This window comes from Temnothorax nylanderi, unplaced genomic scaffold (genome assembly GCF_030848795.1).
Source record: "Temnothorax nylanderi isolate EJ_2023f unplaced genomic scaffold, tnyl_v1.0 TNYL_tig0030_pilon, whole genome shotgun sequence".
Taxonomy (NCBI): Eukaryota; Metazoa; Arthropoda; class Insecta; order Hymenoptera; family Formicidae; genus Temnothorax; species Temnothorax nylanderi.
In genome coordinates, this window is record NW_027249092.1 from 1,422,699 (window position 1) to 1,494,787 (window position 72,089).

A 72,089-nucleotide genomic window follows, 5' to 3' on the forward strand; every position below is an offset into this window, starting at 1 on the left:
TAGAGGCAAGTTTCCTTTCCAACTCTTCCACAGGTCAGTCGGGATCCGGCGCGTTCCGATGCGCTGTACCACGTTCTGTTCCGTTAGAAAGAGAGAGTGTGAGAAAGGACGCCGGGGGCTGTGCCATGGAAAGCATTATACCACCCCGGCGTGGTATCGTTTTCTTCGATTTTGCTTCCGGACGCACACCGCTCCATACGTAATAAGAGATGCCACGGGGTAATGGGCGAAAAGATGACAGAGGAACACCCCGCGCGAACTATTAACCCTTTCACAAATTGCTACGAAAAAGATGTCCAAATATCTTACGAGATTACGTATAGATAGTAAATATAATAATCGTAATAATCATTGATTAATCATTGATTAGTCAAGAGACTCTCAAGAAGAAAATTTCTAATGCCCTCCCACGAACATTATTACGATCATCGACATCGACGTTTCATTAAAATTTCTAATGCTTAAAAATTGGATTTGCACAGCATATACATAATTTTTAGAATAAACACGCTGTTCAAATGATATAATGTGTATATGCAGGTAATGTTATTTGTTAACACCTATATATTACTAAATTCGTGATCAATAGCCATTAAAGATATCAAATTATGCGAATACACGCATGAATACATTACGCATGATAACAAAATAATATGCTGTGTCAGTAATAGAGACAATTTAACCCGCGCATTCGTCCGACTGCTGCCAAGTCATTCAGCGAGAAAGAGATTCAGTTCTCTTAGCATAATTATGGCCGCATGACAGCCAGAAAGGCTTAAGTCACGAAAGTCATCGGCACCGTCGCGTTTCGTCGCCGGGAATCATCGTTCCGGACCGGCTTTTCGGGAGCCACGAGAAGCGAGACGTGACACACGAATGTGAATGACACACGGGCGGTCGTTCCATTTCACTTCGATTCCATTTAGTCATTCAAGCGAGGCTTCTCGAGCCCGAGATGAGGATCCGGGGAGATGTCGTGTCGAGTGAAGGACGAGAAGAGAAAAAAAAAGTGAAACGGGAGAACTCGTGCCCGCTCGCGTCTCACGGATTCGCCACATTCGAGTGTCGTGGGTGGTCGTAGTGCCCGGCCGAATAGCGTCCCGGGAAACGCGTTTTGGATGTTGCGTTCTTTTCAGGGAAGAATTCACGTGCGACCGCAGAAGATGAGGGGTGAGATACCGCTCGGGATGAAATCAACGATCGCGCGCCAATCGCTCTCGGCGAACCCGCCCAGCAGTCGTCCTGGCTGCCATTAAGACGTCTACGATCTCACGTTGATGCGCTTACTTGCATCGTCACGACGAATTCAAGTATATAATAATTTTTTCGCGATAATAATTTCCAACGTATTTAATTAATCGACAGATAAAAAAGTCAACAATTCAAAAATATATATGTGATATATATAATAGTAAAAGTAATATATACGCCTATATATCTATACATTTAAATGCATAATTAGTTTTATCATCTAGTTTTGTTTCTAGCTGAATTTCTATATATAAAACATCGGCATGGACAGAGTTATTATCTTGACTCGACTCTCTCTTCAGACTGTCTCTATCTATCTTGTCTACAACGTGACACATGAGATACGCGGGGTGTTAACGAGAAACAGGTTCGACTATTTGAAAATATATGAGAGCTCCTTTATATGATAAATAAGTAAACGACAGAGAGTCCGCTCCTCCTGAGCGTCCGGACCGATGTCTTTCGCGCAGGATCATCGATTATTTCCCCAAAATACGATCAGCCGCTGCGCGCTCTCCACGAATCTCACTTTTGTTTCGACGATAAGCAGGAAAGAGTTGTGAAAGATTCAAGATTTCAATCTCGGCGTCGCAGTGAGTTTACAGCTTCCAGGAGATCGCAACGGGAGATCTCTGGCCACCACTGAGAACAAGAAAATCAATCTTGTAATCCTTCGTTCGGTGTCATAACTGATCTGTGGAAAAATCTGCTCGCGACGAAGAAGGTATGATATCTTAGGTCATCTCGACTCTTAGCGCTCTCGGCTCTCTTGGTTCTCCCTTTTATGACTTTTAAAACGTAGTAGAAGGAATAATGCATCTTCCTGGCGTGCATGCATATACTCATATACTATCCGCCTGTTTCACATTTGTATTATTAATCCGATTCGCATTTACATGATTTCACTGCACGCATTGTAACAATGAATAAGTATCGATGTTTATGCAAGAGTATTGGTTCGTTACATGGTTGAAAAAAATGCCAGATAGGTAAACCGTGCTTGTCGAATATAAATCAATCACAAATTAATTTTGTACATTCCTCTTATCGATTAAAGATACGCGATATGCGCAAATTCTAACAACTGTATAATGATATATATGCAGATGCTTTGCTCCAAAATGAAGAAATATATTTCTTTGCAAATGATGCTAATTGCAAATTAAATCTAATCTTTTATTTCAGATTTGAGAAGAAAGATACGATTGCAAGGGCAAAGTGCTTCTAGAAATAAAAGATTTCCGTATATCTCTTTATTTTCCACGATTACTATAACTTTATCGCTAATCTTATATATTTCTTATATATCTTAATTTAAAAAACGCATCTTAAAATTCCTCAAAGATTGCAACTTAATCCGTTTTCTGTATAAATCCCTCGCAATAGATTGATCAGTTCCTAAGAACGTGACGAAAATCACTGTCAAAGCATTTCTTTCTGAACTTCAGCTCCGCGCGGTGAACGAACTGAGGTCGGGGCGAAACTGCAGCATGAATCGGCCAGGCGACTTTGTGAACGACGAGCCTCGAAGAACTTCACGCGGTACCTTCATCGACATCGGCAGAAAACTACCAGGACGGCCACAATATTACGGCATAACTCCTCGACGCGGTGTAAACTCCAGCGGAGCCATTGTCTGTCGCCCGAGGCGTCCGTTCAACCAAGAGCCAGCTTCATTGTCACGATCCCGTAACCCATGAATGGCCGGCTATCTCGTTTAACTTCAATTACCGTGCCTTCCCTTTCATTTCGCTGGTGGTAGTACCGGGAGAGACGGCCACGCATGAATGTCCTCCCTCCCCCCTTTTCCCTTTTCCCTTTTTCTTCTCGCGCCGTCACTGTGTAACCTACGCCTTTGTCGCGGAAAAACCATATCCCGGCCTCGTTAGCCTGTACATTAACCGAGGAGAACATAATGCTATGTGTGCTTAGCCAAGTAAATCCATCCGTCTGCGATTCTCACAGACGATTGCATGCGACAGTCTCGAGACACTCTGGGATTTGTTTGAAGGAAAACAGAGATACAGTGTTACAGTGTTGTGTCCTCGGTCACAAGATCGTTGCACGGGACCGCCTGTGGTTTTGCAACCGGTATGCAAACCGATTTGGTTTTTCTCAAAATATTTATCTTGCCTGAAATTGTCCGAAACGAGAATGAGAGTGAGATATGGCGATTTCATTGTTATTTTGGCTGTCAGCAGATAAGATTCGCGACTCAATCGCTCTAGAAAGAAGAAGAACAAGTCTCGTGAGCAAAGAAATCTCAGGATAAAAGTAATTTTATAACCGGAGCAACATTGTGCATATCGTCATAGCAAATGAATTTCTTATAGTAACGCAAGATAGTTAATGGCAACGCTTAGCAACGTGAGAAAGTGCTCAATGGAAAACAATAGGTCCCTACTCCGAGGCATTGAACATCCGGTACGAGATGAGTAGGAACCGCAGGGGTTCGATCTAAGGATTGGCAATTATCGGGGCGCTAATTACTTTCTAATCGCTCATCGATGCAACAACGAAAACGACGGATGGGCACGATGTGACTTTGCCAAAAAACGATTGTTTACGCTTTGTATCCTGCCCGCCTTATCATCCCTTATTGATCAGTGCTCTTCGATATGAAGCAAACGCATCATCGAGAGCAGCCGCAAGAAGTCCTGCATCTTCGGACCACCTGGTGAACTTCAGAGGAAAAAAAAATAAAAAAGTCAGATAAATCTCTAACAAAGAAATGTAAATGTCCCCTTCTAATTTTAATGAACTTTGGATACGTAATAAAAGTTAAAAATGCACGATATATATTTCTTTAAGTATTTAGTATTTAAGTATTTAGTCGCACGTTTAGGAATAGAAACAATTCTTTAAAGTGTAAAGTCTATTATTGACTAAAGTTAACTTTTAATTGAAAGAAAGAGTTAGTTAAGGTATAATTAAAGATTAGAAAATGTTAACTAAAAAAATTTTCTTGTCCTTTCCTCTCTCTTCTTTCCGATAATTTTTATTAGATTTGTTATATTTGCTAAAGAAACCAATCTCTTCTAGAATAGAATTCAACTAGTCTCTGTGAGAGAGCTCCAGAACCGGAAGTGACAAATATTTGCCGAACTAACTTTCGTTCACGACTGTATCTCGATTCCGACTGGAGGCCGATTGTGTTCGAATGACGTAACATGCTGGCGCTAGTATAAACTTCAGGACAAGGCTGCATTCAGTCACATTAAACTTCGCACTATTAATTTAATCATGACAACGTGGTCGTTTCAAAGTGATCGCAAAAAATTCACAATCAAAAAAAAACTATCGTCGTTATGTATTTTAATCATCTACATGCTCATCGCGACGGCCAAAGATCCATCGTGGTCATCATTGCCAATCACGGCTGCGAATTAGTCGCGATGCGATATCGTAGAATTAGGAACCCCTCGCCGCACCCAAGGGAAGGCAGCGGTAGGCAAAAAGGAGGCAAACATAGGGGAGGCGTTGCAGTTGTTGGTCGCATTATGGGAGGCAATATGCCGAAGAAGAGTTAATAAGCAGCCGCCTAGGAGCCGGGACGGACTAATGCTAGCCTAAATATACACGTTGCGAGCGACGTTGGTAGGCACCACCGGGTGCAGGGACCCCGCAAAAAGTCCACGTGGATTAAAAAAGCACGGAAGCCGGCTCCTCATGCGAATTAAGAAGATCTTTATATCCCGGCAACAACACGCGGCGATTCGCGACGAGCTCCTCTTTCTTTCTCCCTCTCTCTCTTTCTCTCTCTTCTCTCATTTTCTATCTATCTTTCTCCCTCCCCTTTGCCAGACTAGCGCGATCATCCTTCGTTTATCGCGCACGGACACGTGTCGAAACCACGAACGGATCATCCTGCATGTCGGCATCTTGCGGAAAGCGTAACGACTTGATTAAAGGATTCGGCGATGCTGCGGGCGCGCCGCTGACTATTTTCGTTAGTATACTAAAATTATTCATTAGCCGAACGTGCGAGATGCTCTCATTTGCCGATCGGTGCGTGTTACCTGATCAACCGACGCGGTTGCCACACGTTTACCACTCATTATTGCTTATCCTTTTATAGGTCTTATCTTCCGAGGTCGTCTTATACGCCTCTGGTATATGTTAATTAGCATACAATTAGCATGAATTATATATATTCTGTGGATATATATAGCGAAATCAACAAAACAAAATGGAGGACTTGCAACTGGATTCTTTGTATGACTTGTCTCTGTACGAATTTACGGATCAATGGATCGGAAATTGAAATTGCCACGAAGATATCGGTTCATTAACAAAACAAGCGTTCCTATCGCTCGTGAAGCGGTATAAGGAAACTGTAATGGTGTCTCAAAAAAGGAAAACTCAACGCGGCACGCAGTTGAATGAGAAGACAAACAGACAAGCTCGAGGACGTATCCGTTCTCGAATCGGATCCTTTCACGGTTACAATTCGTGCCTCGGTAATCCGACCGCGAGAGAAGAACGGTGGCCGGGGAAGATGAGATCGAAGGATGGATCGCCCCGGTGGCTGCAAACGCGAGTATCGAGTTTTTCTAGGATCCTAGAAAAATATTATCGCAGTACCCCGAGCCGCGATTTTTCTGAGCCGCTAGAAGGGGCGTTTTTATGACGAGAAATCCTCGTCGATCTTCGCCGCCGCGCCGCGCGCCGCACCGTTTCCATATCACCGTCGTCGGTGCAACCGCAGTAGGGTCGACTAACTTCGCCTCGTTTGGCCACCATTCTTCCCCATTCAGTATTCGCGTTTTCTTCCGAGGACAATCCATGGTGTCCCGGGGTCTCACGCCTCGACATTGACCGTCGCCATACAGTCTGCCATTCTCTTTCTTCGACAGCGACTCTTTGTCACCCCCCTGCGAGAGAGACGTGGGCATAGAGAGGAAGGGAGCTAGTGGCTCGCCGGAGAAATTGTAATGCGGAACGGGCGCGAAGAGGCGAGATGAGAGATGACCCGACCCGCGGAATTACCGACCGCTTGTGGTCCGGATTCAATAGAATGCGAGATCGGTATGCTATTTTTCTGGCCACTTTGCCGAAATCACGCCCTCGGCTCGACTGGCATAATGTCACCTATGATTTTGCCGAGAGGCCTTGAATCGTTCTCGAACAAACGGGGGACTCCCGTAAGAAATTATTGGAGAATTGGAGATGAACGTTGGAGACTGAGGACAACGTCCGCACGCGCCCGTATCGATATATATACCTACTGAATCAGAAGGGACAAAACGATATAAAAATCTGGGGACAGGTTTTGGAATTTCGATTAACTAAACCTTAAATATAGTAGATGAAGACAGTTTCTCTATATTTTATAACTTCGTGCAAATGTTATCGACAAATTTATAGATGCAAATCTAAATAGAGATCATCTTTAGTAAAGTATATAATTTTATATATACCAAAAAAAATTACTGATATATCTAAGTAACTAAAAATTACAATCTGAATAAAAAATGAGAATATGAATTAAAATGTGATTGTTAGAATAACATAAAACCAATATGAAAACCTGGTATAAGTTTTTCTAAAGTGACACAAATAAGAGCAGGTAATTTCACGGAAAGAGTTTTACGTGCAATATCAATGATTTTTCGAACATCCTGACACACGGTGGTCGGATTTACGCAATGTAATTCAAAATTATGTGTCTCGACTGGACAGTCATGTACGGTCCTCGTAGAAAGCACGTGCTCGATTTTCGGCGGTCAAGCCGAATAAGCTGAACCAATTTCGAGTGAATTTCGGCGGTGAAACCGGCGCGGAGTGTTGCGGTCGATCTGTGTGGTATCGGAGCTCTCCAGCAACAGCGGACCCACGACGAGCCAAACGGAGCGGATCTAACGAGGACCCGAAAGAGAGGCTCCGACAATTACCAGTACCTCAGACGAGCGGCAACGAGCAGGTCCGCGTGCTACTCCTCCCTTTGCACTCCGGCCGAGTATAAACCGGACAGGTTTCGACGGTGCAATTATTAATGTGAGAAAGAGAAAGCTGAAGAAAGAAGATAGAACAAGATAAAGAGGGAGCAAAAGAGAATGAGAGAAAAAACGACGAAAAGTGAGAAAAGAGAGAAAAAAAGTAAAATAGAAATAGGAAAATGAAGAGAGAGAGAAAGAAAGAAAGAGAGAGAGAGAGAGAGAGAGAGAGAGAGAGAGAGAGAGAGAGAGAGAGAGAGAGCGTACGTGCGTGCGTGCGTGCGTGTGTGTGGAACAAAAGGAAAAAAATAGTAGTTATAATAAATAAATTGATGTTATAATATCCTAAGTATGAAAATATTTTTGGTAAAACTTTCTTTTTTATTTGTGTATATATATTCGTGTTTTTTTCTCATTTTGAAAAATTTTATTGAAAAAACGAAATAAGAATATTCATTCAATATGAGTATAGGAATTATACGACGATAGAAAAAGGAGTTACTTATTGAAAGCTGACATTATTCTTATGCTTCATCTCCGTCCAATGACCCCGGTACGCAATTTGGATCAACGCGAATTAAAACCGAAGCGCGGCTCGTGCTCGCGGACCCAGTCGGACGCACACACGTGCTCACGGCCTCTCGACGCACGGGAGCCTACTGGCCCCGTGGCATACGAACCTACAAACCGAGCCGAGTGCTCCCAATCATTTCGGGGCCCGAGCGGAACAAACGCCGCGGTCCGATGCCTTTTTTCGTCCTTCGAACTTATACGTTCGCGCGCGGCGAGTGCGTGCGCGGCGCGCGTGTGCATGGATAAACAACGGCGATCCCGGCGAGTTAGGTCCCAGTAACGAGACCTCGGCGAACATTCGGCGCACCTTAGGCTGCAACGGGCATTAAAAATCGAAATTACACCCGGGAGCACCGAGTTGACCTTGGAAATAAGCACGACGAGCGCTCCCGAAGGGATTTAAAACGCTATTACGATCTCGCGAAAAAGCGTCTGCCGTATATACACGGCGTATATATTATTTTCATGGAGATACTTAAGATCCACGGGTCGATTCTTGTGAGTGCGATAATGAAGATGTCGCCGGTAATTACGACTCGTCAAATCGCCTCGTATTCCGAGTAACAAAAAAGTCGGATCGTTATCTCCCGCCTGCGTCTGTCTTTTTCATCGCTTGATACATCACTACAAAAATTGGTAATATTCTCGTTAGACTCGCTTTGCTGCCATCGCGCGTAAATTGTATTGGTATCGCGAGCAGGAAGTAATCTCCCAAGCAAAGTTTACGGATTCTATGGCATCTCTTTAAAAGCACGCCGCCTAGGTATTGCGAACCGGACGACTTTGGTGATTAATTTTTATACGAGTTTAACGTTGTCCTCAATCTTTACGAGTACATGGTAACTTTGCAAAGAGGAGATGTCGAACGGGAAGAAAAACGCCCACGACCTAGAAGCCGAAGGAGCCACGCATTCCTTCTCGACGATGCAAAAAAAAAAGAGGGGTCGCCAATATATTTTATACCGTCGTATACTTGAATCAAATATCAAAACAAGTATTTTATAATGATATCAAGAGCATTATTTCTGCTCCGGCTATGATTAAACGAGAGGTAGTGAAATTAAAGAAGAGATTGGTGCACGATAAAAGCAAGATAAAAGCTCCCTTATTTAAATCTAATTTAGATGAGAAATAAATGTCGCTAAAGAAAAACCGTCCCATAATTTTTGTTCACAAAATTTATAGATGAAAGCGCTGGAATCCCCTGGTGATTATATATGCCACATATTTTTAGGACACTGCACGCGACGCGCGAATGGAAAGACGAAGAGTGAGATGTCGAAGGATGCAATTAGTGTGAAATTGAACCATACATTGAATTAACTGAGAAATGTCATGGTATTACTAATGTTGGTGGAGGGCAACTCTCCCGTTTGTCGAAATGAGTTTCGATATACCGGCTGATAAACAACCCAACTGCAACGGAATAAACATCGTGATGAGTCTCCCGTGCACACGCGCGCGCCCGCGCCTCTGCCGGCCACGCGACCGCCACGTTCGCTCTATCTCGAGGCTTCATCTTTCTCTCTTTCTCTCTTTCTCTTCTTCTCATCTTCCCGCCATTCCCGCCATCTTCCTGCGCTTTCCTTTCACGGAATGCCGATGGCTATCTCACATCACTTCCACCCCCTTTCAAAAGAGAATCTCTTCTTCGTCTTCTCCTGATCTCTTCGGGGCGCTCGCGCGATTCCCCTTTCTCATCACTTCGAGTTGCTTCTTTTAGAGTCTGTTTATAATAGCCGAGATAATCGTATGGGATGGGTGCATCCCGTCCGATCATCCACTCTTGTTTCTACAGCGACGGCAAGATACGTGGCAATCGCGAATCGACACTCGAATCTTATGTAATTGACGGAATAATACATTTTTTGCCGATGATATGCAGTGAGAGTGAGAGGATCGCACATTGATGCTGCGCTTGCGGTCGGTAATTGTTACTTAATACATTGTGGTTGTGAAGAGAAACGAGCTTCGGCGCGGGTAAATTTAGGACTACGCTCTACGCCGCTATTTTTTACCGCTCCCAGTAATCAGGTGCGAAGGAAACTTTAGCCTTTAGGCTTTAACATAGCAAGCGAAAAGTTCGATGCTCTCTATATATATAGCAGATATAACAGACCAATCAAAAATGACTTTTGTTTAGTAACTTCTATACAAATTTGTATAAATTGATAGTAATAATAATTGTTAAAACGCTAAATATATTAAATTAATATATCAGGTAAAGCAAAAGTATTAAATTAACATTTGAAGAATTATTATTATTATTTTCATTTTCTTATTGAAGCTATAACTCGAAAGTGTCTCAAACATTTTAGCGCGGGTTCTTAATAAACACTCGTTTCTTTGGAGAAACAGAAAAAGTTATTAATCTTAAATAGATTAAGTAATCGAGAGTAAACGCGGCGGTAATGTCCGGTGTGTCGTTTCAAACTTTCCGTTAAAAAAAACTAGGAGTCAAGTGGTCGAGCGCGATTGGTTCCCATCGCTAGGAGCGGCAACGGCAGCGGGACCGGCAGCAACTTCTTGGGTTCCCACCGAACTTGGGTTCTTCATCTTTGTCCAACCCGCCGTGTGGTCGATCCCTTTCTCGGGCAGAGCGGCGTATCGTGAAATGCGCTCCCGGGGCAGTGGCGGTGTTTTATTTTCTCGACGTGCGTGCGCGCCGCGCGCGCCTTGCACCGACTGCAACAGTGTTGCCCGCCGAAGAAGGAGGGATCGCGTACGTCGGGATGGACGGGAAAGTGAGAACTCGGTAAATGCCATGCCGCATGAGTTATATAATAAATATGCAACACATATATGTATACCTCTGTTAAATTAATAATTTTTGCTAACTTTTAATGGCTAGAAGTGATAAAAGTAGAACATCCTTCTCCACTAAAAAAACATTTTAAACATATTTCAATATTTATCTTACAATTAGTTTGAAAGATATTTTACTTGTCGTATTTGTCGTACTTATAAATTATTTGTTAATAAAATTTTATCACAGTTACATTTACGTTCTTCCAACTAAGTTGCCTTATTATAAACGCGTAAAGTAGCACACAAGTCTGATATAAAGGTGTTGAATCGAACTTCAATTTTAACATATAGGCAGTTCGTAAAACTCGTTAGGGTAGCTAACGATTCGAAAAGAAGAAGCCAGCTTGCGCGGGGGTTGGAAGACGAATTCGTTGTCAAATTGTCTAACAGCGGGATGGCGGTTATTATCAAGATGGTATAGCCCGGTTGTGTGCGCTATGTATCGTCGGAGGCAGCGATCATCTTTTCTCGGCGCGCACGCTGCCGGGGCGCACTCGATTTATCGCTGAAAACGATCTCGGACGTGTTCCTGCGCTTCCCATCCGAGCATCTAGCATCATTTCGGAGTTGTTAACGAGGGCCAAAGGGGCATCGCTCATTCGCGTGGTTAATACAGGATCGACCGAAATTAATTCGATCGTCAGTCCCAAAAACGGCGGCGGCTCGATAATTATTCTCCACGGTAAATCTCTCGACGACCTTACCTAATTCGATTGTCAATTCGAAAACTGGGGTTCTTTGATAACCAAATTAGTCCTTTCAGGAAGAACGTTACTCCGAACTTCTCTTGGTTTAACGGAATAGAAAACACATTTGAACGTACTAGTACAATTTTATAAAAGTATTCTATCGTTTTTAAAGATATATAATATATTAAGCAAACGAAAATATATGGCTATAATATTTTTCTATACACATATACACTTGCATTTAAAAAAAGAAAAAATTGCACGTGCAATAAATTTATTTTTTATGTCATAGGAATAAAGAGAGAAACGATATTATTCAGGTCAATGCATACAAAATGCTATTTTCATTTTAATAAGTTATATTTTCCCATGTTTCTAATGCAGTACGCTTAACTTAAAATGTTGCAAGCTGTGACTTAATCAATGCTAATATAAGATTTTAATACAATTTACAAAGAAATCATCAATGCAGAGCGAGTCGATTGACTTTGTCGGTCATTGTAGATCGGGAATAGCAGCAAGATCGATTTTCGAAATGGCAGAGTAGATTGAAACACGTCCGCCAATAAGATCCGGATGTATTTATCGAGGATTGAAGGATAGAGAATCTATGAGATTGGAGAGACATAGAAAGAAAGAAGGGAGAGAGAGAGAGAGAGAGAGAGAGAGATGTATATCGATCTAACATTGAAACCGAGCGCGCAACAGTGCAGTTTACAAATAGGGTACATAAAGGGAAGGAATGGACCCCCATTATTTCCTATCCAAACGAGTCCCTCTAGAGTCGGTCCCTCATCCTCGCGACTTTCGATGAATCGGGCGCGTTTATCATTCGCGATCGCAGATTAAATCTACGACGCGACGGCACTCTGGCAAAAATTTTCGTCGAAATCTAACGTCATCCCCTGACCATTTCGATGTAAGATCAGCGGTGCTATCGATATCTGTTTTCGAAATTACAAGTATTAGATTTAAGTATTATTTCTTACGCACGAAAATTTATAGAGTTACAATTAAAGATTATGTGTGTATTTCGTATATTTCTTTATTTATCAAAACAAACAGTGATAAACAGTAAAATCAAATATGTATGGTAGATATTTGAAGGTACACGAGGTAGTAATGAGCAGAACAAGTACTTGCAAAGAAATTTGCAATATTATTAAAGGGATTATGGCAGTCAAAATTTTCTATACGAGTACAATTCTTTGTGAGAAGAGATATTTTCTTTCTGTCTTTCAGTCTTTGAGAGATTTCTAGCAAGGACATGAAACGAATTTAAAGAGCTCTCAAATATTAAAACGCCGGTATCGTAACAAAGTAACGTTTAGTATTGCAAACGCTATTCGTCACACTTCGATCTTTATGCGGCCCATTACCCAGGATAGAACGCGATTAACTCAACGTAAGTGTATCGTATCAATTTTCACGGCGCTATCGAAAGAGGAGCGCCCGCGCCGCGGCGGTCGCCGCGACGGGAAGATCGATCGGCGTTATGGGTGATCGTTCGATCAGACGTGGTGCATTCGATACCTGCCCCGATATCCGCGTCGTCGGCGAACGTCGGCCGCGTTCGCCACGGGTGCCGAAAAAAAGAGGACCGGACGGGCGCACGCACGTACGCACGTACGCACGCACGCATGCATGCATGCACGCACGCATTCACGCACGCACGCATTCACGCACGCACGCACTCACACGCGTGCCCGTGGTCTCGGAAGCGAGCGAAAGAGGGAGAAAGATGGGGAATCCTGCTCGAGATGAGACGAGAATGACCGGGGGCAGCGCACGCGAGTCCGTAATGATACACCGAAAGGAGGGATAGAGCTCGCGACCAGCTCGATGGAAAAAGAGAGTGGACACTCTCTGGCGCGAGCGAGCGGAATTTCGCGTGCAGAATTACGTACTCGCCAGTGTTGAACCGATCAGATCGGGGAATCGCCCCGAAAAAACAAGCCCAAAGTTCTTAAAAGCTATTTACAGGAATAAAAAAATAATAATATGAAGTAAAAATTAAAACTATATAGTATATACGGATAAAAATATATAGATAACTATAGATTTGATTAAGTTTTTAAATTTATATTAATACGCTTATTATTCAATATTATTGTCATTCGTGGAAGATTCTACAAAAATGTTGTGGGCTCCAAAGAAAATCAATTCGACCCTGCGTCTCGCGTCACTGACCGCCAACGTGATGGGGGGAAAAAAACGTTTTCAATTTACGGCTGTGGTAAATTAGAAGTATTCTGGCCGCTCTCAAAGAAGCACTCTACGGCTTCACTATTCGGCATTGTGTCCTCTCGTCCATAATAGTAACAATTCTCGCTAAAGTAGATTGTAGTCGTTAATGGGAGCGGGATTGATCGCTGAAGCGTAGATTATTTTGTCGATCCAAAAGACGGAGCTCGACGGAGTCGACGTCTTCGCGAATTCAATGGATTCACTGTTGTAAAATCAATCTATTGTCTCCAGAAAGCCGCAAAATCTTCGTCGAAAGCCACGCGATTCGGAAAAGGGCGTCTTTGATCTCTTTAAGGGAACAAGTTGGGGGATATAAATGGGGGATATCGTTGGAACAGGATCGCGGCAATCAATTTAGCTTCAACGTCTTCGATCGCGCGCCCTGATCGATCATTCACTCGTGTGAAAGCTTTTCGGACGCGACGGGGAAATCGCCCGCCGGCAAAATTCATTCCATCCTTTCGCTCGACTTTCTGCAGCCATATGAGGATGCACTCGTCACGTCAATTTCGATGCGGTTAATGTGTATCAATCAGTCAGACATGAATGACGTTGCACTCCCTCGCTTATTAGATCGCGTCGCATGTAGTTGCAATCGTTTATTACGCTGCACAACGTATTATTCAAAATATGAAAGAATAAAATCTTTAAGGAGACTGGTAGGACTGATAGAATTTGAGGCAATGCGTCTCGTTGAGAAATTGTGTGCGTTAAATACGATGGTTACCATCAATGATCATTTACGATTTTCTGGAATAACGGCTCGAGAAAATTTTCAGGTATTCGTCGATGATCACGCGAGAAAGGGGCACCGTTGGGATGGGTGCATATGCAGTCGTACATTGTATCGCGCCGGAATTACGTACGGCGTACAAATTGTCGACGGATAAACGAAGATAATTTGACTCTCTCAGGGAAGTCGTCAATTATCATAATTCCGCGAATGCTACAATTTCCAAATGCAAGTTGCAAACGGCAACGTTTCAGCGGGAATGCGTATGTACGTGACCTGTTCTTTCTCGGTCGGAACGCCGCGCCGCTGTGCGTCAAAAGGGCGGGGAGGAGATGTAACGAAGGGTAACACGAGATAAGGGGGAGAGGCGCGTACATACGTGTTCTCCATTTGTTACAGATTCCGCTCTCTCAACAAGCAGAAAATGCGCTGCGAACGTAATTACGCGTCGTCGGCAGGCAACGTTCGATGGGTTAATGCGGCCGCGCGATATTAAAGTATTTATCGCGTGCAAGAGGTAGAGACAAGATGTAATTTCACGTCGGACGCCATGCGCGTAACGCCTCGCGTCAGGCAGTCCTGTTTTTGCAGATCTTAAATTCCACGTTGTTGTGTTTTCGGCCGAGCGCCGCCTTTATCACAAATTGGATTCCGCGTGAAGAGTCAGAGAGAGAGAGAGAGAGAGAGAGAGAGAGAGAGAGAGAGAGAGAGAGAGAGAGAGAGAGAGAGAGAGAGAGAGAAAAAGCGAGAAAGAGCGAATCTTCGCTAGGCGAGGAAGAGGTAGCAATTTATTTGACCGTTCAGGTAGCAATTTATACCTACCTGTATCTCTTCCCTCGCGACAACGGACGACAAGTAAAACATTTGTGTTGAAAATTTCGCGAGCAGGACGAAGTTGGGTAGCAGTAAAAGTTATCGTAATTCATGTAATGCGCCGGATAACTGTGGAAGGTACGAAGGATACACGCGGGCGCGAGAGATGATGCAGCTTCGGTAAATTATCGGGAGATAAACGTGGCCGGTAATTTAGCGCGACTTTGCCAATTACCGCGCTTCTAAGAATGCCGCAATTTTGATACGCGTGCGTGCGGTTGCGGTCGCGTTCTTAATGGACCAACGTGTCCACAACCAGTTTCGTGAATGAAACAGTATTGCGGGATGGACGAAAAGAAAAGAAAACGAGCAACATGAGCGTAAATATCGGCAGAGACAAAGAGATAACTGACGGTCTCTCAGCCGATTTCCGATACTGTGTTTTTTAGCGATCGGGAGAATTGTATGTACGAGTGTAACGCAATTGCGTGCTACGGAAAATGTAATTGTGCTGGTGCAAGATTCCTGGGTAAGCAAAATACAACACTTACGCACTTAACATACATGACTTTGAAACATATCGTTATTTTCCATTCAATAGATCGAATATGAAACATGCTTGCGCCGGTCATGACTGTCATTTTAAAACTTCATGCAAAATTATTCGTCGTATTTGCGTCATGACTGAATACAATTGAAATACAATAAAGTCGTTGAATTTAAAAGATGTATAATTGTAAACAGAGACCTAATGTTAATTAAATAAAAAAATGCGTTGTATTTTTTTTATTGCTTTGAAAAACAAGATTCGATATTTGCTGATATATTTACGTTTATTGAAACGCCATAAAGCTAGATTCTTTTTAATAAGTTCCTATTTAAATAAAATATGTATTATAATACTAACTTCAGTTTCGTAAAAGAAGTGTGGAAAACTCACTAGATTGAAAGAATGCAAGTCAATGATTAAGCTTTTTTTTTATTAATAATAAAGTATTATTTCGAAATTGTGCAATTTTTTTTTAATTTGACAAATACATTGTTTATACCAACTTAATAAATTGAGAAACGGTATGATCTAGCACAACATAAATTTACATGTTACATACATACTCACAATAATCTTACAACCTCATAATCGTTAATTGCTATAGGCATTGATTTTCGGAACGTATCTCGAGCGATCTAATTTCCGATTCGCGCATCGTATATTATACTTAGGTATTAAAGAAATAGTTCTAACGAATTTCTTTCTTTATAAGTATTCATTTTATGTGTTTAATAATAATAGTATTATTATTATTATTATTGCGTCTCAATGTCCAATTTATGAAAAGAAAGCTTTAAATTAGCGAAAAAATTTCAATAGTAGTAATAACTGGTCAAGAATTCGAAAGAGTCTGAATTCTTCGTTACGTAATTACACGAAAGAATGAAAGATAGCCACGTCGCGTCGTAAATGACGGGTATCCTAGCACGTGATTAAGATTTTCTTGAAATTATGAAGCCGTAAAATTCAGTTACTTTATGGTGCTCCCTCTTCCAACGTCCACCGTGCCGGAAGGCTTCGAAAAGTCTCGAAGACCCGCCGAAAAAGAAATAAATATACAAGGCTCGAGCAAAGTTATAAATGTAAGACCAGGTTTACGCATTGTCATGCTAACCGATGTATTAGAATTCATGCGTAAGTTAAATCACGCCAGTGCAATTATACGCTTGCGTGTATAGATATCGTGGCGAACGGCATAATCGATCGAATCACATTTATTATAGCATAAAATTACTACGCTACTTTGCGACGTTATTTCGAGGTTTATATTTAAGTAACAGGTTTATATTTAAGCAACCATGCAAATCGACGTCGCTTTAATTGCGACGAGATTTATTCAAGGTTTCTTCAAAACAGGAGCGACGCGCATAATTAATTCCCGATATTGACGAATTTTCTTTCTCGCACGGATGCAATATATATTAAACGAGCCAGGAGCTACGCAAAATTATTATTGACTACCAACTTGTTTACGAAATTGACTCGATTAGAGAGAGAGGGCCCGAGCCCAAGATTAAAGAAACGGTCCATCGGGGCCCACCGAGACCGATCGCGTCACGCTGCCAGTGCATAAAATGATAAAAATGACGCGGCAGGAGCAAGATCGAACGCACGCTAACGCATGCGAGTCAGCAGGCAATTTGCGTATACGTGAAGAAAATAATGTCGGCGTGGCCATTTAATCACGATACTTTCTGCTTGTATACGATTGTCCTTTTTGTGGCTCGCGCCGCGCCGCGCCAGCACGACCGACACGCACACCCAAGACTAATTATCACGTTTTCAATTAACAGGCGCGCCGCGGTTGTTAAAGCCGCCCGAGATTTCCAGGTGCGCAAACGTTTTCTCGTTAATTTTCTCTCGGTCCAGGGCGATCCAGATCGCCCCTTCGATACCACTTTTCGACAATGGCAAAAAAATATTTGAAAATAATTTATAGAACGTCAGTTAATAAGCACGCTCCGCAATGGCGTAAAACAGTGGCTTGAAAATCATGATGAGTCGCTCATATTATAATGAGACAAACCAGTTGAATATCGAGAATTCGAGAATAACTGCAAAATATATGCACCGCATACATTTTAATGACTCAATGTCATTGTGATTGTCGATTGGCGAAATAACAGTGCTTTACCGACCCACATCGATGTTGTAATTGTTGATGGTTTTTTTTTTTATTCACTCTATGAAAGATGTACCACAATTGTTCGGCAACATTTCAAAAAAAAATTTACAGATTCTTACGAGTTATAATGCTTCATGTGTGCATATAGTTTTTGATCGCTACTGCTCGCCGTCTATTAAAGATTATGAACGTTCGTTGAGAAGAATTTCTTTCGAATAATTTTCCAACGGTTTCCTCGGGGTACATTTGTATATCGGTACATTTGTATTTGTACGTTTGTAGACGCACGCGTTCGCAGAAACGCTCGTGTACGCGCGCGCGCGAGCTCATTAGCCCGATATCGCGCGGACGGCGCGAGTGTTACCTTCGCTCTTGCACCTTGCTTTCTCGCGACGGGGCGACAGGTGCGATCTCGTATCGCCGTCTTCGTACGGCGGTCGGCGTTCATCCGTCCTCGTCGGCCCTTCTCCGATAATAAGAGACATGTCGGTGGGACGGGGCACGTGGCATCGAAATAATTGCGGGAAGCGCTCCCGCGCGTTCCCGAGAAAGAAAGAACGCGCCGGAGAAATCGGCAAAAACCGATACACTCGATCCCGCGCGCGCCGTAACGCGATAACGGCCGAGTAATATGATAATGACGCTGTATGTTTCGTGCGCGAGCGTGAAACGAATAAGTCAGATGATAGAGCGGACGAACGACGAATTCTTTAGTTAAAATTCTCGCTTTCCAATAATCGTGCTGTTGATTATCAAGGTATGTACATGTATATGTTTGTATATTGACATGTTTAAAGCGTTAAAAGAAAAATAGTAATTATGTTACTACATACTTTACTGAGAATTTTATTCTATGGTAATATTTAATTAATAAAAATTAAAGTATTTAGTTGTGTATAACTATAGTAAAATTCCTTACGGTTGTAATGAAACTCTTGTGAGCTTTGTGAGATGATACTTACGCCTGATACTAGGCCGCACCGACCTCTTCTAAGCTAGCAGGACCAAATCGGCAGAATCAAACCGGACCTATCAGAATATTTAGTACCCATTTTGTACTAATTTGTACCACTGGTGGGGTGGTTTTCTTGCGAAGAAGTTGTAGCTCAATAATCGAAATGCATGTATTTTGCGAGCTCATAAATTAGTAAACGATATTTAGTCGCAAAATAATTAATTTTATTCATTTTAAGTACAGTTCTCTATTAAGCCGAAAAGATGGGATGGTTTTCTTGCAAAGGGGTTGTAGCTCAATAATCAAAAGGCGCGTATTTTAAGAGTTTATTCTTAGAGTTTATACGCTATACGAATTATATCCGCGATACGATATATTTAAATTTTTCTCAACATTTTTCTCTTGAGTTGAATCAATTAAAGGGTTGTTTCGGGGTTAAGGGGATGAGCTCAAAAATCGAAACTATATCACTTTGAAAGCTTATAAATAGCTCCTAATTCTGCCGTAAAGATCAATTCAATATCTATTTTTAAACGTTGACTCAGCCCCCCCCCCCCCATAAAAAATATTAAATTCCTGTTCAGTGTGACGAGCTCAAAAATTTTAATCTGCAGGATATGAAAGCTCATAAATAGCTTGTAATTTTGCGCTATTTGTTTTTTAATTTCTGCAAGGTGGGGGGGGCCAGCTCAACAGGGGTCTTCCCAGTATTTGGAGCGAACACGAAGCAGTTCAGATTTACTGTGCTTTCATCTGAATCTGACCGATCGGAACCGATCGCTTGCAATCATTACATTTTATTTTTCCTGTCGTTGACATAGCTCTAAAAATTCGCGAAAGGATATAATCCGACGGGTGTGTAAAGCTGGCACTCCTACTTTAAAATTCGATAGTTCTGATTAGAGAGTTTCAGCTTCTTTTCAAAGAGTATCTACACGATTTACGTTGAGGAGTTCTAAAGCTTTTCGCTTGACTAGCGCTCAATTCCTGATATTACGAGATCGCAAGGTCACGCTATGCTACAGGTAATAAGGGAAATATACACGGAAAAAAATGATGTATCAACAGCATCATTTTTTGTATCAACAGCATCAGTGTTATTGAGATAAAATTTATTGATGCAACACATCAATATTAATGAACAAAAAACATCAGATAAATTTTTTAATTGTTTGGTCCAATAATATCCAATTGAATTAACTACATATGCTCGTAGCAGCCCGTGACATCGACATTTAATTAAAGCAACTTCTTTTTTTTCCGTGTACAGACTTGCGATTCTTTCCGGCAAATTGGTCACGAGGATCCCTGAGAGATACCTATACATCACACTGCGTATTGTGTTGCAATGTCAGAAGGTGCACGAGCTCGAGCGCGTACATTCCTTCGAGAGCAAACAAAGTGCAGCGATTAGGCACTAACAATACTTGTATATGTAGGTATGCCAGCCATTCTATTAGCCATCTTATGCCGGGTACTCACTAAAACCGTGCAACGTGCAACGCAACGATTGCTGCAACTAGTGAGTACGTCTTATTTCGGAACACATTGTGAAAAAATTGTAGCAACCGTTGCGTTGCACGTTGCACGGTCCTAGTGAGTACCCGGCCTTAGGTTTCGCGGCGAAACGCAACAGGCAGAGTATACTAATGTCCAGCGGCCATTAGTCAACCGCGAATTTCTAACACACGTATTTGCGTTGAGAGTACACTAAGCTCATCTTAAATCGGAGATATAATCACGGAGGGAGTTTGTTATCCCGGATACTCACTAGAACCGTACAACGTGCAACGCAACGGTTGCTGCAACTAGTGAATACGTCTTATTCCGGAACAAACACATTGTGAAAAAATTGTAGCAACCGTTGCGTTGCACGTTGCACGGTCCTAGTGAGTACCCGGTTTTATACGAGTAATAATGATATAAATCTCACAGCATCGATATATATGCGTATTAAAGATGCAATGATAAGATTATCGTTGCATTTTTAATAAGCAACGATAAGATTATTGTTAAACAATATCAATGAGTAAAACGCATAATTTAATGCATTAAGTACAGATAATCATGACGAATTAAAAAGTTGAAGAAAGTTACGTGTAACGTGCGTCGGACCTACTACCGGTAATCATGCTGGCCACGGCGGCCTCGCTCCCGTCCACGTTGTTAACAGTGGCAAGGCTACTACCTTTTGTGAATCATAGCTGGCAGTGAGTGCATAGCTGGTCCCTCGAGAGTAGGAGCCAGTTATCGGGTATAGAAACGATTACGCCTCTTGACGCACGAGACTCGTGCCGTGGTCCCCAATAGCCTTCTTCTTCTTCTTTGATTTTATGGCACCTAATCCCCCTCGGGATCACATAACGGCCAAGAACAAGTCGAAGATAATAAATACAGACTCGAAAGATTCAATCTAATCTCGGCGCTGATTGCATTAACAATCTTAAAAAATTATTCAGGACAAAACACGTCCGAACATGTCCACGGTCTCCACGAGATTTGCCCCCAGTAGCCGTGTCAAATTAAAATAGAAATAAATAGTAATAAGTTATTTCGTGAATGGATATCTATGTGTGTTAAACGTAGTGCACTGGCATTGCGTTTCAAGCATACCCGGCGAATTGTCTTGCCCGCGACGGAGACCACGTCGACCATCTCGCAATCGATCATCACGTCCAGCACTTTAGACAGGATGCTCACCTGGAGATCGTGAGATAGCATATCGAAGATTGCACTGATCCTTTTCAATACGATAATGCTCAACGACGTTTGATCGCCGGAATCCAATACCGCACAGGGTTCGTGTACCAGGATGCACGTCTTGAAGAGCAACCACACTTGTTCATCCTTCAGGGCGTCAACCGTGTTTATGGTAAAACGTTCCAGTATATTTCGTAAAGCGTTACCGGCTGACCGGTTTTTTTGGATCTTCCGTCAGCTTTGGTAAAAGCTGAAGACCCATTGGAGCCAGTTGCCGTAGGATTTCGGTGCTGTTGACGTTCACCAGAATATCGAAGAGCTGGGATCTTCAATCCAGAGGAATCTTTGGCGCTTCATTCTGCTGCGTCACTACGTTAAATATTAATTTCTGAGCTTGTTGCAACTTTTTGTGTTCCTTGATTTGATGAGACACATGTGGATCTGGAGAGAGCAAGAAATAGAAGCTCAATGCAAGATGATCAGGTTCATTGCAGATTTCCCCATTCTCTGTCGCCAGTTTTTGTAGTAACACGAAGAACGGTTCTGCGGTGAGACTAAAGGTCTGCGTTAGTTTCTTTAGAATGTCCACCGCCACTCTTCTGCACTCGTTGTTCCGTCTCGTCAACGAAAGCAGCAAATTGGTTACGAAGTCTTGATCTTGGAATGCCCACTGAACGGATTTACACTGATTTGGCAGCAGTAAGGAAATCTGCAAACAGTGATAGGATGTTTGCATCTTGACGGGTTTTGTGTAGAACTGCGCGAGAAAGCAGACGAGATCCTTCACTGTGGCAAAATGCAGCTGGAAGAAGATTTGCAGACATCTAGAGTAGTGCTTCCGCCAGTGTCGGTTGTCCATGCCCTCAATGAACATCTCGAGGAGTCGTAAGATCAGATTGCTTCGCTCCGCGTTATTGTCGAAGTCGAGTTTTGACTCAAACTTAATGTTCAGCCGCCTATGTACCATTTCAAGGACGTAAGTACCCACTTGATTCCTTCAGACGTGAGCTTCAGAGCCATTTGAATATTGTGGCCGGTGATGTTGTTGCAGTCGCGCAGTAGCTTGACGCGTGGATACGTCTTGATCATCTCCGTGGCCATCTCGATGACATCCCGTGCAGTGTTCACCGGCATCGAGCCCACGGGTACCCTACAGACCGAGCCTAGTAGGATCATGTTGAAGACCAGAGACGCCGCGTAACTGTGCGAGATTTGTTGCCGCATGGAATTCAGTGGCGCCGGGGCTCGACTCGCAGCGGTGGCGGGAATCGCGTCCGCTTCTCCCACGTTGCAAGGCCGGCCAACTTCGACACCCCGGCTAAAGTAAAAGATAATCGCATGCTTCAATGAGCTTGGAACTCTTAAGGAGGGTCGTTCAGCGCCAACACGTGAGATTCGTGAGATAACTATAATATGTCCATAAATCTTTTATCCTTTCTGCCATAATTCACAAAAAGTAATAAGCAATTCACAAAGCGTAACAAATAATGTTCACATGATAATTTTAAATGCCATAATCTACTTTACACTAATCTACTTTAAAATAAATATTAACTCATTACGCGTTATTAATCCATTTGTCATAACTTTCTCTTTTCCCTCATGTGTAAAATATATATTCTTAAAATAGTTACTGTTGGTGACGTACAACAATTCTTTTGATATAACATACCGGCCTTTTTCGTGGGACCGTCGAAAGCCCCTTTACGCTACCGCCAGTACATCCATTAATCCATTTTCGAAATTGGTGCTATAATACTGTTCTTCTCCATAAATTTCACTGATTTCTCATCCTTAGACTCAAATTCAACGGTCGAGTCTTCAAAACGTTTCACCCCTTTAAATACTACTGTGGATGATTGTAAATTCATACGTACAGTTTTATTTATTAGATCGTGAAAAATTTCGAACTTGCAATCTATTATAAGCGTATCTGTAAAATGATACTGAAACATAGATGTCGAGATTCTAATTAACTGATATATCATCCAAAGTGGAATTTAATGATAAAGCTGATTCAGGGGGATACATCATAGTAGTGGTACATGAACGCTAAATGTTTTACTAGTACATATATAAAATTCATTACACTTATTTGCGAACCAGTTTGACGCGTAACATTCATTTGAATCATATATTGATCTGTTTCTGGAAACGATGGAGACTTTATCGTATCCATGATCTTAGAAAGTATAGTGTACAAATCGCAACAACTGACTTATTTTATATACATTTTACATTAGTGATATATATTAGCGATATTTAGACCCTGATAAAAATATGTACACGGAAAGAACGATTTTGCTGAAGTAGGTATCTAAAAACAAAACAAGTAACTTCCGTCGCCAGTAAATAATTCAAAACAACAGTCGTTTTGGTTCGACCCAACTGGCCAAATTATTATTATATGGAAAAGTATTAATTTGGCCAGTTGGGTCGAACCAAAACGACTGTAGGTATCTAAAAATTTAGCTAGATACAGATCTGAAAATAATTTTGTTGCACCATCAAAATTATAGTAAGTCGCTGAAATATGATAATGCTGTAAAAAATTGACATTTTAGCAATCAGTTTAGGTGTTCTACATAATTATTTTGATGATCCAACAAAATTTACTTTCAGATCTGTATTCAGCTAAATTTTTAGACACTTCAGCAAAACCATTCTTTCTGTGTGCTGCATATGTACGGTTTTTAAAATAAAAATATGAATTATATCGATTTCTTCGAGATACTCGGCGTCAACCATGATTGCGATATTTGTTGAACAAAAGACATTCGCGAATAGCAGTGGCATAACCACTAGGTGGCATCGACGCGGACGTGTCATATCGTTGCTCGAGCAAAGGATTCTTAGACCGTTTTATATGACTGTTATATTATTTACGCAACTAACATAAATATGAATATATTCACAAGCAGTGACATTCGCGGAGTATTTCGCGGTGCGTGCCGGGAGTCACAGTGCGAATGCATGGAATACATTCGCAAATTAGACAGTGATACAGCAGCAGCAGCAGCAGAATCGTTTATTTTGTGTATATATTGTGGTCATCCACCGACAAAACATGTATCCGTATTTGAAAAAAAACTGGAAGAAACAAGTAATACAGGTATGTACACCCTTAAGCATGTGTCGCCAAAAATTGTAGGTACGTAATGTACTTCCTGACTTCGAGGTACCATCTTCCCTTCTATTTTTGATGGTGCTTATGTCCCTCGTAATTACGTAGGATTTTTATTTCAACGTATACCTCCAATTTTTGGCGACACATGCTTAAGAGTACATTATGCTTAAGAGTACATTATGCGGTAAGCATGTATCGCCAAAAATTGTAGGTACGTAATGTACTTCCTGACTTCGAGGTACCATCTTCCCTTCTATTTTTGATGGTGCTTATGTCCCTCGTAATTACGTAGGATTTTTATTTCAACGTATACCTCCAATTTTTGGCGACACATGCTTAAGAGTACATTATGCTTAAGAGTACATTATGCGGTAAGCATGTATCGCCAAAAATTGGAGGTACGTAATGTACTTCCTGACTTCGAGGTACCATCTTCCCTTCTATTTTTGATGGTACTTATGTCCCTCGTAATTACGTAGGGTTTTTATTTCAACGTGTACCTCCAATTTTTGGCGACACATGCTTAAGAGTGTATTAGAATAATTTAAATAAATGATATTATTGTAGATTTGTATTTTTTAAGTTATCATTTGAGTTTTTGAAAACCACTTTTGCCATTATTCATAAACTTGGGTCGGATTATATTCTTTCGAAAAAATAAAATGTAATGATCGCAAGCGATCAGTCAGATTTAGATGAAAGCACAGAAAATCTGAACTGCTTCGTGTTCGCCAAATACTGGAAAGACGAAAAGAGAAGACTGCGCAAGAAATCAAAACCAGCGCCGTAAACCGCGACGTCGTCTTCTCTCGAAAAAATATGCGGCGTCCCGTCGAAGCAACGTCGAATTTTTCGACAAAACCGTCTCGTAGAATTTTATTTCGCGCTCGTCACGATCGAAATCATTCGATCGGAATAATCGTACTTTACGCTTGTGAAAGTATATCGCGTTTGTGAAATTTAGAAGTGCCGTGTGAGATCGACTATAGACTGTCGTAAGTGACAACATCACGAATATGGTCAGCCGTGTGGTGTTGGAGCAGTGGCGGAGCCAACCGACTGCGACGAAACAACGGCTGGTGAGTACATTTTTTTTATTACATTATATAATTAATTGTTTGCATATTTAATATTTTAATACCATTACATCATAATAATCGGAATTAATTGGTGAACAACTACAATTATTAAATAAATTATTTTATAAAATATTTTATTTGTGTTGCATCGTGTAAATCAAGTTATGAAAATAATTAAAAATAATTAAAGTAATGAAAATGCATTGTCTGAAATTCAGTATTTTATTTGAAAAGAAGGCCTTACAGCGTTCAAAAATGTGAATAGATCACAGTTTTATGGAATATAAAATATATTTTTTATTAATTAATGAGAATAAATTTTTCTAACTTCCAATTAGAAATACGTGTAATACCAATCAGCGTACAATCAATTTGTACATAATTTTTATTCGTGATTGTGCGTAACACACATCGAATAAATTAGTCATAAATTACAGCGTATTAGACGCGAAGTACTTGTACATCTTTAAATGAGTCACTGTCCAGTTAAGGATTAAAAGACTGCAGAAACAAACAGTGAGACACTCGCGTTAAAAGGGTGCAAAAGAAAGGAGCGTGAATCGTGGAAACCTTCGCCCAGTGCTTTTCGTTGTTGCAGGCGGCGCGGAGAAGAGGGGAAAAAAGAAGAGGAAAAATAATCATGAAAGAGACGAGGCCAGCGCGCGAAAAGTACTATCCAATGTGCCCGCGTACAAGTAAGACCTGCAGAACAATCGTACGCGTTCTCGCTCGCACTTTTAACGAGCAAACTTTCGACAAATAAATTTCGCGAATCAGCGCGCGTTTCGCCCGAAGCAGGCGCCCGTTCGTTACGCAACTGAGAAATCTGCGAGCGTCGGGCTGCAGTCTCGCGTCCCTTAACTACGAACAAGTTGCATCCGACATACAGAAAACTGTAAGTTGCGCATATATTATAATCTATTGCCTTGAAAAGGATAGGCTCGGAAATAAATAGATTCTAAAGCCTAGAAAATATTTTTGTAATTTATGTAAATAAAAGTGGTCAGTCACTTCCCTCCCCTCCTCATTACTCAGGACTACTAATTGTCAAAATACAAAATATATGTGAAAAATAATCTATAATTTTAAATTAAAGTCCATTAATCCTTTGCACATAATTATTGATACAATTATTATCACAATTACATATTAAAAGTAAATCATTAAATAAAAAGCTGATAATATGTAAATAATTTAATTTAATACAAATTTTAAATAAAAATGTGGCGGTCAGCTGTCCACCACGAGCGCGCGACGGTACGCACGCACCGCGGGCAGTATGACGGGAGGCGCGCGGCGCGGGCGGTAGCACGGCGGTATCGATTGATACCGTGCTACCGCCCGCGCCGCGCCGCGCGCCGCGCCGCGCGCCACCCGTCATACTGCCCGCGGTGCGTGCGTACCGTCGCGCGCTCGTGGTGGACAGCTGACCGCCACAAAAAAAATTTTAATTAACCGGAACCGAAAAAACTGTAATTTGCGCAATACTGATATTTTTATTAGCTAGAAAACCGAAACAGAAACTGAAACCTTTATTAAGTATTTTAATGTACCGAAACCGGAATCGAACCGATATTTTCGTCCGGTCCGGGTCCCTGCTTGAAATTGTTGAGAACAATTTTATAATCGCACAACGACGCGTGTAGATGAATCACACGCTCGTCGCGTCTCAGAAACACCTGATTAAAATATAGCAATAAAGAGCGAGCGATCGATGCTTGCTTCTCTCGTTGTCACCATTAAGTTATAACATATAAATCCACGACTCAGTTATTCGATCGGACGAAAATCCCTGTCCTCGATCCGGAATTTTATGCGACACCCGAGCGCTCACTACGTGACGCTATTTTTCTCCCGCCGCGTTATACGCGGATATGATTGGGTTTTTGCGTAAGCTCGCCGGCCGTAAACCTCGCTTTTAGGAGCCTGATTACGGGGGGGGGGGGCAATATTGCGCCAGCCCGCTCGTCGTCGACGAGCTGCATCCCGAATAAAATTCCGACACGATGCGCGGTCGCGATCAACGACGCGACGCAGCAATCAGTTCGACTAACTGCACGTCACGATTTTATCTGATAGATCTTGCCGCGAAATCGGCAAATGACTCTGGCTACGGTCAACGTGACGCTACAAATGCTTCGAAGCATTCCTCTTCTCTTTTCTTTCAATGAAGAAAGAAGAAGAAGAAGAACGCTCCAAAGCATTTGTTGTAGTGTCACGTTGACCGTAGCCTCTATCTCTCAATAAATGGCCACCTATACATAAATTCGCAGTCGTGAGAGCGGCTAATTACTGGAAATGTATCTTCCCCCGTTCACAAAATTCGCTCGTAGTCCAAAGAACTGCTCGAGTAAGCTAATTCCTCGCCGAGTTTCTCATTCCTAAATCCAAAGTCTCATAAATTCAGCGAATCTCTCTCAATGCGCGCTAAGATTTAGTAAAAAAAAAAAAAAAGAAAGAAAGGAAGGAAGAGCTCACCGGCCGATGCGCAACAGCGGAGTTGTAAGTTGTAAGTAACCCTGCGTTGATCTGTAACATAAAAATATATTTACATTAAAGCAGGGTCCAATCGATACTTGAAGTAAATAATTATATGAAGTAAAACATTATTCTAATAGATATCTGATTTTAAAATGCAAGGGAGAGAAAGCAACAAGCGAGAGAGAAAGAGAGAGAGAGAGAGAGAGAGACGCGACGTAATCTCTTCTCGCGTATGCCAGAGATCGAATACCGAAATTGCGGAATTACGCCGGTGTTAAACCTCGAACGGTATTGTACGAACAATGTCGTACACGTTTACAATATCACACGTAATGGGCGAATCAAGTCGCGCTTGAAAAAGTGACGGAAATCCGCTAGGACTGACAGGACAGCAAAATAAATAAATAAATAAATAATTACTTACCCCACGGTTGCCCCGCTGTCGCCCGATGCCTCCCAGGCCTCCTCCTTTCCTCGAGCCTCCTCCGTTGATCCGTTGTCGCATCTCCGTCGGCGCACTTAAAACTCACTCACGACGCGACGCGACTCATTCACTCGCGAAAATCGACGATATCGTCGCTTATGATCGCGCGACACTTTGCACGGCACTCCCGGTATTAATCTCGCGACGCGGCGCGTACTTGGTTACAAGGCAACGAAAGAATTTCGGCGGAGAAGCTACGAACGATGCTACCAATACGATCCGCGATCCGCTTGACGCCCGTGACGCTCGACGTCCCACAAGTCCCGGCAGGTAGACGTTAACATGGCGGACTTTCGTAAATCTCACATCTCCATCGACGCGCTCACTCACGACGTGGCGTCGGCGACAATAACGACATTCACTCGCGAAAATCGACTCGCGATCGCGATCGCTTATGATCGTGCGACACTAAAGGCACGGCACTCCCGGTATTAATCTCGCGACGCGGCGCGTACTTAATTACACTTAGGCTGCGTTCGCTTTGGGTGCTTTCGTGCTGAAAGCATCACTCCATCTTTTTTCAACATGTAATATGCAATAAAGATAGACTGACGCGAGGACTGACGTTTTCAGCACCAAAGCGCCCAACGCGCGAACGCAGCCTTAATTATACGGCGACGAAAGAATTACGGCGGAAAAGCTATACGATCCGCTTGTCGCCCGTGCGACGTGACGGCCGTGACGATGTCGTCCACCACGTCCCGCAGGTAGACGCGACAAGTGAATCTAACATGGCGGGCGGAATTTAGCAAATCGCGCGCGCGGGCCGCTGCCGGCGCGGCCAACTTCACTCCAACTCGTCAAGAGCAATTGTCGCGAGGACGCTACTTGCTCCTCCTACACCTGTACTTTTCGCACTTTGAACAACAAATAACATCGAGATTACTTTTACGTGTTGCAATATAAGCGACGTAAGAGGAATAAATTGATGAATTAAAATCAAAGATCAAAGAGAAATATCCGCGGAACATGCCAACCGAAAATAATACGATCGCTACTTTATCAATTACTAGGCGATTTTGGTTAACTGCAATTAAATTATCGACTTATGAAAACATTGTGTCTATTTCTCACGATCGCCAAATTGTCAAACACGATTAAATATGAGGTTAAATTATTGTTGATAGATATACTGTCGCTAGTCGCTAACACATCGCGGCGTCACTCGATGTAGAGTCCGTTCGATCCCTTTATCCGTGTTCCGAAAACGATGGACGACGGTCACCGGTCACTTCATTCTGAAGTCGAGCGACACGACGCGAGACGGCGAGACGCGAATCAAGTTGACGGTTGGGAAAAGCGAAATCAACCGTCCAAAAGAACGTAATAGAAAGTCACTATTATCGAATGCGACATACCTCGGCATCCGTATCTAATTCCGCGAAGCACATGTATTAAATAAACATTCGATATATTAGGGCTATCGCACAAAATTGCATAGGTTGCAAGGCCATTGCACGTAACAAAGTTTTAGTCATAATCGTAAGGCCGTAAGAAAATAAACCAATCACACTCGATTATTCTTCGAGCTCAAGGAGAATAATCGACTGTGATTGGTCTATTTTCTTACGGCCTTATGATTATGACTAAAACTTTGTTACGTGCAATGGCCTTAAGCATAGCATAAAACCGTCGCGCTGAACCAATGAACATCTTATGTAAATCAATATGGCGACTTTTTGCTGGATGCTTATTGGTCTTATGCTAAGCTATGCATTTTGTGTGTGATGGCCTTGATTTCGGGTTCTTTATCCGTTTTATCCGTTCCGAAAACGACGGAAATTCTATTCTGAAGCTGCGCGACACAACGCAAGACGCGAGTACAGTTGACGGTTGAGAAAAGTGAGACCGATTATCCGAAAGAATGTATAATCGAATGCGATTTATACCTCGGATGTCGGAACGTAACCGATGGTCCAATGAGAAAAATTCGTTATCGAAAAAGAAATTCTCTCATTGGGCCATCCGACATACGACTGATTGTAGAACCGGCCTTAAATGAACATTCGATGTATCACACTTTTCTGTAATCTGAATAATCGGACCTGGCGATTCGTACTTATATTACTCTGCGATGTGCGATCCGCGAGCAACGACATCAGAAATCAGAACGGGCCGCGGGCGCCGCGGTAACATGAGCAGTGGGGATAGAGAGGGGTAGGCTTTATGCGATACGCATACCCGGCATACCGAACTAACCGACCGCGGCGACCGCGCGGCGCGCACCGTGTGTATTCACCTTACCCCCACTCTATCCCCACTACTCATGTTTACCGCGGCGCCTGTGGCCCGTTCTGACGTCGTTACTCCCGCGCCCCGCGCCCCGCACCCCGCGCTCCGAGCTCCGCGCTCCTGCTCCCGTATCGCATATATCGCGGAGTAAATACACGAATCGCCGGGTGTCGTCGCCGGGTCCGATTGTTTAGCTTGCGAAAAACTGTGATATCGAAAATTCATTTAATTCATGTGCTTCGAGGAATTTATACGGATACCGAGGTATTTCGCATTCGATTAAATTTTTTCGGATAATCAGTTTCGCTTTTCTCAACCGTCAACTTGACTCGCGTCTCGCGTTGTGTCGCGCTGCTTCAGAATAAAGTTTTCATCGTTTTCGGAACGGATAAAGGACCCGAAATCGAAGCCATCGTACATAAAATGCATAGCTTACAATTAGCATAAGCGTAGCATAAGACCAATGAGCATCCAGCATAAAGTCGCTATATATTGATTTACATAAGATGTTCATTGGTCCAGCGCGGCGCGGCGGTTTTATGCTAATATGCTTATGCAGCCTAAGCAATTTTGTGCGATAGCCCTAATATATCGAATGTTTATTTACTACATATGTGCTTCGCGGAATTGATACGGAGATGCCGAGGTATGTCGCATTCGGTAATAGTGACTTTCTATTACGTTCTTTCGGACGATTGATTTCGTTTTTCTTAACCGTCAACTTGATTCGCGTCTCGCGTCTCGCTCGCGTCGTGTCACGCGATTTCAGAATGAAGTGGCCGTCGTCCGTCGTCCGTCGTTTTCGGAACACGGATAAAGAATACGAGTGGATCCTGTGTGTGTGGTGTGAATCGAGTGCCGCCGCGAGCCGCGACGTGTTTAATTAGCGACAGTATCTATTAACGATTTAACCTCATATTTAATCGTGTTTGACGATTTGGCGATCGTGGAGGACAGACATCATAATGTTCATAAAAATCGATGATTTAATTGCACATGACATAGTTAATAAAAGTCGCGTAATCGCGTAATCGCGTTCTCGAGACAGTTGCTCCTGGCGAGTGAAGTTGGCCGTGCGCGATTTACGAAATTCTCTCCGCCACCTTCGCTTCACTTGTCGCGTCTACCTGCGCGCGGGAATCGCGGGATGTCACGGCGCGGCGTCATGGGGTCAAGCGGATCGTATAGTTTTGTTCGTAGTTTCTCCGACCGCGACGTAATTCTTCCGTCGCCGTGTAATTAAGTAAGTACGCGCCGCGTCGCGAGATTAATACCGGGAGTGCCGTGCCTTTAGTGTCGCGCGATCATATAAGAGACGATATCGTCGATTTTCGCTCGTGAACGTCGTCGCGTCGTGAGTGAGTGCGACAATGGACCAACGGAGGAGGATCGAGGAGAGGAGAACGGGGCCTGGGAGGCATCGGGCGACGGCGGAGCAACCGTGGGGTGAGTAGTGTTGTTGTGCATTTATTATTTCGCTGTCCTGCCAGTCCTGTGACGGATAGCAGATTCCGCCAATTTCTCAAGCGCGACTTCGTCCATTACACGATACTCGTTAACTCGTACGATACCGTTTAACTCCGGCGCAATTTCGAAGTTCGATCTAGCTCCGGCATATGCAAGAAGAGACATTGCGAACGTCGCGTCTCTCTTATTCGCACGGTCGTATAATATTACTTGCACTCATTAATTATGCGAACGAGTTAATGCGGAAATATGAAATCGCTGGCGCAATAATATTTACTTGAAGTATTGATTATTATTTTAGACACGGCTTTAATGTAAAAATATTTTCTATGTTACACAGATCGACGCAGGGGATCAACAACTTACAACTCCGCTGTTGCGCATCGGCCGGTGAGTTATTTTTTAATTTCAATGCGAGGCAATAGATTTGTAAAAATTCTTTTGGCCTCTTTTTCTTTTTTCACCCGAAATGTGAAAAGCCCGCGAAAGTGCAGTTTGGGAGCAAACAGGCAAATAGCACGACGACACCCTCTCGCAGTCTCGCCGTACTAATGATAGTTTATACTCACAATCAGCGCTACGCCTGAGTGGTAAATATAAGCGAATACTATTCTTTTGTTTCTTTTGTTCATTAAATCTCCGCTCAAAGTGTCATCATCGAATCGTTTATGTGGTTCTTGAGATATAAAATTCCGATCGGGATATCTCACTTGATACGCCCTTGAGACGAGATTCAAGTAACGAGTATAAATACGGCCTTTAGTGGCGTGCGAACAGCAGGTGCACGACCTCTTCTTCATGATCGTAGCCGCTGCGCAAAACTCTTCTTCCTGCGGCCGCGCCTTCTCCGTCCCTCTCGGACACGTTTCCCCTCGCGAATCCACGGGCTCAACGTCGGTCCCGTAGGGCCCCTCGGGTCCACTTCCGAATCTCGTGATAATTAAAGGCTGCCCGGCGGAGCTGCCAGCGGTGACATACACGCTCAAGATTTAATGCTCGGCCATTATTGTCGTTAAATGTTGCGGTGCGCCGTGCGTACCGTCACCGCGCGCCGTTTACCGAGATAAAATATGAAAATCGACCACTCGCGAGGCCCGTCTGTCTGTCAATTACGCGGGCATCTGGATCGCGTTAAAGCGAATTTACACGGCCGAATCGTCCCTGAGAATCGTTCCGCGCTCCCCTTCGTTGGCCGGCCAAGTTTTTTTCTATAAATGTACATATGTGTCGCCAGAAATGGATGGCTCGAGTCAAGGTAAGTCTCGTAATTACCGACTTTTTAGAAACATTTAGTTTCTCTAAAAACAACGCGGCGAATGACGCCGCCGCGCCGCGCCACGGAGTACAGCAGTGAATCATCCAAAATAACATTCGTCGGAAGTAATATTAACATCGCCATTATTTGATAGGATGCACATGCTATTACATCAGTTTTGTTTCCCCATAATTATGTAAATTCTCTATTAAGTTCGCGTAAATCACATGGCAAATGGAGTTATGCGATGCATCGTCTCGCGGCGCACCGTTCCTTTTCTCGCTCAAAGTACCACCATTACTTTCTTCCTCTCCAGTATCCCGTCTATCCTCTCTTCCGTCTACTCTCCCCCGCTCTCGCTGGGGCCCTCAATCTTCCCCCTTCCTCGTTGCTCTCGCTTTCCCCCCTTTTCTCCTTCTCGCACGTGCGTATGTGCGCGCGCCTACGGACTTTTTTCCTGTTTTTACGCACCGCTCGTTTTTTCCCTTCCGAAATATAATTGGCAGTGCGATGCACCTGTCTCCCTTTCCCTCTCCGCCCTCTGGCCCCCCTCGCTCGCCTGCTTCTCTCTTGGCGAGGACCGTGCGGCCCCGCTCGCTCACCCCGCGAGTCTGACTTCGGCGAATCCTGGACGCGTGCCGGCAACTCGCTAACTCGCGGTTGCCGCATCAGACAGGAAGCGCTAATCGTCCGATATCTCCGAGGCTTACTCCTTAAACCTTATAGCAGACCCGAATCTCCGATTGCAACATAGTGGTCCGAGAGTCAATTATTATCAAGCCATTACGTTGCATTTTTCTTGAAAGAAAGTAGATTGATATAAAGATTATTTTGTGAATTATTTGTCAAAAGTGCTTCGTGATTTTGACCAATATATTGTGATAAATGTAATTAATTTTTTTTATGTTCTACTTTCCTACTTATCAAAAATGTAGAACAAAGTATAATTAGAGTATTGTTACGTTGAAGGTTTCAGTCTTACATCCCGTAAGTTCGCTTTTATTTTCTTTACAACAGAAGTATAAAATTAAGACACAAATTATTAAAGTAATATTGCGTTATATGAAAGAAAATGTTATTTCCATTTATCGTGTTTAAATTTTTTGAAATAAATATTTTTTAGGGTAAAAACGAAATTGACAAACAATGAACCGAAGGAAAGAATTACACATGTTCAAGTCCGATTTCCTGTCTACTTTGTAGGATTTTTAGGTTTGTAGGTGAGTCAACAAATCAGTAGCCAGCGGATGGAAGTTGGCACAGCTACGCAAGCAACGTCTTTGCGGATTAAAAGGGACAAAAGAACCTGATCGGCGACCAAACCGAGCCTGTACATTGACCTTAGAGGGTCTCTCTTTTGCTGTCTGCTATACCGAGTCCACCATTGTACGAACGCGATTTGTCGTAGAAGTAAGAAGGATAGGAAGAGTAGAATTTATACAAATTAATTGCGACCAATTCTGCTCGATCAATTCTTCCAACTCGACCAATTAAATTATCTGCTTCTACCAATATTATTTTTGCTAATTCCAGAAAAATAATGACAGTTTTATTAATTTGAAGCAAATTTATTTCGCATTCTGAATTTTGCGTATTCTGAATTTCGCATTTTCAGTAGCAATTTATCAATGATATTAATGGTGCCATCCCTTTCCTACATTAAAACCCGAAAAAAAGACTGGCGAGGGAATGAACGAAGAAGAAGAGGCTGTACCGCTACGAGGAAACTTCTTCAAAGAAAGGGATTTGAGACGGTCCCCGTGCCATCGGAGGACGGGTCCATTTCTTCATCCAGTCTTCATCTTCCTTTCATTCTTCTTTTTATCTATCCTTCTCGTGCGTTTATCCCCCGGACCCATCCTCTTGGTAGTCCGCAACTTCTTTCATAGCGAAGTAGAAATCATCGGGTTCCTTTTTCCGCGCTTCGCCCCACCCTCTCTGTCTCCTCCGGCGGGGATATTCATCCGTGGCTTACAGTAGAAAAGTGCCAAAGTGTTCCATTTCGTGTCAGATATGGAGATTTATTTCCACGCGGATTGGAATGTGTCTTTCTTTTTCTTTCTTTTTTTCTTTCTTCCGTCCTGCTCTTTTCCATCTACGTCTCTCCCGCGTCGAAGGGTCTTTATTCTAAAGAATTGATCGTGTCATACCGATATCTACTTCTTACGAATTGCTTTCATCGACGTCAGACAGTGAAAATTTTTCCCTGGCTTCTTTTCTCGTTCTTTCTCTTTCGCACTCCATGCATCTCTTCCGAACCGGGCATTACGCAACGACAAGCTTGCGTTTGCTGGCGTTTCATTAAGCGGCAAAAAGTAATAACCGCATTTTTATGTGTAAATTGATTTCCTTTATCCGCTCAGGAGAGGACTCGCGGCATGCTCCAAGTGAAGAATGAAAGTCGTTTTTCGATCTTTTTTTTTACGTCTTGAACATTGTGGCAATCAATATTTGATTTCGAAATCGATATGTGAAATCGTTTTAAGTAATTGTTATCCAACAGAGTCCGAAATTGATAACGTTATTCAGTTTGTGATTCCAATATCGAAATCAATGCATATATTCGGTTCCAGATATTGACCGTATGAAACAATCGATTTCAAAATCAATGTATCAATTTATAAAACGAAAACAATTTCAATTATATCGAAGAAATTTAAACTATACACATATCTCCCAAAATTACTTTAATTTTTTTAAATAGAATATCGTAGCTTTTTTGGTGGACAAATTCACAACAAAATTATTAGAAATCGTATGGATCTCTAACGATAACTTTACAATACACTGCATAATATAATAATTTGTTTTAGACATTTTCGAATACCTAAAACATGTTAGACGTCTAATATAATTTGCAATACTAGGCGAACACACGGCAATAAAATACTACAATGGATGCAAATAAGTAACAATGGCACAATGCTAGTGCAGTCGTTATTGTGCACCTAGCGTATTACATATACCCTCTTCTTTTACCCCCCCCCCCCCTGAGTGGACCGGTGCATACAGTATCAAAAAAACACCAAATTTGCAATTTATGTGTCTATGTGCGTGTGCGATGCGCCGTAACAATTGTGTCGAAGTGGCCACCGCGTTCTTTAACAATAACAGACGCCAGACCCCGTATCGATGCGTGGCGCGATAAATTATGTATGCATATATACGCGACTAATGCAGACGCACGCACGCACGTACGTACGCACGCACGTATGTAGGGGTGAGCCGGCGCGGCGCGGCGCGGCGCGGTGTGTCGGCAATGGCTAATCTCTATTTGCATCCCCGAATTTCGACTCGATCCAGAAACCTGACTGCTCCCCCTGATTTTCGGCATTCAGGTGGCATATGTCGCCCCTGCCCAGAACTCGGGACCGATACGTACAGACCGTGATCCGGAATAACTGCACTCTGATATCGCGTAGCGACACTAGAGGTTCTCAATGGAATACGCGGTCTCTCTCCGACTATCCGGAATTATCAGAATTGTCGAGAGCCTCCTGACCTTTTAAAAATAAGGAATTGGCTAAACGTGTAACAAAAAGGTGTTGGGATACAACTAACCTCAGTTTACAAAACACGACAAACGTTAAAATCTTAAAGAAGAAAGGGTTTTATGCGTGAAAAGAAAAATGTAAATCAAAATACATAAGCTGCTTCTCTAAATTATATTTATTTATCTCGTATATAAGATTTGCATCTTTTTTTTCCTACGTCAAGTGTTCGATGCCGTAGCAACGACGACAAGAGGAAAGTACGGGGTCTCTCTCGGCGATGGCGATAAATCACAGACACTCGTTAGCACGCCGCGAATACATTAAGCAACACGACAGTTTTACTCGCGCGCTTTCCCGACGTGAAATACAATATGAGATCCGTTGTCCTCGCGTGCGAACACGCATGTGCAGGCGCTTGCCCTGATAGACGGAGGGTTGCGGGGCACCCCTCGCGCACGAGCGCGGTCACGGCAGGGGCGAAGGGACGAAGGGAAGAAAGGAGGTGTACGGCAATCGAAAGGAGGAAAGGAGAAAGAAAGAGAGAAACGAGAGGCAGTGTCGGCCTCGCTGGGGTCGAAGGCACAAAAGAATAGCGTCGCATGCCACGGAGCTGAATCCACCCCTAAAATTCACTCTCCTGCGCCACTCTCTCTCACGTGTGCAAGGTTGCCCGAACCTTACAAAACGCTCTTCTCGACAGAAGACGTGACGTGGCGACGAGTGAATCGATTCCCGAGTCAGGTCTCGACGGCAGTCGGAACTTGGCGTATCCGACTGCTATCGTGACATGTCGTGGAATACGATGGACGTTAATTGTTAACATAGATTTTGCTAAAACATTGATTACGCTGAAAGAGAAATCTACGATGGTTCTCCATAAATCAATATAGATAATTTGTTTAAGAATATCAGACAAATGAAGATAAAATATATATATACTTCCTATTACTGAAATTAGTATCCCGTTATTGTCATCAGCGGAAACTCCACAAGTGGTTGACGAGTCGGGGGGAGAACCACTGCGCACGTTATTGATGAGTGCCGCGCAGGGTGGTTGGATGAGTCTCGGGATATTTTTAGGGTGGGCAACAGGCAAGAGCACTCGCGCGCTCGTAGAGGGTGCCCCGAGCTTTTTCGGCTCGGGTCGTCGCTCAGACGCGATGCAGCACGAAGAGGGGAGACCAGAAATCGAATGTACCGGGAAGGGAGTCGGTGCGGGGAGGTACAGAGAGAGAGAGAGAGAGAGAGAGAGAGGGTAGGTGGGGTACGGAGGGGGACAGAAACCATCTGCCCGCATATGTTATGCCCCGCGTATGTCGGAGCCGCAAGCCGTAAGAGAGAGAATCGCTCGTCCGAGACCAGGAACCGACTGTCTGCCCGATGAGAGGAAGTCGGAAACGAACCCCGTCACCTCCCCCGAAATGTCCGAGGAAACGAGTGTTTTCGTAATTAGGAAATGTAGTAGGGAGGAAAATCGAGCCCGAGGGGTTGGCTCGTGTCGGCGCGGATGCAACCCGGCACGTTTTGATTTTGTTCGGGTACCCTACCTCGGTAGCGCACGACTGCTCACACGTTTCAATTTTTATTTGTACAGACAGACTTCTAACACATGATCTCAGTTACTAAAAATTTATCCGTATACGAAAAAAATGCCTAATCGCATATTTTCTAATCTATCGATATATTATTCCTATCTTTTATCTAATTAAATAAATTCTTGCAAAGACTTCGTGTGCGTCGTATCTTAATATTGTGAATGTATTGAAAGATTTCCAAGAAAGTCATGCCGAACAATGTGTAACATTGTGACATGAGAAAGTCATCAGAGCGTAACTCGCTAGGTCATTAATTAATTAATTAATCATTTCGACTTACATTGTTGCAACGAATGTCGAGCCGCTGTCGACGGTACGATCGATATTTCATGTTGCTCAATTTCGCGATGCCTCCAGGTGCAAAATCGGTTACTCTCACCTGCGTTGCATCGCGTCGCGAGATCTGCAAGTCACAACGTAAATGCATTTCATTAACGATGTCGACTGGTTGTGTAAAAAAATTTCGGAATCACTGTCAATCAACCGTTCCCATTCTGTTCGATATTAATTTCTCAAAGCTTTGTCTGTCCGCCGGTGTGTGGGATTAATATATTTTTTGCTTCTTCGTAATTATCTGTCTCAAAGTATCCTGCTCGATTATGTCGAAACATCAACTTGCACTCTCTGCGAAAGAGGATGAAAATACTTGCAAATTGATTGGAGAACCTGCCCGCCTCTGAAATGATACTCGCCGGTCGCCGGCTCTCAGGCGCAACCTATATATCGTTTTTCATATACCAAACGTAATCTCGCTGACAGCGAAATTGCGAATCCCGCGGGAGACGGGGTTAAAGAACGCGTGTGCCCCGATTGGCCTGAATGGCCAGAAAAAGAGAGAAAGAGCGTCGGTCGTCTCCGAAAGATTGTCTCGTTCCCTTTAAAGCGGGAGAGGAAAACACGACACGTCGGCGATCGTTGCATTGTGACGCGGACCGAACGAACGAGATCCCGTTCGCGCGCGAGCACGAAGCGGACGAAGCGGGCACCCCAAAGCGCAGCTGGTCCCACGTCACTCGTTCCGGGCACACGAACGAAGTGCGCCTCTCATCGGTCGTCCCGCTCGCACCGTCGCTCGCGCGTATCTGCCGTCCCCTTCCCGTCATCCGGTTCCTTCCAACCGGCAGGATGAACGAGGACGGTAAGTCGCAGCCACGCTTCGGCCACGCGACTTCGAGCCGCACAGAAGCCTCCTTCTTGCACTCTCTATGCCTGTAGGTCGGAGGTTGTAAGTTATAACACACACGCGCGTCTCGATAACAATCGAAACGAGTCCGACGCCGCGACGTTACATGCATCGGTAATTATCTTTATTTTTTTTTGCTTCAAACAAGTTACCGTTTGTAATAATAATACACAATTATAACATGCAATAAGCGGACAATGGGTTTCAGCTATGACTGTAGGTGGACTGTGGGAAAAATAGTTTAAATGACGTTTAACTATTCCATTATATTTTTCAAATACATTACTCTAAAAGTACAAATAACATTTTTCGTACTTTTTAAAGTTGTTTCATGTGTAGAATGTATATGTAGAAGAGCGTAGACAAGAAACGATCAAATTAGAATAATTTGCCTTTGTACTGTTTCTAATCATATAAATTAATACTGCGAAATAATTCCAAAAATATTGTATAGCGATCTAAAATGAGGCGAATTTATCGGTCCGCTGCGATCAAGGGTCGGTAATAAAAACATTAATGCATACACAACCACAAGGTTTCTCTGAACACTGAAGACATTTGCAATTGACGCGACATCAACGCGAGACAAGAGCATGTCGCGAGCGGGATGCATATGGTTGCTTCCGGGAGGAAACCGCTGACCGCCATTTGATTACTATCATCGCTGCGTATCCTTGGATGACACGACTGACGACAGTTGGCTTCTTGTCGCGAGCGGTCGCGTCATACGCCTTCGGCGAAGCGACGCGTAAGATCGTCGCGGTGGCATTTTCGCCGAGGGTCGGCAAAAAAAGAGGAGCGTGAGATCCATTGGCGCTACGGATTAGTCTCCGCGTGAGTTGAACGGACTACGTGTGGCAAAAAAAAAGGGAGAAAAGAGAGAAAGAGAAAAAAAGGAGCGATTTCTTCTCGGCTCTTTTCTGCGCCCCCTCTTACCAGCCACCGAATCCTGGAGCAGGAAACGGCTTGGACTTTTTGCGCCTTCGAATCTTTTATCATCGAAACGGTCTGGATTATCTCAACTTTTAATGGCGCAAGAAGAGAACTGTCTTCCAAATATTCGCGCGTAAGGGGGGGGGGGAGGAAGAATTTTTTTTACTTTTGTTATCTTGAAGCGCAAAGGTACCGCTAAGAGATCGCGCGAATATTTGGAAGACAGTTCTCTTCTTGCGCCATTAAAAGTTGAGATAATTCAGACGGCTGCAGACTGTTTCCGTACTCTGAAGATTTAGTAATCGCGTGAAGGTGACAGAATCAATATAGCAATTCACTTTTTAATTTCCGTATAATTCAGAAACATTTACATGACGTAATGTAATTAACATTGACATGCACGTCTTTGATATTCAAATACGTTTTTATATATAAATATATGCAATCGATTAATAATAGGAAAAAATATTTTAATATGTCACAGAAGCATAATATTTGAATCAATGAGTATAATAAGGATTTTTATTGTCTTTTTACAGGGTGAAATTGATGAAAAATTCTGCACTTAATCATAATAATACTCAGACTTTTTTATTTTTATAACAAGTACATATTTAATCATTAAAATGTCTTTTTTACAATTGATACATTCATCATTACGTCATTTTAACGCCACTTCTTTGACGAAAAGATCGTGTGTTCGCCGCTATACAAAATTTGATGCCAAAAATTTTCGTGTTATGTTGCACAAAACGCACGAGTATCGTTTACAATCGACAAATTCAAGCAAAGTCAGCGTGAAGCGCAGGAGAGGGGGAGAGTAGATCGAGCAGCCTGATCGTATAATTTTGCACATTGTAAAGCTCAGCCCGTGGCAGGGTGGGCCCGATAGAGAAAAGGGGAGTAGAATTACCTTTCGTAGTTGAATAGAACGCACCTACGTAGGCACGTAGGACGAGTTGTATAGCGGAGCGTAAGTGCGCCTCGAATCAGGGTCGGGGCGAGAAACAAGGAATCGACTATTTCACGTAATATATCTTGCGTGTCATGAAAACAACACGATGATATCGCAATTTCTTCCTTGCTTCTATCCAATGCACATCCCCTAAATTACAATTAAAATTTGTTTCGGCTAAAATATCTTTTAATGTAAATAATTAGATCTATCCTTAGTTAAAATATTCTTAAATAGTGTTTTTCTTGTTATGATTAGATTTTATTATTTAAAGATAATATTAATAATAAATTTATATGTTATTGTTACATTGTGATTTCATAGACTTTTTTATATGAAAGCAAAAATTTGAATTCACTTTCGATTAATTCGATTGCACGATAATAATTAAATTGCAGACAGAACGGAAGTGCAACTCATTCCTCCGAAGCACCGTCGCGCCGTTCGAATTTATCGCTTCGAAATCCGCCCCTGCAACGAAGCATGGTGCGTAACAGAAGTGCGTAGGCATTGGTCGTGCACACGTGCAGGGGCACGCGTCGTGACAAAGGGCCCGCACTGATCCACCCCCTTTCTGCCTCGTTTTACTCCCTACTTCCCCGTCACCACCACCACCTCTCCTTCTCATTCCATCCCTCTTGCCTCTTACTTTCTGCCGCGGCTGTCGACCGCTTCGGCCGCTTAACGCAGACGAAGTCTGAAGCACTCGTCGTGTTATTAGCGCTTTTTAAGCACGTGGGCCCCCGCGGCGCATCAGGCTGCACGAATTTTACACGTTGAACTTGCGCTCGTGCTGGCATGACTTGACCGATAATCGTGAGTCGAGGGACTTATTACTCCACCCCGTCGCACCGGAAGAACGAGTCATGTTCGTACCAGGCGGTGACGATCGTCAATACGAACGAACCTACAACGAAGCTAGCACTTCACGATCAATACTTAAATATAGGCAATAACGTTTATTTCGTTACTACGAATCTTTGCGATAGATTCAGCAAGAGAACGGCGAGATCTCTAGAAGCAAAAGTAGATTTTAAACATTAGAATTTAAATGAAATGTAAACTTAAGGGGTGCGCACGCCGTATGTTGCGTGCAAGACGAAAGAGCTCACGTTCCGCCACGGCAATGTGATCAAATAGGCATCGCATTGTCACAATAATACGGTCATCAATAATCTCGACGGTTATCCCTTTAACAATAAATACAGGAAATTAGCGGGGGACCGTCGGGGATGGTGCCACGCTCGCGTCCATATAGAGCGCAACCGGGACTGCCAATACTATAAGCCGCGGTGAACGAGAATCGCAGCCGAATTTATAACGAAATATATAGAGCGGCGACCCTCGCGAGAGGAACTTTAATCTCCCGGTGCCGAGGGGCACCGAGGGGGCGCACACGCCTCGGCGGAATCCCACGAGAGAGAAGTGCTCGTGGGGATTATGCGCGAGAACCGGGGGACCGCCGTGGGGCCCCACCGAGTCTCCCATTGTTGGAGAATCTTCTCCGACGCATAATGCCCCCGGATGAGCCTGTAAACTTATCAGTCGGACGGTCGCGAGCGGCATCGATGCGCCGCTCGATAATACCGAAACTCCGTGATATACGGAGTGCCGTGGCGGGAACGAGGCCGATCGGGGGATATTACGATCGCGCCGCCTCGTCTGGATACGTAAATCAGGATCAGATCACTTTGTGCTCCGACGTGCACGTTTTTCCCTCTTCTCGCGCGCACGCAAAAAGCTCGGCTTCGCCGAGGCCGCGTATACGCCTTTGAAAATATTTGAGTCTGTTTGCGCGCAACTACCGGATCAACATATCCGGGGACTTTATGGGGCATGGTAGGTACCGCGATTTCGGACTCCACCTGGTTTGACATCGGGTTTAAATGGCAAGCGCTCGATATATGTTACTCTCGCAATGATAATCGCTGAATTACGCACATTTAACGCGCGATAAGACACGACGCGACGCTTAGGAGCTGCGGTCGTGCAACAACGAACATATATGCACATATGTGCCGTTTTATATTCCTCGCATGACGTCCTTACACATATTTTTCTTATAACACGTCATATAAATTCTCAATTGTGCGTTACGCGAAAAGCAAACCCGCATCGAATGGCCGCCTCCATCAATTTACTCGAGAAGGAAATATCCCATCGTCGTTAACGAGTATCATATGTGAGGATTGGTCCTTTCCCGTTTTCAATGAAAATAATGAGAAAGCGAGAAGAGAAAGCATCATCCTCGAGAAAGATTTCATAAATCATCGTCTTAACCGCTAAGGACTAATCGGTGTCACGTGAAAACCATTCGCGCACGAATTGCGTTAATCCCCTTACGGAAGGAGAGGATTTTTCTCGCATGGGAAAACGACAGCACCATACGCGTTATTCCTATAAACAGATTTTTCCCAGCTGTTATGGAACGGAAAATCAGTGTTCATTTCGTCCTGCTATACCATAAAAACTGCTAACTGAGAACTACTGATTATCAATAAAATATCAATTCAGATTTATGAGACATAAATATCTTGGACTCTAGACATTTATCGCATTTTAATAAATAATATTATCGCTTTGCAAATCTAAAATTAAAATTCTGCGCACGAGGTTTTGTAGGCACAGCCCCAGTTTACATAATGTATTATATTATAAATTCGGGCCTCCGTTTTAATCGTACGGTCGGTTTAGGGGCTCTCAGGTTTGGGTGCACAAATGCAGACTAGATCTAGGTCGAATCCTACTGAACCCTCCGATCCCTTAGGCATAATCAGCACAGCCCCCGGCATGAAAAGCTTTTTATCGCGGTTGCTTTCTAAATTATAATTTACGTATGCGCATAAAAATTACAGTTAGGTACGCTCTAATTCAATATTCAACTCAATCACCATTTTGCAACTACAACAATTCCTGATTATTTAATATGAATCTTTAGGCGTTTCGAACCAATTTCTCTCACTTTTTTTCTATCTTTTTATTTTAAGATAAGTAGATACCTTTAAAAATAATTGCTAATAAAACAAAGTCTTAAGACAATTTTTTTATGAAATAAAGCATGAAGCTTTAAATAACGATATGTCCGCCAGTAGACAATTTTAGAGAACCGGTCTTTTTTATTTTCCCGAACAAAAATTATATTTCGCATTTGGTATGTCGTTCTCACGAGCGGTACGCCCCGAAACACGAAACTTCCGCGGCGCGACGAGCGAGTGTGGTTCTTCCTGTCTTTTGCTGCAGTAGGAAATATGCCAGGTGGAATTGAATTATTTTTTTTTCGATTTTTTTTTATGCAGTTGAAAGATTTGAGATGCAGTTCAATACTATTTGCAAGTAAAAGTGTACGAAGTCACTAAAAGCTACATTAAAGTCTTATTATTTCGTCTCTCAAGTGCTATCATAATATACAAAATTTATAGAGTGTTTTTCTCATGTTACATTCTATGCCGTACAAAGTGAAAATTAAAATCTGACAGTAAAGAACAGAAATACAAGAACGAAACGCATTTGTTTGATACACATATCCATTATGTAATCTTTGATTACTATTATGAAGTTTGCAATATCCCAACAGGAGCAGTTCTTTATTAAATAAGTAATAGTTGTGATAAAATCAAGTATATATATTCTATATTGGCCACAGAAATATTCTGAAATTAAAACAATTCTATGTAATAATGATATTGATTAAAATGCATAGGCAACTTAATGCCTCTCGATGACGAACCTCTAGCATAATATATTGTATGCAAGTAGGACATGCCGGATAGAGACAGAGCAGCCGCTAAGTAGACTAACAATATAAACATGACTACGTAATAATATTACTTCGCCGTCGGCACGTGTATCATCGTAGGCCAATAAGGGCTAAAGTACATAATAATACAGATCCCTTTAATCGCGTATCGACCGCCGTTCAATTACACATTAGATTACCAAGATCACTTTGTCTTTCGTACAGTCTTCTACGGCCGGTACAAGAAGCGGTAATTGCGGGCAAGGTACGTACGCACGCACGCTCGCACGCACGTACGCACGCACCAATGTGCGCCACGCATTTATTGCTGGGCCGTAGACCCACACACGTAGTGGCACAACCGGCACACGCTCTCTCTCTCCCCGGGCATATGGCGCGCACGGTCCCCCTTTTTCAGTTCCGGGGGAGAAGAAACGAGGGGCTGCGGCGCGTGCTGAAAATCCCCACCATTTCTTTCTCTCTCTCTTCCTCTCTTCCCTTTCACGGCTTTCGCTCCCTCTCGCGCACGGGCGCCCTTCTCCCTTCTCGCTCCAACCCCGCGATTCAACTCGGCGCGGCACGGCAAAATGCTGAAACGTAACCCATCTATCGATGTCCGCGCTCATTCTCGAAGCGGACGCCATGTAGTGCATACCACGGAGGCATGATCGGCGAACAGAGGTGCTGGTGATACGCGATCGTGAAGATCTCCCTTCCAGCGACGGTAAACGCGAGCTTCCAGCTAGTCCCAGGGGTCTTTGTACTCTTAAGGGCACCCTCGATATTTCCGTTCCGTTACCGCTCCGTTTCGTAAATCAACGTGGACCAGATTGTTCGCCACATGATCCATGTGGATCGTCGTAAGTGAAGAGTGAAGAGTGGTGATGAATGAAGATTTTCAACCCACGGATTACTTGAGTGCGTGTAGTTGAAGTTTCAAGAGAATCTTCTTCTCGTATATATTGGACATCAAAAATGTCTTTTTATAGAAAAGAAATACGTGTTAAATGTGTTTCGTGTGTGCCGGCGACTTAAAATACAAAACAGATCGATCCTGACCAATCTACATTAATATTACACCGTGCCAAAATAATTCAAATACAAATTACGGAGCTACTGTTCGTTTGGGAACATTAGATCAATATTGATCTCTAATTATTTGAATGTCCACGGTGTGTTCAACAATTTACAGTGGATGACTGCTGCGATTTCGAGGTCGAAAGCTGGATTGTAATTCAATATTTGTGTCCATCGTAAGTGCAACATGCAGTACATCGATCAACGTTCTAATAAAGAAGAAAAGTGCACTAATCGATAACATTGCGCGAAAAGATATCAATGAGAGAGTATTTTCATCAAGCTTGATCTTCGGTAAGTATTCAACTGAGTAGCCATATCGCTTTAAAAATATAACGTCTTTTATAGCTTAATAGCAATTGGCACAATAACAGCAATAACTCGTATTGCACAAGTAAATTATTTTCAATTAAAAGTAAATTAAAATTATAAATAAATTTTATAATCGGACGGACCCACCGTTTTAATTCAATTTTATTAAAAAATTAAATTAATTTAAATTAAACCGCAATGATTCGGCGAGTGCTCAGTCGTGAGCGAACGATATGTGCACAGAACGAAATTTATAATATTTGATATTAGATGGAAAAAAATTTTCCATTAAAATATACTGATAACGTGCGTTAAGACAGATTTGTTTTGAAAGATCTCGATAATAGTTTCCGAGGAGTCGACGACCGTCGCGTCGTGGAGAAGAATAGACGGTGACCTCATGCTTTACTTAAGCTGTGGCGACCGGCAGCGAGACAATTAGATCTCGGTTTGGGTCATCAGCTTCATGAGTTAGTAAAGGAAGAAGCTATATAAGCTCTTGTAAAAGACTACAGTAAAAATTCACGCATTTTTATCTCGAATCGTCAGCTTTCGGGAAGAATAAAAGTATATGTAAGATAGAAAATTGGATGTATAATATACTATTTCTTTAGAAATAAACATTTAACAATATCTCATTAATCACAATTTGAAAGTGTTATGTCTTCACATAAAATATTTATAATGCTTTTTTGCGAACACGAAAAGGGTCTGACCCAGATTTGAATTGACACCCAATCGTGGCGTCGTCGAACGGTCTACGTCGATAATCGCCTTTGTCTCCGAGAAGAGGACACGTTTTATTTATAAGCCCGGCAATTAGATTCGTCCTCGACAAGCATTAGTGTCGTTTATCGACCGCTGTGTCTCCTAACGCAACTCGTTTAATCAACATTATTGTGGAAATTACGCGGTACAATATTCAAAGCACAATAGTTCGTGGAATCCATAATTTATCGCGATACTGCATAATTTTTAACGTAGGTGTAAAATTTGTTATTAATCATATTCCATTTCCATTACATTAATTATTCTCATTAGATTTATTTATTATTCAATAAAAACGATAAAGATTCTTGATAACATTCGATAAATTACTTAAAAAAATTGATTACAACGTTAAACTTTACGAAAGGAATTAACTTTTTCAGCTTGGAACAATATCGCGGTCGACTTCGATGATAGTTCACACATTCTAAGGCCTTGATTCGTGTCACCGAAAAGAACTCGTTGAAACGAGCACAATGGCGACCATGGGGGTAACGGTGTTTTGCAATAGAGTACAGATAAACGGCAACGATCAAGAACAATTGATGTTGCTGCGAACGTTACAAGATAACGAGAACAATATCATCGGTAATCAACCAACGTTGATAGTCCCGAAAAACAACACCAGCAGTAACACAACAAATTCCACGACAGTGTTACCCCCGTACGATCCCTCAAGATTGAAGAAGCACGGCAAGAATGGACAACCACCGCCTGTTGCTGTTGCTCGAAGAAATGCCAGGGAGAGGAATCGCGTGAAACAAGTGAACAATGGATTTGCTACATTGCGACAACACATTCCGAGCCACATTGCCGCGGGTTATGGTGACAGGGGTAAAAAGTTATCGAAGGTAGAGACTCTCAGGATGGCCGTGGAGTACATCAGAGGCCTTCAGAGGCTCCTGGCCGAAGCCGATGGCGTGGAATATGATTCCAAGACTGCTGTCGGTGTACAATGCGCGCCTTCTCCGACCAGCAGCGTCATCTCTTCGACTCACAATGGCTCTGGCGAGAGACTTGTTCTCGAGGATGATGTACTAGCCGCGGAAGACGACGAGGGGGAACATGTGGATGAAGAAGAAGATGAAAGTGCTGCCAAATCGAAAATTACATTATCCAGGTAAATTTTGAATGTTAAGATGAAACAATTGAAAGAAGACAGAAATTTGGAGAAAGACGTGCGCTTCTATTTTATTATTTTGTATCTTTATAAAATAATTATGGATGATCACATTAATTATAATTTAATAATGTAATTAAAGCGCTTGAGTATAAAGAGCTAAAAGTATGCTTTTCTTTAAACATATTAATTTTATTTCTTTTTCTCACAGATTATCCCCCAATCGGACGGCTATTCCATCCCCACGTGACTACTACGCATCCTCGGCAGGCGATGAAGAAAACTTGGAACCGCGAACTATGACCGGTGGACAGAATTTCTCCAGACTATCGCCAAATTCGGTGGCCTCGCCGCCCTCGGAGTATTACGCTCAGAACGAGGAGAATCTGGAGCCGCAGATTCTGTCACCCTACAGCGGTGCCGGGGACAGCGAAGAGGGTGCGACGACCGTCTACGCGACCAGCCCGGAAACCTTCGCCGGGGCCCTCTACTACAAGCAAGAGATCACCGAGACGGGGGAATTCATGGATGTCGTCAGCTGGTGGGAACAAGAACAGGGAAGACTCGTCCATCAACAGCACACGCAACGGCTGACGCACGTGTAACCATAGGTAAGTTTCCGACGAGTTTATAACTCAAGTTGTCTGTTCAAGTTGGGAGTCCGGCCGATAACAATAAATTACATAAAAACTCGCGTACCCTTTTAAACGCAAGAGTAATGGTCATAATTCGATAGCCATGTAGGTCTTTTAAATATTATTACATCGTATTATTTTATCATAAAAACTGTATTATTATTTAATGAAAAATTACATTATTATGACATATCTTTTACCTTTTTACTGTCGATCTCGAGTGGATGAAAAGGCGAATACCTAATGAAGACTACTCGATTTTGACGCAATCGATGATATAAAAGTTTTTCGCAAAAAAGACGAACGTGATAAAGATAGAGGTGTTCGTTTGGGTGTCGCGAGTTACGTGTCCGATGCACACGTTCAGGATGCACACGTGATACCCGCGTCGCGGAAATGCCGCCAAGTGGAAACTCGTGTTCGACGCTTCGTCTCGAACACGTGCTACGTCGAGCTCGAAAATAAACTTTACGCATCGAACCACTTTGCGAAGTGCGTGCCGACGTGACACTTGGATGTCACGGTCCCTCCTACGTTTTTGTCGCATCGTGAACCCTCTCCTTCAAAGAATATTTATACTAAAGAGCATATCTTGCTATCGAAAAGGATAACAAATTTTTATAATGCTTCAATAATGCATAAAAATGTTGTTCCTTCTATTTAACAATCTCTCATTTATCATTTTTATAATTATCTTTACTTAACCCTAGCAATGATGATAAGAAAAGAACTTTCTTATAAAATGTCATTCCCGGAATTATTAAAAAAAAAGTGATAATTTATGTTTAAATACCTAGATTTTCCTTCGACAATAAAAAGTTTCAATTGATTTACTTTTGCAATTCCAAATTTCGTTTCTCTGTCATATTTGTGCATCGAAGGTCAGCGTAACCTTAATGGTCGGCAGTATGCAATTTGGGGGACACATGGCTGGTGGATCATGGTGTGTCATCTTAAAAGCGTGCAACCACGAACGGAAGTGGCGGAACGTCTAGCCATATGTTGGATATTCTTCTTGAAATATCTCGCAACCAGACCTTCCTCAATCTTCTTGGTTTCCAATTGCTGGTCATCAATTCCCATGGATATCTGACACATGTTCGCTTCACGACCGAGCTACTTCTTTCAAATCCACTTATGTTAGAGGAACTTTAAATCGATATCCGTATGAGCATGTATAAATCATCTTATAAATACTTTCCGATATTTTTGTAGAATATCTGTGTGAGAGTTTAAAAATCAAAATCAACGTTAAGAAGAGATTAATTTTCATTAATTTCGTTTAAATTTACTTATATTAGGCAATTTATTTGACACACGTAAAGACACATAACGTAAAAAAATTTAAACAATGATTTAAAAAATGAAATTTCCTCGAAGATTTGCCAGAGAGTTTCGTTACATTTCTTTTCTATATTTATACGACTTTTATAAGACTTATTTCAATTTCTGTATGGTAAATTTTAAATGAGTATATTTCTTAGAGGGAAGAAAGGTGACCGTTGTGTAGCGATAACCGATGCATTCGATTCCGGACGGGGGAAAAAAATCAGCTGGCGGGCGGTGCCAGTCGCCGTGCCACAAATAGAAGTCGCGGTTTCCTTAGAAACGTGCGTAGCGCCCACGTGCCGTACATGCAGGCCGACATGTAGCGCTGGATGCACATACGTTGATCGACTGAAGGGCGACGGAAGCTGTGACTTGCCGCTGCCACTGACATATGCGCGGCATAACGATTTAAAAAAGTCGAGTCATAGGCCGTGAAACGCCTCGCACGGAATTGTTGCTTTCAAAGTCATTAACTCTATCATCATTATTGCATGAGAAAATTTTATTCTTCTATTTTTTCTAAGAAAATAGAAGAAATTATACGTTACATAATAAACTTCTCGAAATTTTAGTTTGTCAAAAATATTCCTAATTTGTGGATTTTCATCTTAATTATTTCTTTAGAATCTTTCAAATTTTACCATAAAATTTCATCTATCTTTCTCTTAACAAACGCGCCGCGCTTTTTTCATATATATTTTCTCTCAGTGGAAATATAGTTATCACAGAAACATATCGCGATACGACAAGAAGCGCAGGGAGTAAAAGGAGCTTTAGACTTTAAGCTCGCGAGGGCCTGGAATGAGCGGCCAGCAAGTAATTCTCGACAATTATAAAGTGAGGTCATCTACGAAGTTTACGAGATGCGTCGTCGCGTCAAATTAATTTAATAAATTCCTTACTTGGCTCCCGGTCACGTATATTGGTGTGTGCGACCACTGCGCCGGTTTTCTTCCTCGCATTTAATTCGCTTCTCGCGCGGGGGACAGCACCGCGAGGGGTACACGAGGCCCAGGTTTTAACACCGCGTTATTCCGCGAGGTGAAAGCCCGGATCTCTCTCTGTCCTCTCTCATCCGAGCCGCGGTCAGTCCAATTAAATCTCTTTTTTGGAATAACATATTATACCGATAACGGAAATGCGTTATGCGCGAATTAAGCGCGAGATAATCCACGGTAATCAAGATAATTAATCGAAGTGGCGTAACGTCGCGTCGGACACGGCAGTTTCTTGGTAGGAGCGTGTCCAGGGGTGGCCGGAAAGAGCCGTAGGCTAAAAGTTGCAGTAAATAATGGCCGCGTCTCGCTTTAGTAATTGAAACGTATTATAGAGATTAAATATGGTATGAGATACGGTCGTGCTGCGACCATGTAATCGTGAGAATTTTTCTTGAGGGCCCTTCGATGGCAGAAGAAGTCCATAAATTCGCTACGCAAAAAAAGAAAATAGAAGAGAAAAGTAGCTTTTCCTGTACTTACGCGGATTCTTCATACATAATATAAAAATACAGCAACCAAAAAGAAATTTTGAAAATCACCTATTTTATATATATAACGAGCTTCTAATATATTTTACAGTAAAAAGGAATAAATCCTTTCTTTTATATAATAATTTGTCTTTTAATTTTTAAATGACAATATAATATTTGTATTTAGCAGAAATTAGCTATTATATTTTATTAAAAAATATCGAAAAGTATATTCTCTCTGTTTTTTCTTAAAAAGAAATTAGTTTTTAAAAATAATATATAACTCAAATAGAGACTATTAATAAATTAGCGCAAACTGTGTTGTGAAATAAGCACGCGACGAAGTTTATGGCGATCGTCATAGTCGTTTTCTGCCTTCGACTTATTCCACAGACATTCAGTACGTAGAACAAAGAATCCAACGAACAATATGCTGGTGGAACCCGCATGTTGGTTATCTTATCAATAAACATTACCAGCATGGCAGCGCGACAACTTTAAAACGACGGTGACGGTTTGGAGCCGATTTTAGTACTGCTAAATTCTCGATTTTTTAAATTAATTCTAGTGCGAAAATACAGGCATTTTGTTTCTATTTAATTATATACTTTTGTTATATTTTGTTATTTTTATGATTATAATTCGATAAATTTTTCAATATTCTAATAAAATATTAGATATCTAATCATTTTTTATTTTTATATATAATGACAGCTTAATTAAATTCTAGTGTTTAAGTTCTTTTAACATTGTCAAGAAAATATCCAACTGCATATTTCAATGCAGATAATTCTGTACTTTCTTTAACAGCTGAAATTCAGTTGCAGTTTAAAAAATACGCTTTTCTTTCGGTTATCGAGACGCAATATCGACGTGCGTCAGATAAGAAGGAATAAGTCTGAGGGTTTCCAGATTCGGGAGACAACGAATACTTCGCCAAAGAACACTTCACGTCGGTTCTTAGGATCTTAAAAGTACAGGCGTGGCAGATTCTCTAATTTATCTCTCGCCACTTATGTATACCAAACACGCTTTCCTCAAACTTTTTTTATCGGCGTCTTTGCGGTTACGCAGAGAAAGATATTTCTTCACCGAACTCTTTACGAGACACCGTCCGCTTCAAAACGGATAACGATATATGCAGAGTTTCCTCGAAATTTATTTAAATTTCTGTTTTTGTTATTAAATCGCTATTTTTCTCTATAAAATTTACGTTGCTCGATAGCTTAATTAATACAATGTACATTTCTATAACACGTACCTTTCTTAAAAGATATCCATTAAGATCAATGGTTGAATATTTATATAATTTACTGTCCAATTTTGTATGATAATTCAAATTGCATCACGTTATAAATTGACTCATATTACTGCTATATATTTATATTATTTTTTAAATATAATATTTAGAATCACAATTCGGATTATAAATTGCGTTGCATCTATTATTAATTACACGTTTCCATTACAGGTCACTTTTTTTACAGCGCTTTTTAATTCAATGTGTAACACGAAAAGCAGGGATCTCTGACAGCTTTTTTCTCATACCGAAACTATCCTCCTGTTCCTCCTTTGCCCCCTGATGCTTTCTTCCAAAGAAAAATGAGAATTTGCCACATTATTTGTACATGCGTTTTTTCCCACGATATATCCGGAATCTACGGGATGTCCGCGACGTTTCGTCCGTCCGTTTCCGAATTTAATTCTTCCCCAATACAGCTAAACGAGGATCCGCGCGATCCAGTGACGGAACACAATAGCGAGACGGGACAAAAGATCTCTCGAGGATAGACGAGATCTTTTTTCCCTCCCTTACTCCCAGGATCACGAAATTGTGATGGAAACTGTTTTCTTTCGATATAAATCTTCGACAAGGGTTCGTGGATATTTCGGATAGTAACGGTTGTCGCGAGGAAGACAATTTTTGTACGTTCGTAGAATTTCACAATAAAAGGAAAAGGACTCGATTTCTATCGTAAAAATACACAGAATGAGCCATGTGAAATATTACAAAACTGTGAAAATTAATTCTCACAACAGAAAGTAATTAGAACATGGACCACTCTGTGTGTAACAAAATTAGTTCTATTTACATACCAATTTAATGTCTACACATTTAATTGCCTGCCTCACACACACAGAATGTTAATATTTCTTTGTGATTTTTTTCAGTTACAGGTTTCAATTAGGAAAGATCAATATTTGCAACAAAATTCGAAGCCTACTATAATATAATACGCCTCGATTGAATTTCGCATGATCTCACTAGACCTGGATGAGAAGATCCTCTCAACAATATATCGACACGATATCGTAAACACGAGTGCGTGTATTGTGGTCGATAATAAAAGTTGGAAAATCGTACTTACTGTTGTGAATACTTGTCCGCTGAGCAGATCTGCTCATTATTATACCTCGTCTTTCGGATTACCAACAGAATGTAAAGAATGTATCTTAATTTAACATTTTTATTTAATTAGAATAGATTTATTAAAAACAAATTAAATCTCGATATTACGTCACCTTATCTCATATTTATGAACGGTTGCTTATTTTCATTGCAGTGTACCTTAAATCTTCTTTAAGCTTTGAAAATTATTTTATTTGTATACATATTAATTACGTTAATTTCATGAATTAGCCTACCGTTGCCCATATTCTCGACTGTACTAATCAATCGTCTTTTTTTTAGACAATAGAGAAAAATATTTTAATTCTCTTTAACAATGACGTTTTGCGCTTCCAGAAAGAAAATACTTATTTTCTCGGCTCTTTATATCCCAATAAGTACAATTAATTTAATTATATTATAAACATGATCGTATTTATACGAAACTGTTTGCCGCGAAAATGTAAAATTGAGATAAATGCGCATAACATCTGTTGATGCCATGCTATAGAATATAAACAATGACATGCTATAGAATATGAACATTCTTGTTGTATTAATATCATCATCGATCGTTGATACGCTATTTTATTAAACTTTTACAGTACACGTGTTTAAGATTTGAAAGATTAAATTATGACATTCTTATTTATAAAGACAATGTTTATAAAATATTTATTACGCCGTGTGTTTATTATTGCACAATTTAACATGTTATATATTTAAGACAATAAAAAACAGTATAATGTAGGGTGTATCTAGAAATGGGTCAACCAACGAGGAAATGATGCAGAAAACTACGTAATTATATTGGCTGTATAAATTATATTATTTTTATATTGGCTGTAATACTTGCAAATATTTTTTATGATAGACTATGAGTTTCATTGAAAATTCTAATTATCTGCGTAAATATTGGAATATACAAAAATATATAAATATATAACTATATAAATAATAATTAATACGTTATATATTAAATATGTGTATATGTTCTAATATTTATGTGTAATAAGTATTTATATTATATATATATATAAACTAGCTGGTTATCCGGGCTTCGCCCGAGAGTCGTTTTTCTTCAAACGACTTCATTTGTGTTTCAATATCCTTAATCGAAAAAAATTCCTTTGTCAGGCAATGGCTTATCAGGCAATTGCAAAGAATCTTTTATATTCATTTTTATTCAAATTTTATTATATTTATTTATTATTAATTAAATTATAATATTTAAAATTACACAATATATTTTTTATTCAATATACCGATTCCCAAAAAGATCGGTAACGAAAAACTATACACTCTATAGCACTCCCCGGCAAATTCTACCCCTATTTTATATACTTTTGGTAAAAATTCGGTCGAATAGTTTAAGAGTGTATAAAGAACAGACATATATATACAGACATACATACAGACATTCTATTTTATATATATAGATTATACATATATATATGCATATAAAGCAATCTACAATCTATATATAGAAAGATTTTATATGCATCACTCTATATGTCCTCTATCATTTCCTCGTGTTTAGCTTTGTTAAGTATTTGATACACCCTGTATGGAAATAATCTGTGAATCGACTTAAATGCAGCGCGAGACACAATCAAAATTTGTACATAAAAGTGCCTTAACTAATCGTAGGCGGTAAGTTATATTAATATTTATATCTTTTTTATACTCGAAATTTTTGACCGATTTAAGGTACTAACGTATAAGAGTTACTGTTACATTTTTCTATACATGATGTCGTGCTACTTGTTTGCGATATTACGATCTATCCAAGAACGAAAGTAGTCATTCGTCAGTATATTATATATGACGTTGCAGCAATCAAATAAGCATTAGATATTTTGTAATGGATTTTTTAAGAGAATAATATTTAACAGCGTGATAGAAAAATGTGTATGTACACGTGCCTTAAATATGTGAAATAAAGCAATGCGAACAGGTTTTTAATTGTCACTATTATAATTAATTATCATTCATCAAAAGATACAATTTCTCCTCCCTCAAATACATAGAAATATTATTTAATATTTACAATATAAGCGTGATTATCTTACCATCTAACAGAAACGATGAAATTGTTGCGAATGTATATTAATTTATGCGATTATATTTATCATAATACACGCCTCGTAATATATAATACGGTTTTATTGTATACATTTCTACAAGAGCGATGTCGATTATAAAAAATATTATATATTTTTGTTGTAAATTCTATATTACTTACAAATGCGTTACAATACTCGATCGTTCTTTCGTCTCGAGTCGAATCAAAGTATTATGAAAATGTCGAAAGTGTCATTTTAGGATTAGAACTTCCTGTAAATTATATACGGACGTAGACGATATTTCCATCGTCACTAGTGCTATCAACGTTCTTGTAAATATCAGTGCCTTGATTAAGCTTAAAATAAATATTCTACGATCTTGTACTTGATATATCTTTTTACGAAATATTTAAAATACATTTTACTCATTATACACACGTTGTTTAATTTAACATTCTATATACTATAATAATTACTTATAAAATTAATCAAGTTTGTTGAAAGATTTATAAAGATTTTTAATATCAAAAGAAGAACGGAAAATGCATTGCAAATTAAATACAATTTATAACATCTCGTTCATTGAATATAATTAATAATATCACTTTCACACTCTTGTTCTTTACGCGCATATGATGGTCCTCACCACCTCTTTCCGAATAATTTGATATTTGCATGAGGAAAATGTTTTATATTCAAGTACATTGCAATTCAAATAGTCTTAATTTATTATACGTTTTATTTATTGTTTTTAATTATAATACTGTAATAAATATTCTGCTTTATTATACAAAAAAGCGATTTGTATTAATTTAAAATTAAAAGTGAAATCAACAATGACACGTCAATAATTACGATATACCAATAATTTCGTTACCTTGTCATATGCCACAACAATCTTTTTATACTTTTCAGGTTTCTAATGCTTCTTTTATAATGTTGGCAGGTCGATTTCCGGTCGTTCATTAAAAAGGTTGCACTTACGGCTATTGCATTTCTAATGCTTCTTTTATAATGCCGATAAGTCGATTTCCGGTCGTTTATTAAAAAGCGTTGCACTTACGATTATGTCACGTCTGGGGCAATGTTTCCACATTGACGAACTAACTTACGCTCGAAATCGAACGCGTGATGCTACACTGCTCTATAACAAAAATGCTTCGGAAACGATATTAGCCAATCTTTACTAATTTGGAGTCACTAAATCCGAATATGTTATTAAAAATTTTTAATTAGTTCTAATTTCTATAATATAGAGGGTTGAAAGTTGAAACCCCCAAAACCGCTTGTTTAGCTATATTTGGTCAACTGTAACTTTTCAACGAAACATGATAAATAATTTGGAAATGTCTCAAAAGGAAGCTCATATCTTCTTTATCAAGAAAAAATTCAAATTTTTGCAAATATAATATTTGCATTCCTGGGGTGATTTTTAACTTTATTTGCACAGGGGTTTGTGTACACTTGTCAGCCTATCTATATCCGCTGCAATTTCCTAACGGGTCGAGTGCAATTTTGATATTAGATTCGTATTCAGAGACCTCAAAAACTTATTCTATATACATCTCATTCAGACACTTGATAGGTTACTATTTCTGACCATAACGAGGTTCATTTTTAGGGGTATAGTTTGAAAAAGTTCAGAGTTGTAGCAAGGATAAAATTAATGTTTTCAATATTGCCAAAATATCTCGTTAATGAATGACTAACATGATCCGTTAGGAAATTGCGCTGGATGTAGACAGGCAGACAAGTATACATAAACTCCTGCAAATAAAATTAAAAACCATCCCAAGAAAGCAAATATTATATTTGCAAAAATTTGAATTTTTCTTGATAAAGTGGAAGATATAAGTACTTTCTCTCTTGAGACGTTTCCAAATAATTTGTTATGTTTCGATAAAAAGTTATAATCGACCAAAAAAGCGGTTTTTGGGTGTTCAAATCTCCTATATCATCGAAACTAGAACTAATTAAAATGTTTTACTAACTGATGTTTGAGACTGTGATTGACTTCGAGCATTACATGTATGATTTTCGCGTTAATTATCTACGATCGTTATGACATGGGTCTTTCGTCAAATGAGTCGTTCTGGAAAGTTCGTCTAACTTTCTCTTGACCAAATAAACGTCAATGTCAGACAACCGCGGTTCTTTAGGACAAAACAAACCCATGTCATAAACACGTTCGCCAAGTAACGAACATCGATCTCAACCGACGGCTGACAAATTCGTCGTCGCACTCACGTGCGAAACGATGACATAGATATGCCGTCAATCGCCAATCGCTCTTTCTAATTTTTCGTGCATGGGTCGCCATTGGCAATTAACGAAGCGGAGGCCTCCCTTCCCGCGACAAGGAAAATTTGTTGCGACGGACGAATCGCTCAGGATTCTCACTCGTATTTCGATCGCTAGACAGTACGCTGATTCCGCTTTCAACCGCTTATTCGATCGATCTATCAGTCGAATTCTCGCGTAAAAACTTTTGTGCGCGCGCCCGCTTTACGGTATCTATCCGAGATCCTGAAATTCAGAGACTGTACATTCATTGTAAATAATTTTTGTAAATATATTTTGTGCTTTATTTTTTGGAACGTTGCTTGTGATAAACTCGTCTTAGCAATTGTCCTTGCCATCTCGCGCTCCTCTCTTGCTTCCTCACGCTCTCGCGAACATTAACATATTCAAATTTAGCAACCCCAAATTAATAAAGATTAGCTGATTTCGTTTTTGAAGCAGAAAATGAGTTTAATTTTGTAGAATAGTGTTATTTGCGTAATGGATATAGGTAGACATGGAAATGAGCAAGCAATAAGATTGCGAGGTCATTGTATAATTAAAAAGTGACATATACGTAAATTTGTCTAGACTACCAGCTTATAAAATATCGGTCACGACTGCGAGCGAGTTAGAGACGCATTTACCGTTGAAAAGTGATTAATAACGTGGCTTCTTTAGTCGTCAATAACGAATGAAATATTTCTATTAAAGCACAGTTATAGTACTTTGATTCTTCTTGAATCTTGTATCTTTTTCAATATCGGCACTAGTCGCTACGTCGCTATCACGAGACAGTACTTTTCCTTAAATCACAATGGACACGGATCCAATTACGACATCTTTTACGTCAACCGTAACTTTTTCTCTGCTGACGCTCGTTGCAGTGTTAATTGCAGCGTACTATTACATCGAAACCTCTCGAGCAGTTCGTTTAATAAAGAAACTACCAGGTATACGTATATATTAATAATAAAAAATAAATTTTAACTTTTTACTCGGCAAATATGTGTTTAGCGAATAATCTTCATCAATATTGATTATTATTCATTTATTATATTATCCTACAACAAATCTTTTCTTCAATTAGGTCTACCATCCATACCTATTATAGGACATGGATTAATACCTCTTACATGGCCTCCCGAATTAATGGTAGAGAAAACTATTGAATTTTATGAAAAGTATGGAGGTACAGGAGGCGCGTATTTTGGTACAAAAACAGTATCCTTTATAACAGATCCACAAGATATTGAAATAATCTTGAGCAGTTCTACGCATATCGACAAAGCCGAGGAATACAAGTGAGATGTCGAATTAATAATTAATAAAATCACTAAAATGTATATTGCGCTTTGTTATAGTAATATGTAAAACAAGAGGTGCAAATTTTATTCTGGATATTTTGTCATTTATTATATGTATAAGATATTGCTTACCAATATTGCCTAAAATAATCCTCTTTATTCTCCATTGTAGATTCTTCAAACCGTGGCTTGGAGACGGTTTGCTGATCACAAAAGGCGACAAATGGCGCAGACATAGAAAGGTGATTGCGTCCACGTTTCATATGAACATATTGAAGACGTTTGTACCTTTATTTTATGAAAACAGCATAGATCTCGTGAACCGGCTTCGCGATAAAGTTGGAAAGGAATTCGATTGCCACGATTATCTGTCAGCCGTAACGGTTGATATTTTAACGGAAACAGCGATGGGAGTTAAAAAAGAAAAAAGGCAGAAAACCGGATATGAATATGCCATGGCCGTGATGAAGTACACATTGTTTCTTCCTTGAAATTACACGTAGCGTTATTTTTTTATTATTTGCTTATCACATAGGAAACGCACTCACCATAATTTGAATATTGTAGACTGAGCGATATCATACACCGAAGACATTATAATATATCGTTACGATACGACATGCTTTTCAAATATACGAAGCTTGCCAAGGTCCAGGAAAAACTGCTCCGTATTGTTCATACTTTAACAGAACATGTGATCAAAGAGAAATCAAAGGACTTCGAAGAAGAACTTGTGAAAGATCAACAAGTAAAAAAAGTGCAAAACGGTAAACCAATGGAAAATTTAAATTCGACGGAAAATATGGAAAATGCTAAAAATAGACCCGCTAATTATATGCATTACGTAAGAGATGACCTCGATGATATCGATGAGAACGACGTAGGTGAGAAAAAGCGACATGCTTTCCTAGAAATGATGTTCGAATTGAAGAAGAATGGGCAAATGACTGACGAGGAGATCTGGGAGGAAGTGAACACCATCATGTTTGAGGTATGACAATTTCTTTTTGAGAATAAATAAAATCTTATCATGAATCTTTGAACGTGCACATGAATTTTTATAATTTAAACTTTTCTTAGCTTTTCTTTCTACAATTTACCATTTATTATTGCAAGTTATTATTTTATGCTTAAAAAAGGAATTAATTATTGACTTATTACAGGGTCATGATACCACGGCGGCTGGCTCGAGTTTTGCACTTTGCGTCTTAGGAAATCATGCAGATATTCAAGTACACTTGTTATAATTATTTTCAATAATTAATAACATTGATTAATTAATAGCATGATCAATAACATAGCCCCAATGGTTGTTTTGTATGTTTCATTTGAGTTGCAAAACAGCTACGTACTGTTTTATTAAAACGCAGTTACTTCAAAGTAGTTAAGAAAGTGATCAAATCTCTTCGATCTTCGGCCTTCTTAACGCCATACTATTTTTGTTCCCGGGATAAATTTTTTGGGAAATTCGAAGTAGTCGTTTAAGGTCTTCTCATCCCATACAATAACTCTTTCCTTCATATAGCTTACATGAAATTAAATCCCGGAATAGCTAGAAAAACTTAATTAGTTAAAGCAATATAAAGCATTATATATACATATTTACGCATAAATATTATTATTATTATTAAACGATTGTTAAAACAATTTTTTTAAAATTTATTTTTATTAAATTTTTTTCCCGATTAAGATTAGAAATTAAATCTAAAGTAGTAATTCAACAATATATTGCATCTTACGATCTTCAATCTCTATCGTTCCTGAGGAAAGTCGATTTATTGCTTGATTTCGATATAACAATCGTAATAATTTAATCTTTTTTTTTCCTTTCCTTTTTAATTCAATTATTCTCATTGTGCAGGCTCGCGTACAAGAAGAATTGGACACGATTTTTGGTGATAGCGACAGACAATGCACTTTCCAAGATACTTTAAAGATGAAATATCTCGAGAGAGTTATTATGGAAACTTTGAGACTTTTCCCACCGGTACCTGCGATTGCCAGGCATCTAAACGAGGATGTAAAAATAGGTAAGTTATCTAATTAAATGTATTACTATAACAGTAATGTTAATCGCGTTAAAATAAGTATTTACTTGAAAATTTTGTTTATAAATTAAATAAAATACATTTAATATGTTATATATTAAAGTTACAGGTGATTATGTTCTTCCAAAGTCTACCACAGTACTGATCGTACAGTTCATAACGCATCGGTTGGAGAAATATTATCCAAATCCAACAGTTTTCAATCCAGATAACTTTTTACCGGAAAGAATGCAGCAAAGACATTATTATGCTTACATTCCTTTCAGCGCTGGGCCAAGGTATTTAATAATTAGTAAAACTTTTTAGTAACAACTGTTTTCTACTGTCTCTAAAAATTTTGCTAAATTATGAGATATCTATATATTTAAAAAATTACATTTAAGTTTAATAAAATGTTTGTTCTTGAAACGTCGATATCTGCAAAATTTCTCGCGTATATTGTTACATTTGTTGACAATAACCCATTTTTCAAAGGTCCTGCGTAGGGCGGAAATATGCTATGTTAAAACTGAAGGTTTTGTTATCGACGATACTGAGGAATTACCGTATTATTTCTGATAAGCCGGACAAAGATTTCCACCTGCGAGGTGATATTATTCTGAAAAGACATGATGGATTCAAGATCAAAGTCGAGCCGCGTAAACCAGCATCTCGTAAAAAAGAATAACGGGGAATTAACAGTCCCATTATCCGCGCAAAGCATAATCTAATCAAATATAAATATATCGATGGATGTACTTTAGCAACAATTTTATTCTTTTTATTTATTAAACTTGAGTAAATATATTTCTCTAATAATTTGCTATTTGTTTGTCTAGAATAATGAAATATTTCAGACAAAGAAGAAAATCAATAGATATATTATATTTAAATACCAAAAATATTTTCAAGAGTATATTTTGCAACTCATTTACATATAAGATATAAAGTTTATATTGCTAATATTAAAGTTTGAATTATTTTATTAATTATTAAGAGTTAATAATTAAAAGTTAATAATTGATAATAAAGTTACTACTTAAGATTAATCTACTTTATATAATTTTGAACAAATAAAACACTTAACAAAAATTACATCGTTGTTCTAGTTTATATAACCTTATATAACCTAAGTATTTGCTCGCAAATATTCTGTTATGTGCCTTTATGCCATATTAGTATTGTGTTGTAATTTCAGTTCTTTACTGTTAATATTAACGAAACCATCGTTAGTTGAATCGATTTCTCATCGTAGTAAGTAGCGCGATCATATATTACGACCTACGTAAAATGATTACTGTAAAGAGTGTAAGAGGTTTAATGGTTATTTCATAATACATAAGTGTAAAGGGATAGTAAATGATGGAATACAACAAAATACAAGTGCATAGCTCTTGTATTCTTTGTTTAGCTTGATATCTTGTATATTCCATCTGTTTAGGATATAGATGGCATTTTTAGCATGCGGGATTATGCCATAGTACAAACACTCTATAAAAATCGATATCTCCTACGTGTTCTTTTTCCTTCTTTTTCTTTGGATCATATAACAATAATTTTTAATCCATCTATCGTTCGTCTATTTTCTTTTTAAATTTTTTCAGTTTTATAATTTGTTTATCATTCTTACACCTTAATAAACTTTTACAGACATTTTATAACTTATTATGATATATATGCATTTTATTGCCTCATTTATAAACATTACTTGTATTTTTTTATAAGGCGTATATTCCACCTATGAATATCATTTATCACACCCCTATGGGATATATGGCAAAAATGCAAGAGTCTCTAAAAGTTTTTTTTTTTGTTAAATACAAAGAATAAATATTTCATATTTCTAACTTTTTTATAGTAGTAGACAGTATAAAGTTTTTATTGGTATAATTTATTTGCTTTAAACATATTAAATAGTACTTAATAAATTAAGTTTTTCTTAGGTGCGAGAGAGAGAGAGAGAGAGAGAGAGAGAGAGAGAGAGGGAGAGTTATCCTAATAATTACTTATAAAGTTAATAAATAGTATTGAAAGATTTATAAAGATTTTTAATATTAAAAGAAGAATGGAAAATGCATTGCAAATTAAATACAATTTTTAATATCTCGTTCATTGAATACAATTAATAATATCACTATCTCTCTTGTTCTTTACGCGGATATGATTGTCCCCATTATCTTTTTTCGAATAATTTGATGTTTGTATGAGGAAAATATTTTATATTCAAGTATAAGTTGTAATTCAAATAGCCTTAATTTATTTTACGTTTCATTTATTGTTTTTAATTATAATGCCCGCCCCCCGTAATAAATATTTTGCTTCATTATACAAGAGAGGGATTTATATTAATTCGAAATTAAAAGTGAAATCAACAATGACACACCATAATTACGATATACCAATAATTTCGTTACTTTGTCGTATGCAACAAAAATCTTTTTATATTTCTCGCGTTTTCAATGCTTTTTTTATAATGTCGACAGGTCGATTTCCGGTTGTTTATTAAAAAGGTTGCGCTTACGGCTGTGTCACGTCTGGGGCAATATTGCCACATTGATGAATTAACTTACATTTGAAATCGAATGCGTGACGCAATTTTCTCATCCGGTCTACGATTATTTGCGTAGTGGAAATGAACAAGCAATGCGATATTGACGAGGTCATTGTATAATTAAAAAGTGAGACCGAATACGTAAATTCCTCTGGACTAAAGCTTATAAAATATCGGTCACTACTGCGAGCGAGTTAAAGACGTATTTACCGTTGACAAGTGATTTCAGTCGCCAACGACAAATAAAGTATTTCTATTACTGTTACAGTACTTTAATATCTTGAATCTTGTGTCTTTCAATGTCGACACTATAATTAGTAAGTTGCAAGAAAGAAGTGAGAAATAAGTGACTATTACGAGACAGTACTTTTTTTAAAATCACGATGGACGCGGATCCAGTAACAACATCCTATATGTCAACCTTAACTTTTTCTCTGCTGACTACGCTTCTTGCAGTGTTAGCTGCAGCGTACTATTACATCGAAACCTCTCGAGCAGTTCGTCTTGTGAAGAAACTACCAGGTATATTTACATATTAATAATAAGAAATAAGTTTAACTTTTTACTCGACGAATATGTTTTTGGCGAGTAGTCTTCGTCAATATTGATTATTTTTTACTCATTATATTATCCCACAACAAATTTTTTCTTCTTTTAGGCCCACCATCCGTACCTATACTAGGTCATTCATTAATAACTCTTAAAGCGCCTCCCGAAGCATTAATAGAGATAGGTCTTGAATTTTTTGAAAAGTATGGAAGTGTAGTAGGCGCGTATTTAGGTTCAAAAGTAGTAGTCTTCTTGGCAGATCCACAAGATGTTGAAATAATCTTGAGTAGTTCTGTGCATATCGACAAAGCCGAAGAATATGCGTAAGAAGTTAAATTAACAACTAATAAATTCATTAAAATATATATGTGCTTCGTTCCTATATTATATGTAAAACTAGAGGTGCAAATTTTGTTCTGGATGTTCTGTCACTTATTATATGTGAAATATTGCTTAAAATAATCCTCTTTATCCCCAATCGTAGATTGTTCAAACCGTGGCTTGGAGACGGTTTGCTGATCACAAAAGGCGACAAATGGCGCAGACATAGAAAAGTGATTGCGCCTACGTTTCACATGAATATCTTGAAGACGTTTGTACCTTTATTTTATGAAAACAGCATAGATCTCGTGAACCGGCTTCGCGATAAAGTTGGAAAGGAATTCGATTGCCACGATTATCTATCAGCCGTAACGGTTGATATTTTAACGGAAACAGCGATGGGAGTTAGGAAGGAAAGAAGACAGAAAACGGGATTTGAATATGCCATGGCAGTGATGAAGTATATATTATTTTTTTCTTAAAATTACACGTAGCATTTTTTTTATTATTTACTTATCATATAGAAAACGCACTCACCATAATATGAATATTGTAGACTGAGCGATATTATACACCGAAGACATTATGATATATCATTACGATTGGACATGTTTTTCAAATATTCGAAGCTTGCCAAAGTTCAGGAGAAACTGCTCAATATTGTTCATACATTGACAGAACATGTGATTAAAGAGAAAGCAAAGGATGTCGAAGAAAAACTTGTGAAAGATCAACAAGTAAAAGAAGTGCAAAACGATAAACCAACGGAAAATTTGAATGTGACCGAAAATACGAAAAATGCTAATAATAGACCCGCTAATTATATGCATTACGTAAGAGATGACCTCGATGATATCGATGAGAACGACGTAGGTGAGAAAAAGCGACAAGCTTTCCTAGAAATGATGTTCGAATTGAAGAAGAATGGGCAAATGACTGACGAGGAGATCTGGGAGGAAGTGAACACCATCATGTTTGAAGTATGACAATTTCTTTTTGAGAATAAATGTAATCTTATCATGAATCTTTGAACGTGTACATGAACTTTATAATTTAAACTTTTTTTTAACTTTTTCTTCTACAAAATACCTTGTGCATCGCAAACTGCATTGCTATAATAAATCACGTTATTATTTTATACATCAAAAAGAAATTCATTGATTTATTACAGGGTCATGATACCACGGCGGCTGGCTCGAGTTTTGCACTTTGTGTCTTAGGAAATCATCCAGATGTTCAGGTATATTCATTATTACTATTTTTGATGATTGATTACAATAATTACATAATTAATAACATAGCCCCATGGTTATTTTGCATGTTGCATTTGTGCAGCAAAATTGCTACATACTGTTTTATTAAAACACGGTTACTTCAAAGTAGCTAAGAAAGCAATCAAATCTCTTCGATCTTCGGCCTTCTTGACACCGTAGAATGCCATTTTTGTTCCCGGGATAAATTTTTTGGGAATTTCGAGGTAGTCGTTTAAAGTCTTCTCATCCCATACAATAGCTTTTTCCTTCAGAGTTTCCGTGAATATAAATCCCGGAATAGCTAGAAAAAATTAATTAGTTACATATAAATTGTCATACTATTATTTAATATATAGCATTATATACATATTTACGCATAAATATTACTACTATTAAATGACTGTTAAAACAATCTTTTTTCTGAATTTATTTTTGATTAAATTATTTTCCTGATTGAGATATTGTCTATATATATTATAAGACATTGGGGCATTAGTACACCTACTTCCGCAAGTTTTGCCCATGATGTCATGCAGGTTAGGACCTATCTTATGTTTTCCACCCTTTTCCGTGGTATGACATGAAGCGCACAACTTCATAAATAATTTCTTACCATTGATCGCGTCACCCATCCTAACAGGTTATTTATTTGTTTTTCTCGCTAATTACATTTATATTTAAATTAAATCAAAATTAAAATAGTAATTCCATGAGTAATTCAACGATATTGCATTTTACGATCTTCATCAGTCTCTGTCGTTCCTGAGAAAAGTCGATATATTGCTTGATTTCGATATAACAATCGTAATAATTTAACTCTTTCCTTTTCTTTATAATTTAATTATTTTCATCGTGCAGGCTCGTGTGCACGAAGAATTGGATACGATTTTTGGTGATAGCGACAGACAATGCACTTTCCAAGATACTTTAGAGATGAAATATCTCGAGAGAGTTATTATGGAAACTTTGAGACTTTTCCCACCGGTACCTTTGATTGCCAGGCATCTTAACGAAGATGTGAAAATAGGTAAATTATCTAATTAAATGCATTGCTATAACAATAATATTAATCGCGTTATAGTACTAATTTAAAAGAACTCATTTATAAATTAAAAAAAAATACATTTAATATGTTTTATATTACAGTTTCAGGCAATTATGTTCTTCCAAAGTCTGCCACGGTACTGGTCGTACAATTTATGACGCATCGGTTGGAGAAATATTATCCAAATCCAACAGTTTTTGATCCAGACAACTTTTTACCGGAAAGAATGCAACAAAGACATTATTATGCTTACATTCCTTTCAGTGCTGGACCAAGGTATTTAATAACTAATAATATTTTTTTAGTAATAACTTTTTTCTATTATCTCTAGGGATTTTTCTAAACCATGAGGTTGAAGAAGACATTTCTCGCGAATATTGTTACAATATATATTTGTTGACAATAACACATTTTTCAAAGGTCCTGCGTGGGGCGGAAATATGCTATGTTGAAACTGAAAGTTTTGTTATCGACGATACTGAGGAATTACCGTATTATTTCTGATACGCCCGACAAAGATTTCCAACTGCGAGCTGATATTATTTTGAAAAGACATGATGGATTCAAGATCAAAGTCGAGCCGCGCAAACCAGCATCTCGTAAAGAAGAATAACCGGGAATTAACAATCCCATTATCCGCGCAAAGCATAATAATCTAATCAAATATAAATATATATATGGATGTACTTTAGTAAGAATTTTATTTTTTATTTATTAATCTTGCTTGAGTAAATATATTTCTCTAATAATTTATCTAAAATTTCTCTAAAAAGCTATTTAATTTTTCTAAAGTAATACAATATTTTAGACAAAGAAGAAAATCAATACATTGTATTTAATATACCAAAAATATCTTCAAGGCTATATTTTACAACTCATATATAAGATATAAGTTTATATTAAATTTTTAATTATTTTAATTATTAATTATTAAGAGTTAATAATTAAAAATTAATAATTGATAATAAAATTACTAATTAAGATTAATCTACTTTGTATAATTTTGAGCAAATAAAGCGCTTAACGAAAATGATGTTGTTCGATCTTACTTATATAAACTCATTAATATATTTTATATTCGTGAGTTCAGTAATTTTCTGTATAAAAATGTAAACAATTTGTGTGTTTTTTGTATAAGAATTTAAATCAAATTTATTTAAATGTATTTATTTGTATGTACAAAAAAATTCAATATTTATTATAAAATATAAAATTTTCTATATCATAACCAGCAGATAGCTATTTTACATACATAAAAATTAACTTGCTCCATGTATGTACACCAAGAATAACTAAGAATACTAAACATTTTAATAAAGAAGGAGCAAGAATGCAATTTGATAAGTGGATCAGTATTAGTCACTAATTCTCGAGATGTTCTACATCTCTTCATTCCCATCGATAGTCGATAGATTTTGTGTTAGTTTCTTGCGCGCGTTGCTTCCGCCATTTTCTGAAGTCTACAAAGATGAATTGCAAAGCCCAAGGTAAAATAAATACACTATTTAACACTAGTAAAGAAATTTGATAGATTTCGTAGCTACCAGTCCAATCCTTAATAATTCCTGCAACAATATACACATATGTAGTTATATGTATTACGAATCAAAACTTAATACGGTCTTTCTCAACTTACCTACGATGGCGCCGAAAATTATCGTGATTAAAGTGCTGATGACAGCGCTGAGGCCATAAGCCGAGGCAAATTTTTCTATGTTGAGATCTTCTATGATAACTAGAGGCTGCGTGACCAGCAGCCACGATCGCACGGCTCCAATTAATATTATCGTAATTAACGCGCCTTTTATCGTACGCTCATATAGCAGGAATCCTACATATCGTGATTTTTATTAGCCATTTCAGAAACTAAAAATTTGCGATAATTTATTTACTCAATTATAAAATTGAATGTACTCACCCATTCTTGCGAATCCCATCAAGATTGTGGCGATAAAGAATATATACTTTGATTTTACGTTTATTATTAGTGTAAAAATTGACAGTAAAATTTTCGACGCCAGCTCGGCTATTCCACTGATTGTGACGCTCAGTGCGCCATAGGCTTTCGGGTATCCCGCATCGGTCATCATAAGAGGAAGGAGAGAAGAGAAACCATAGTCGGCAGTACCCACGAAATGGACGCCGAAGCACAAATTTATGAAACAGATATTCTTAACCAGAGACATATCCACTAGATCTCTCAGAATGATTTTATACCTTTGGTATTGACAAAATAAATCAGAGCGTAAATTATATGAAGATATAGAATTATATATTATATTATTAAATATATATATATAATTACAATTATCAAATTGTAGAGATGTAGGAAAACACATCAATTAATAGCAGGACTATTAGAGTCTTATAGTCTTAAGATATATTAACCATAAATTAATAATTCAATTACACAAATAAAACTGAACCGTATACTTACTTTGTAGCCTTTTGTTCTTTCTCAATGTCTTGTTTTTCTTCTTTCTCTTGGATTTCCTTATCTTGTTTTTCTTCCTTCTCCTGGGTTTCCTTTTCTTGTTTCTCTTCCTCCTCCTGGATTTCTTTATTTTCTTTCTCTTCCTTTTCCTGGATTTCCTTTTTTTGTTTCTCTTCCTTCTCCTGCGTTTCTTTATCTGTTCGTCTTTCACTATACTTCTTTTCTAGATGAAGCCGTATGTCGCTTAGTACATAAGTCGTGCGAGTCGCCAAATTAACTAAGCTAGAGGCCGAGATAGCCGATGTACGCCTCGATAAACTTTCCCATATAGATCCTGATTTCGCTCTCCAACGCATTCCGCTCTCAATTGCTGAGACTGACGCAACTCTTTGTGCAGAAAGCTAAACAAAATTAATGTAAATATGAACGGACAAATATAATTAAATAGAAAAAAATTTTAATTTAATTGACAAAGAAATGAGAGAATCTTATCATCGAATTTTATGTCACCTTAAAAACTTCATTCAGCAATGGTGTATTTGTGCCCCTTTCTTCCTTGAGACTACGAAGACTGCTCCATTTAGTCTTGGAAGATGAGTGGATTACGTCGATGGTTGAACGACGATTCGATAGTGCCAATTTCCGAAAGACTTGTTCCTTTTCGCGCGCTCTTTCAGCACGAACCTCTGCCGGATTTCTGGCGTGCCATTCCACGGGATGCATCATTGCCATTCCAACGACGCTATTAAGGCTTAGAGCACCTACGATTGCCGCGGTACCTAACACAAACGACAAACAAAAATAAGTTGTAAATATCTGGAACTTTGCCTTTGCGACACTTACCGCGAAAACCGTACAACGGCAACATCCTTTCGCACAACATAGGATAAACAATTCCGCCTAACGCAATAATGGCTTGCGACGGATACATCACCTAAATAAAAAAGAGAAAATTTTTTTTAATAAGCTGAGAATTCAGCGTTTTTAAACAGACCTGAGCATTAGCCATAATTGCTTTACTTTCGCTCTTTTCTTCACGAAGTACGAGTTGAAAACCGTATTAGTAATTGTAAAAATCAAGCCCAATCCAAAACCTTGTAGAAAACAAATAAAAGCCATGTCGTATATATTTCTAACGAAGGCCAGGGCGATGTTAGGTAACGCGAAGAAGAGTGCACCCACAGTTCCGACCGGTCTTGTAGAATATCTCTTCATCAGTGTATTGGTGAGCAAACCTGCACAAGAAATATTTCTTTGTGTTCAATGCATAAATGGAAAAAGAAAAATTATGTTATCAGTTAGAATAAAATACTGTTTAACGAATAATCTTCCAAATACTAAAAACTTTGTGTTTAAATCATTTTTATAATAAGATTTGTTGTCTATTATTTATATTTTACTATCTGTTAATTATCTTTAAGTTACAAACTTCTGTGTTTTGCAAAATATATTATTTTTAAATATTATTACATCACGATATTTTATAATAGTAATATTAAATATTATAAATAAAATTGTGCGTATTTAAATTAAATTTAAAGTATTATTATTTATTATGTAACGATAACAAAAGATAAATATAAAATTCTATTTAATTTCTTATTCGAGGATCGTTATTTAATTCATAGTAAAATTTGTTATCTTCGCACTCGAGTGATAGTAAAAGCGCATTTTTTTTCACTAGAAATAATGCTCTAATCTGATAATTGTGATATGTTCCAAGAATATGTGATAACAAAATGTAACGTACGTTTTTT

General features: G+C 39.5%; 5 protein-coding genes and 1 long non-coding RNA gene across 8 annotated transcripts in view; 4 read left to right on the forward strand and 2 right to left on the reverse strand.

Moving 5' to 3' along the window:
• The first annotated feature begins 18,301 nt into the window (after positions 1–18,301).
• Positions 18,302–26,615, forward strand: LOC139770443 (uncharacterized). Its single transcript, XR_011717741.1, has 3 exons — positions 18,302–18,482; positions 25,472–25,586; positions 26,185–26,615. It is a non-coding gene; the product is annotated as an uncharacterized lncRNA (long non-coding RNA).
• A 5,480-nt stretch (positions 26,616–32,095) lies between these two features.
• LOC139770502 (uncharacterized) lies at positions 32,096–57,000 on the forward strand. Of its 2 annotated transcripts, XM_071702497.1 has the most exons (5): positions 32,096–32,229; positions 32,591–32,640; positions 47,942–48,678; positions 48,890–49,289; positions 54,283–57,000. In XM_071702497.1, exons 3-4 carry the CDS (start codon positions 48,035–48,037, stop codon positions 49,281–49,283), a joined length of 1,038 nt encoding a protein of 345 aa, XP_071558598.1. In that variant the 5' UTR covers positions 32,096–32,229; positions 32,591–32,640; positions 47,942–48,034; the 3' UTR covers positions 49,284–49,289; positions 54,283–57,000. The 2 variants fall into 2 exon arrangements, with proteins under 2 accessions (XP_071558598.1, XP_071558597.1); XM_071702496.1 differs by lacking the exons at positions 32,096–32,229; positions 32,591–32,640 and adding an exon at positions 43,063–46,772.
• Positions 57,001–58,986: 1,986 nt separating this feature from the next.
• Positions 58,987–63,274, forward strand: LOC139770506 (cytochrome P450 4g15-like). Of its 2 annotated transcripts, none has more exons than XM_071702504.1 (8): positions 58,987–59,798; positions 59,936–60,149; positions 60,325–60,621; positions 60,720–61,143; positions 61,316–61,384; positions 62,014–62,182; positions 62,310–62,478; positions 62,675–63,274. In XM_071702504.1, the coding sequence occupies exons 1-8, from the start codon at positions 59,663–59,665 to the stop codon at positions 62,865–62,867; spliced, it is 1,671 nt and encodes a 556-aa protein (XP_071558605.1). In that variant the 5' UTR covers positions 58,987–59,662; the 3' UTR covers positions 62,868–63,274. The 2 variants fall into 2 exon arrangements, with proteins under 2 accessions (XP_071558605.1, XP_071558604.1); XM_071702503.1 differs by having other exon boundaries at positions 58,990–59,798; positions 62,304–62,478.
• Positions 63,275–64,907: 1,633 nt separating this feature from the next.
• Positions 64,908–68,928, forward strand: LOC139770505 (cytochrome P450 4g15-like). Its single transcript, XM_071702502.1, has 8 exons — positions 64,908–65,252; positions 65,389–65,602; positions 65,764–66,060; positions 66,157–66,580; positions 66,772–66,840; positions 67,712–67,880; positions 68,000–68,174; positions 68,319–68,928. Exons 1-8 carry the CDS (start codon positions 65,114–65,116, stop codon positions 68,509–68,511), a joined length of 1,680 nt encoding a protein of 559 aa, XP_071558603.1. The 5' UTR covers positions 64,908–65,113; the 3' UTR covers positions 68,512–68,928.
• On the reverse strand, positions 66,847–67,485 carry LOC139770507 (cytochrome c). Its single transcript, XM_071702505.1, has 2 exons — positions 67,359–67,485; positions 66,847–67,154 (listed from the first exon to the last, which is right to left on the reverse strand). The coding sequence occupies exons 1-2, from the start codon at positions 67,483–67,485 to the stop codon at positions 66,970–66,972; spliced, it is 312 nt and encodes a 103-aa protein (XP_071558606.1). The 3' UTR covers positions 66,847–66,969.
• A 121-nt stretch (positions 68,929–69,049) lies between the features above and the next one.
• Positions 69,050–72,089, reverse strand: part of LOC139770503 (uncharacterized) — a 4,701-nt gene continuing 1,661 nt past the window's right edge. The window contains exons 4-10 of the mRNA XM_071702499.1: positions 71,353–71,567; positions 71,176–71,266; positions 70,843–71,111; positions 70,336–70,733; positions 69,817–70,115; positions 69,535–69,729; positions 69,050–69,463 (exon numbers count right to left, since the gene is read on the reverse strand). Coding sequence (XP_071558600.1) covers positions 69,288–69,463; positions 69,535–69,729; positions 69,817–70,115; positions 70,336–70,733; positions 70,843–71,111; positions 71,176–71,266; positions 71,353–71,567 — 1,643 coding nt within the window. The 3' untranslated portion in view covers positions 69,050–69,287. The remainder of the gene's footprint in view (positions 69,464–69,534; positions 69,730–69,816; positions 70,116–70,335; positions 70,734–70,842; positions 71,112–71,175; positions 71,267–71,352; positions 71,568–72,089) is intronic.

What these genes read in the sequence shown, in the direction of transcription:
- LOC139770502 (XM_071702497.1), top strand. Translation starts at nt 48,035, where the DNA reads ATGGCGACCATGGGGGTAACGGTGTTTTGCAATAGAGTACAGATAAAC. An exon ending in TCGAAAATTACATTATCCAG is followed by an intron (nt 48,679 to 48,889) that starts GTAAATTTTGAA and finishes TTTTTCTCACAG; the next exon opens with ATTATCCCCCAATCGGACGG.
- LOC139770506 (XM_071702503.1), top strand. Translation starts at nt 59,663, where the DNA reads ATGGACACGGATCCAATTACGACATCTTTTACGTCAACCGTAACTTTT. An exon ending in GACAAAGCCGAGGAATACAA is followed by an intron (nt 60,150 to 60,324) that starts GTGAGATGTCGA and finishes TCTCCATTGTAG; the next exon opens with ATTCTTCAAACCGTGGCTTG. An exon ending in CCTTTCAGCGCTGGGCCAAG is followed by an intron (nt 62,479 to 62,674) that starts GTATTTAATAAT and finishes CATTTTTCAAAG; the next exon opens with GTCCTGCGTAGGGCGGAAAT.
- LOC139770505 (XM_071702502.1), top strand. Translation starts at nt 65,114, where the DNA reads ATGGACGCGGATCCAGTAACAACATCCTATATGTCAACCTTAACTTTT. An exon ending in GAAATCATCCAGATGTTCAG is followed by an intron (nt 66,841 to 67,711) that starts GTATATTCATTA and finishes TTCATCGTGCAG; the next exon opens with GCTCGTGTGCACGAAGAATT. An exon ending in CCTTTCAGTGCTGGACCAAG is followed by an intron (nt 68,175 to 68,318) that starts GTATTTAATAAC and finishes CATTTTTCAAAG; the next exon opens with GTCCTGCGTGGGGCGGAAAT.
- LOC139770507 (XM_071702505.1), bottom strand. Translation starts at nt 67,485, where the DNA reads ATGGGTGACGCGATCAATGGTAAGAAATTATTTATGAAGTTGTGCGCT. An exon ending in CATGGGCAAAACTTGCGGAA is followed by an intron (nt 67,155 to 67,358) that starts GTAGGTGTACTA and finishes AATTTTTTCTAG; the next exon opens with CTATTCCGGGATTTATATTC.